This window comes from Cornus florida, unplaced genomic scaffold (genome assembly GCF_030987335.1).
Source record: "Cornus florida cultivar Cherokee Brave unplaced genomic scaffold, ASM3098733v1 CherokeeBrave_3.0.0_Hap2_Chr11, whole genome shotgun sequence".
Taxonomy (NCBI): Eukaryota; Viridiplantae; Streptophyta; class Magnoliopsida; order Cornales; family Cornaceae; genus Cornus; species Cornus florida.
In genome coordinates, this window is record NW_026775581.1 from 50,668,013 (window position 1) to 50,740,101 (window position 72,089).

At 36.1% G+C, this 72,089-nt stretch overlaps 2 protein-coding genes and 1 pseudogene across 2 annotated transcripts; 1 reads left to right on the forward strand and 2 right to left on the reverse strand.

The window, feature by feature from the left end:
- Positions 1–27,231: 27,231 nt before the first annotated feature.
- Positions 27,232–32,281, forward strand: LOC132283015 (protein NRT1/ PTR FAMILY 2.11-like). Its single transcript, XM_059784884.1, has 4 exons — positions 27,232–27,350; positions 27,589–27,806; positions 30,027–30,586; positions 31,093–32,281. The coding sequence occupies exons 1-4, from the start codon at positions 27,275–27,277 to the stop codon at positions 31,973–31,975; spliced, it is 1,737 nt and encodes a 578-aa protein (XP_059640867.1). The 5' UTR covers positions 27,232–27,274; the 3' UTR covers positions 31,976–32,281.
- Positions 32,282–36,690: 4,409 nt separating this feature from the next.
- LOC132286186 (plasma membrane ATPase 1) lies at positions 36,691–45,768 on the reverse strand. Its single transcript, XM_059788467.1, has 21 exons — positions 45,426–45,768; positions 45,206–45,325; positions 44,830–44,928; positions 44,496–44,633; positions 44,147–44,281; positions 43,892–44,071; positions 43,589–43,795; positions 43,389–43,508; positions 43,173–43,292; positions 42,952–43,074; positions 42,765–42,869; positions 42,494–42,638; positions 40,000–40,164; positions 39,609–39,847; positions 39,389–39,421; positions 39,186–39,267; positions 38,711–38,871; positions 38,080–38,265; positions 37,766–37,948; positions 37,443–37,621; positions 36,691–37,044 (listed from the first exon to the last, which is right to left on the reverse strand). Exons 1-21 carry the CDS (start codon positions 45,477–45,479, stop codon positions 36,948–36,950), a joined length of 2,871 nt encoding a protein of 956 aa, XP_059644450.1. The 5' UTR covers positions 45,480–45,768; the 3' UTR covers positions 36,691–36,947.
- Positions 45,769–67,887: 22,119 nt separating this feature from the next.
- LOC132287446 (small nucleolar RNA R71) lies at positions 67,888–67,986 on the reverse strand (annotated as a pseudogene).
- Positions 67,987–72,089: the final 4,103 nt, after the last annotated feature.

The following is a 72,089-nucleotide window of genomic DNA, read 5'->3' on the forward strand; positions in this document are numbered from 1 at the left end:
CAATTCTTGTAAAGGTTGGCTTGAAATGTCATTTGTAGCCATTTTTGTCAAATGTGTATATTTGATTCCAAACTTGAATGTGTGCCTAAGCACACTTTTTGATGCTTATTTCGTGTATATGATATGTGGGTAAGGGCCAAACTTCATCTGAAATCCATATATATTGAAAAATGTAGAATTTTGCCTGTAATAAGAAGATTATGAAAATTAGGGTTTTAACATGTCATTTTTACACTGGAGTGTGCATTGTGTGTATGAAATTCATTATTTGCCATTCATTTACCATGTATGAGGTGTGGCCAAGGGCCAAACACCATTTTATTTCCACTTTTGCATTTTTGGGGCTAAATAGTAAAATCTGAGCCTTTAAGGGTTCAATTTCAAAGCGGGTGGTGTAGAGTGTGTTCCGGCACATCCACTAGGACCTATTTTATATGCATGAAGTGTAGCCAAGGGTCAAACGGTCATTTGAAACCATTTCATAATGTTGGATTTCAAAATTTTCATTTCAAGTTCATTTTCGCCTTTTTGGCCGTTGGGGGGTCAGATTTTGACTCAGCCATTTTCAGGGGCCGTGGACCATTCCCGCACGCTCAAAATCACCATTTACGTCTATGTACATGATCTTTTTCGTGAAAAACCTCTTCCTTGGTGAAATGAGCCTCAGGTGGACTCGTTTCACACTTTTTTTTTGAAAAATCTTGTTCAAGGGCATTTTGGGAATTTCTTTTGAGAAATAAATTCCGTTCTTGACTCTATCACATACAAAATGTGATTTTAGGGGAGTTTCTTCATGACATTTTTTCAAAAAATGTCATATTGATCTCAAAAATCGCGTTGCAAATTCATTTTTCTGCATTTTCTACTGTTCCTGCTGCATTTACTGTTTCTGCTGCAGTTAAACCGGTTCAAGATGTCAATTTTGGTCCGGCATGGGTGTACTGCCCATGTTGAACTAGTTCAAGGAGGTTGAACTAGTTCAAGTCCTCCAGATTCTGTTTGAAGGTCCAGCTTTGGTCTTCTAATTTTAAACTGATGTAACTTCTTCGTTTTAACTCCGAATTGGTCCGTTCTTGAGTCTAAAATGACCGCATCGGAATAAGCTTTCCAATGGTATAAATTTTAGCTTCAGATTCTTCTCATAGCTTAAGATATCCTTATTTTAGTGAGAGGGTATCAGATTTGGTTCGAACCAGGATAGGGTTCATCTAGGATTTCTCTTCCTTTGGCCATGGGACTTCATGTGAAGTTACCAAAGGATGTTTTTTTGGATGTTTTTGATCTCATTTGACTTGTTGGAAGTCAAATTCCTTCCTTTTATGATAAAATGACCATTTTACCCTTGGTCCTTCTTTCGGTGGGGTTTTGATGCCCTTATCTTCGTTTTGTTTCCGTTGAGCCTCGAAACTCTTTCAAAGTCCATTTTTGTGTCCCAGGGATAACGTACATCTCTATGGACTTGTTTTCAAGTTGCTTCAGCACTTTATTCCTTTGGGTTCCGTGACCTCATAGAAGGTCATCTTAGGTTTTTAGAAGTGTGTTGTGCCTTAGGAGACCATTGTCTTGTTTCTTGCTTTCGCATTCTGGATTTGCTTTGGGTCATCACAGGACACACTGGGTTAAAAAATTCAGGGTCGTCACATTTACTATCTGTTGGGTTTTATTAGGGGTCCACTAGGTGGATTCCCGAGTTGTATCAAATAATGGAGGTTTTGGCTATATTGGATTTTATAACTTTTAAGGATTTTTATATTTAGAATTCTTTCAGCTTATTTATTTATTCATTAAATTCTTCTTCCAATCATGCTTGTTTAAATATTAATTGTTTGGTATCCCTCGGATCTATGCTCGGACTTAATCACCCGTGGCTCTAGAATCAAGGGGTATCACAACGTCTAAGTCATTTGATCCTGATTTTTCGACATATATATTAGAGAATGAGCCACAAAGCTATAAGGAAGCTATGTTTTCTCCTGAAGCTCCTTTATGGAAAGAAGCCATGAATAGCGAAATTGAATCCATCATGCAAAATTATACTTGAGAGTTGGTGGATCTTCCTCCTGGTACTAAACCTTTAGGGTATAAGTGAATTTTCAAGAGGAAGATAAAGCCTGGTGATTCAATAGATAAATATAAAGTTAGGCTTGTTGCTAAGGCATACAGGAAAAAAGAAGGCTTGGATTATTTTGATACATATTCACTAGTCACAAGAATAACATCCATTGGATTGTTACTAGCTATTGCGGCATTGCAAAATTTAAAAATACATCAAATGGATGTTAAGACTACATTCTTGAATGGTGAATTAGAGGAGAAAATCTATATAGAACAACCTGAAGGTTTTATTGTTCCAGGAAAAGAAAAGAAAGTGTGCAAACTTGTAAAATCCTTATATGGATTAAAACAAGCACCTAAACAATGGTATGAAAAATTTGACAAAGTGATGTTGTCAAATGGTTTTAGAATTAATGAGTGTGATAAATGTGTTTATATGAAAAACACTCAAAATGGATATGTCATTGTGTGCCTATATGTAGATGATATGCTAATAATGGGTAGTAATGATGTTATAATCAAAACTACTAAAAAGATGTTGACCAAAAATTTTGATATGAACGATTTAGGTATAACTGATGTCATACTATGAATCAAGATTTCTAGAACATCAGATGGTCTTATCTCAATCTCACTATATTGAGAAAAATATTAGAAAATTTTAATAAAGAAGATAATAGTCTTGTAAAGACTCTTGCTGATGTAAATCTTCATTTATCAAAAAATACTGGTCCTAGCATATCACAACTTGAGTATTCTCGCTTTATAAGAAGCTTAATATATTTGATGAATTGCACACGACCAGACATAGCATACTCAGTTAACAAATTTAGTAAATATACAAGTAATCCAGGAAAGAACCATTGGACTGCAACAATCAAGGTTCTAAGATATTTAAGATATACTATAAGTTATGGATTACATTATTCTAGATATCTAGCAATACTTGAAAGATATAGTGAGGCTAATTGGATATCAAATACGAAGGATTCTAAATCCATAAGTGCCTATGTCTTTTCTATTGGAGGAGGTGCCATATCCTGGAAATCTTCAAAATAGACTTGTATTACCATATCCACCATGGATTCTGAATTTATTGCTTTAGATAAAACTGGTGAAGAAGCTGAGTGGCTTCGTAGTTTCTTAGAAGATATTTCAAATTGGCCTAAACATGTGCCCGCTATATGTATACATTGCGATAGTCAATTAGCAATTAGAAGGGCATAAAGTAATATGTATAACGGTAAGTCTCGACATATACGTCGACGACATATTACCGTTAGACAATTACTCTCAAGTGGGATAATCTCAATAAATTATATCACGTCAAAAGATAATTTAGCGGATCCGTTTATAAAAGGTTCGACAAGAGAGCAAATGTATTATTCATTGAGGGGAATAGGATTAAAGCCAAAAGCTGACGAGTCATCTTAATGGAAACCTAACCTAGTTGACTGGAGATCCCAAGATCTAGGTTCAAAACGACAATAGAAATTTTGAATGGCTTACCAGAAGCACTGGGAAGATTTAATCTTCAACCCATTACTATGATGAGACAATGTTACCTACAACGATGAGTAAGATAAGTTATGCTTTTAATGACTCTTGTACCTTGAAAATTCAAGTAGGGTATAGTAGGATACTCTTAATAAGAAGTCACCTATATGAGTGTGAAGTGAGGCCGCTTCTATGAGAACTTCTAAGGCTAAGTATTTTAGAGCACTCATGAAATACCAAGAGTTGTTCAAGGCCATACAAACACAACCATGAGAACCGACTTTGTGCGGGAAAGAACTGTGTGTTTGCTATTGTCTTGGTTTACATCAATGGCTGAACAGTTCAATATATTAAACTATATCTTATAAGTAATTATATATTTGTAGATTATTATTTTATAATAATAATTATATTTATATACATTATATTTTCAGATAATATTTAAATAAATAATATTATAGTATATGGTATAATTAGACCATATTTTGAACTACAAATTTATCATTATCACTCCATTTTTTCGTATTCTCAAACACAACAATAGCAGTAGATCCACTCTACTTGCTTTCTGTAATACCCCTAGTTTTAAAATAATAGTCTTGGCATTTTAATTATGGTTTTATTGCATTTTTGTTTGATTAATTGCTCATTTGCTTAATTGTTTAATGGTTTTATTATTGGTTTGATTTAATTGTTTAAATTGTTTTAAAAGATGTAATTTATGAATTATTTGAATTAACTGTTTTAATTTAATTATTTGTTTGTTTTTATATATGCTTAGGTGGATATTTAATTATTTGTTTCATTTAATTGTTTAAATTGTTTTAGTTAGGGTTTAATTTTCTTTTAGGTAATTCCGTATGTTATAGCCGACCAGTTTTTATTTATATTAGGGTTCTATCTCTTAATGTAGTAGAATTAGGTTTTGGCTAAAGCCTATATATATAGAATAGTATACGTCTGTTAGGGTTGGAAAAACCCTATTCACGTACCAGAGAAATAGAGAGAAACCGAGAGAGGTTGTGAGGAAAATAGAGAATTTATAGTAGGGGTTTCGGCTGTGGATTAAAAGACAGACCTAGGAAGAGGGAAGGCTGAGTAGTAGAAGGTCGAGTTGATAGTAAATGGACATCGTTAGAAAGCTTAGGAAGACGGCAACAAGGTTTTGATTACAAAACCACAAAGGCAAGTTCTATTCTGTTTCTCTCCCCTTGGCCTGTATTCTGTGCATACATAGATGGTCTATAGGGTTTTAATTAAACGTTAACTGAATCTTGCATGCTTAGTTTATGTTAAATTAATCGACTGTATGTGTTTTAATTTAATCTGTAACTATTCTTGCAAGTTGGAGTTTGTGTCTGTTTTAAAGTATAATGAATCGGTAGTTTTTCTAATTGTTGTTATTAGTTCCTACTATTGTAAACAAATGAGTGGGATGTTATTAGGTATAAATTATACTCTTAGGTTCAGTATTAATGAAGAACAGAAAGGTTGGAAGTGGCCAGAGACGAGGCAGACGGTCAGAAACGTATCAGAAACGGATCAGGGCTCTCAGAGAGGAGAAAGCCGGCTCCATGGAAGAGGGAGCACGCTCCCTCAAGTGCAGAGCCGAATCTGGGGGGTTTAGAGTCAGCTCCCACCCCTCCAGAGCCTGCTCCAAGGTGCATGGAGCCGGCTCCATGCATGGACAAAGCCTACTCTGTGGTTTTGAAAGCATTATAGAATGGTTTTGGGCACTGTTTGGACAATTTGGGTTTTTCTGAACATTTTGGAATATTAATGAGGGTTCTATATATTAAATCAAAGTGTAATAAAACCCTAGGAGGCATAATTTATCTCTATATGCTAATGGATTGCACAGTGTGGAGGTTTAAGCAATGTTGCACACTGTTGACAAATATAAAGTATTTAGTTGCTTAAACTTATTGTAGTAACTTAGATGACTGGAGTATGATTTTTAAAGTTGTTTTGGATACATAATAGGGTCTTATACATATTAGATTTTGTTATGTTTCTCCTGGATTTAAATTGAGGAATTTTTAAATTACTTTATGTCGATTACATAGAATTAGGTGTTGGATTTTAATTGCTGAATTATTATATTATATTCTGTCAATCACATGGAAGTTAACCTGGATTTTAATTGAGGAATTATTAAATTATATTCTGTCGATTACTTGAAATTATGTGTTGGGTTTTTAATTGTTGAATTATTATATTAAATTCTATCAATTATATGGATGTCATGGATGGTATGCACCGGTATGGGACGGTGGCATACTAGGGATGGTTTAGCTCAAAACGCTAAGACGTACCCCATTGGAATAAGGGAATGGATTGTAAGAATTGAATCATGTTGACCTTTAGGACTCCATCCAAGGACAATCTAGAGGTTTTGATGATAACAAACCATTAATGATGTTTAAAGACTAATGTTTATATTGAGTGTTATATAGATTATTCACATTCATAGAATGGCCTCAATGAAGCTAAAGATCATTCCAAGTATTCTATTATTCAAGATCACATCAAGGAAAACAATGGATACAAAAAAGACATGAAGTTGCAAAGAATCAAATGCAAAGTCCATCCAAAGATAATTTGGACTACAATGAGCAAGAAAGCAACTCAAAGAAAGGAAGAAAATGAGTCTACCTAAAAGCTTACACGATCATGGACAAAGCGTGAAGAAAAGGATAGTTAGGATGGTGAGTGTTTAGGATTCAATGTCAAAGTATTTTTGAATCCATTTGAAGCTCATCTCTATAGGACCATGCATATCATATCATCATTCATATGTTCCAATATATATTAGCAATAGACTATGCACTTCATTCATATATAATTGCACATAAAGTCATTGCTAAAGAGTGAGTTAGTTCAAGTTTGCATAAGCTTTGAAAGAACTTATCACTTGTGCTAGAAATACAAAGATCATGCACATCAATCATATAATTCGTATTGGTCAACAATTAAGGCATGAGAAGCCTTCATTACCACGAGTTGGTAACGGACATTAGGACTCAGAATGCACGTCATGAAAATCTGTGTTTTTGGCTAAGTGTGAAAAATGGATTTTTGAAATAATGATTATTTCAAAATATTTTTTTCCAGTAATAACTCTTCATATTTCAACTAGCCTAAACTAATTTTATCATAATTTTTTACCAAAACTGTCGGAAATCCAAATTTGTACTAAAACTGAATTTCTACATTTTGATTTAGTTGAATTTCAATTTTTTAGTATTTTTTATTGAATCCAAATGGGGGGTACTTCCTTATTTACATTGTAAACTTAAAGTAAATGGACATATAAATACTGTAAAGACATTTACTTAAATGATTTCATTGGAAATAAGGTATATGCAGATATCCTGTACACAAACTGTCTCATCTGTTAAACATAGAACAATTTTTGAAGCAGCTGTTCCATTTCGGACGACCAAAATGGAGAGGCAAAATGAATCAGAAGACTGATTCTAACAGTGAGTTTTAGATGAAAGGAGGAAGGTGTTTCGGACGACCGGAACAAAAGGTGGATTATTTCGGTCTACCAAAATAAGGAATCATAGCCAACCTTAAACCATTTCGGACGATCGAAACACAATGATGTTTCATTTCGGTCGACCGAACCTGCCCAGATTCAAATTTGAACGGCTATTTTACCTTGAATCGCGTGCACAACAGTTATATTCTTGAATTAGCTCATTAAAACTCTATAAATAGAGCTGTGGACTTCGGGATTAAATGTTGCTACCATAGAGAAACATGATATAGCACCTAAAGAGCTTTTGTTCTAGTATTCATATCATACTCTCTTATCCCATATCATTCATAAAGAATTAAGCTTCAATCTATTCATATATATACTCTAGAGTGAGCTGAAAGTTGTGAGCTAATATTTGCATATCAATCTTTGAGAGATATATTTGTATGCAACAAATCTGATCTTCATTTGTAAGGGCTGGTGTGGCCCAAGGAAGAAGACGCAAGCAAGTTTCAATTTGTAAGGGTTGGTGTGACCCAAAGGAAGACTAAAAGAGGTTGTCTCTTAGCAAAGTGAAGCAAGGAGTTGCTTTATGTAAAGGTTTGTTCTCCACCCATAAGGAGGTGCCATAGTGGATTGGGAAGTCTCAAGAGGGGTCTTGAGCCGAGGAGTAGGAGTTTTCAAACCTCGCTAAAATCGCAGTGTGAATGTTTGCAAATCTCTCTTCCCTTATCTCCTTTACATTTATATGCTATTAATTGTTTATGCCTATATATTGATTATTGCATAAATGTTATAAAGTGTGTGTTAGAATTTGCAAAACAATCAAAACCAAAAATTGGCCATTGTATGCCATAGACTCTATTCACCGCCCAACCCCCCCCCCCCCCCCTCCTAGAGTCAATATTTGGGCAACAAATCCTACTTATATTTGGGTCAGATCAACTGAGTAAGTTGAGTGACTACATGGATTAATTGTTGCTTGTAGTTGAGTCAGTTCAACTAAATAAGTTGAGTGACTAACTAAATTATAAATATTATGTCAGATCAACAAAGAACTGAATGACATACTCTGGTTTTGGACGGACTTTAAATATATGAATATGGTACCACGACATGAGCTTGAGTCTCAAAGTCAATAGTTAGGGCCTGTATATGCAATAGATGTGTAGCTGGCTATGATAGGTTTAAGTGTACCTTGTTAAGCTTAGGTATTCATGCCCACTCAGGTGCGCTTTGCATGTTGCCTTCTATTCAGGTTGAGACCCCCTTTGTAGTCCAGTGAATGTCCCTTAGTGTGGAAATATATATATATATATTTATGGACTAGGTAGATATTGTGAGATATCTAGGATGTATCTGCGTATTGGGTCATTGTATGGATTGCAGTTAGAATAGAACTTGTTCATGGGCCTGACCCACTCTTATATTTTTCAGGTACCGGACGGTTCCAGCCTTAGAGCTTGATCGTGCTTAACGGAGACAGTCACTCATTCATCTGTTTACGTAGGACTTCTCTTTATGTTTTAGTTTGGGATATTATTTTCAGTTATTCAGTTTCAGTTGTACTCTTGGAGGATTTGAAGAGTTTGATTAATTTTATTCATTATCATTTTGAAAATTTTATATTAGTAATTCCTTTAGCTTTGTTATTTATTCTTTAATTCATTTTGTATTCCTGCTTGTTTATATATTAATTGTTTGATAATCCCTCGGGTTTGGGCTTGGGCCTGATCAACCCATGTTTTGGAGTCGAGGGGTATCACAGTTGGTATCAGGGCACTCCAGGTTTAAGTGTCTCTAGGGTATTTCATGTTAAGACTTCTGCGTAGCATTTTCTCTTAATTAGAGCTTAAGTTTAGGATTCACTGTATTCCTATATAGTCCATTTAAATCGTATTGATGTCGGTCTTTCTATATTAACAGCATGGTTAACACTAGAAGAGGATTGAACATGCAAGGAAATAGTCGACAGAGGAGAATGGCACGTAGGCAGCAGGAACGCCTGTGGCATCAGCAAATGGAGGAAGAGCAGCAAATGCCTGGGTTTCAGGATGATAATGGTCAGTTTCAGGAAGAGCATGAGGAGGTTCAGTAGACTCAGGATCAGGTCAGAGATCTAGAGTATCCTCCCCATCTCAATGATCTCATTGCTCGGGCTATAGAAGCAGGGGTAATAGCTGCACTTCAGAATCAACCACAGGTTCAGCAGGCACCGATACCAGCACCGGTTATTCTGACTGATTCTTAGGAAAAGGCTATGAGTTCTTCACAAAGGGGATTCCACCTAAGTTCACAGGCTCCGCCGATGCGAAAGCAGCTCATTAGTGGAAGAAGGATATTGAGCGACATCTTCATCTGGTTCAGTGCATGAAGGTTCAGAAGCAGATGTTTGTTACCTTCAAGCTAGTTGGAGATGCACTACAGTGGTGGGAGTTAGTTACCACCACAGAGGAGAGGATGTCATTGACTTATGATCAGTTCAGTACACGTTTTGATGAGAAATACTTTCTTTATGTAGTCAGGGCAGCTATGAAGACAGAGTTTCTCAATCTGGATCAGGAAAACATGACAGTGGCAGAGTATGAGCAGCAGTTTACGCTCTTATCACTTTTTGCTCTAGAGGAGGTGAACACAAAGGAAAAGAAGCACAATAGTTTCATTAAAGGACTGATGCGGTCTATTAAGCGAGCTATTACAGGTAGTCCAGCCTACACTACTTACGCTCCGGTGGTGGACGCCGCTCTACAGCAGTATCAGTTGACCATGGACTTCAGACAGGCTCGGGGTGAGAAGCGGGGTAACAGAGACTCTGCTTATCAGTCAACTGAGAAAGGGAATGGCAATGGACATCGACAGAATGTCAAGGGCAAATTCCAGGGAAATTAGCCTTGGAAGAAGCACAAGGGTGGTTCAGATGCTTACAGGGATAGGGCACCTATTCAGAGGCAGTAGAATGGGGGACCACAGGCAGGACAGGGTCAGCCATAGGCTAACCGACAGAAGAGGCCATTTGGCACTTTGCAGGGTAGTTGCTACACTTGTGGAGAGTATAGTCATACTTCTAGGCAGTGTCCTAAAGCAGGACAGGGACAGGGACAGCATGTGCAGCAGGGACAGAGGGCACTAGTACCTTTACCTGCTCTACAGGTTCCACGAATTCAGAGACAGACATATTCGGCTTTACCAACACCGCCACAACTCAGGGATAGGCACCGCAGCAGTTGTATTATGGAAGGGTGTACAATCCCATGCCATAGGATATTCAGGCACCTCAGGCTATTGAGGGTATGTTTTTTATTCATGGTTCACATGGTTATGTTTTATTTGATACGGGTGCTACGCACTCATTTGTATCTAGATCTTTTGTTGCTTTATTAGGGATGACGACGTAGGTATGCAGTAGACCTCAGGGTATTTCTATACCTTTAGCCAATACAGCCATTCTACATGAGAATGATGGGCCTGTGACACTAGATATTGGTAGACTCGAATTTCTAGCCAATCTATTGGTCCTGGACATGCACACTTATGATGTGATACTTATGATGGATTGGTTATCTCACTACCATGCTCAAGTTAATTGTTATGATATGTCTATTGTGTTCACTATACCTGGTTAGGATATGTACGTCATTGCTATGCCACATTCTAACAGGGTTACTAGCACATATTTGTTTCGTATGGAGGAGAAAATGGAGAAAGGGACTGTTGTATCTGTGGATAGCATACCAATCGTACAGGATTTTTTGGATGTATTTCAGGAGATTCCAGGGTTGCCACCTTATCGAGAGATAGACTTTGTGATTGACTTAGCTCCAAGGACTACGCCTATTGCTAGGGCACCCTACAGGATGGCACCAGTAGAGATGCGAGAGCTAAGGGATTAGATTCAGCAATTACTCAGCCACGGTTTTATTCGTAGGAATATTTCACCCTGGGGAGCCCCAGTGTTGTTTGTGAAGAAGAACGATGGTTCACTTCACCCTGGGAAGTACCAGGGTTGCCATCGATTACGCCTGTTAATTTACAACATTTTATCATGCTTAATATGGAACAATTGATGTTTATACTTAATATTTTATTATTGATTGTGGAATATATGAATTAGTTGATAGTTACATTTATTATTTATTCTATCAACTGCTGGATGGATTGGATTGTATGCACCGGTCTAGGACGGTGGCATACTAAGGATGGTTTAGCTCAAATTGCTAAGTCCTACCTATTTTGGAATAAGGGTACGGATTATAAAAATATAATCATCTTTATATGTAAGTCTGTACGGCTGAACAAGCTGAACGACTAACTGGATTTCTTATAGATGGATAGAATCGGACTTTAAATACATTTTTATGGTACCGCGATATGAGCTTGAGCCTTAAGGAGCGTATATGCAGTAGGATGTGTAGTTGGCTATGTTGGTTAAGGTATACCCTATTAGGCTTAGGTAGTCATGCCCACTCAGGTGCATTTTACATGTTGCCTTCTACTCAGGTTGAGACCCTCATCATAGTCCAGTAAGAGTCCCATAGTGTGGATATATATATATGTACGGACTACATAGCTATTGTTGAGTTGGTTAGGATGTACATGCGTATCGAGTCTCTGTTGGATTGTAATAGAATGGAACTTGTTCGTGGGACTAACCCACTTCTATTTTTTCAGGTATTCGCCAGTTCCAGTCCTAGACCTGATCGAGCTGAGTAGAGACTATTACTCACTCTTTCGACGACGTAGGACTTCTCTCCGTCGTTTAATTTTGGATGTTTTTTTAGATATTTACATTTCAATTTGGATTTTATTATTAGGGGTCCACTGAAGGGATTCCCAAGTTGTTAAATTATTGGAAGTTATGGATTTTAAGTATTAATTTTTTTTAAAAGGATTATATTTTAGAGTTTTTTCAGCTTTTAAATATTTATTTCTTAATTCATTTTGTAATCTGTGTTCATTTAAATATTAATTGTTTGATATTTCCCTCGGGTTTGGGCTTGGGCCTGATCAACCCATGTCTCGGATCCAAGGGATATCACAGTTGGTATCAGAGCACTCCAGGTTCAGTGTTTTTAGGATTCTATCGTATAAGACTTCTGTATAGCGTTTTCTCTTTACTAGAGCTTAAGTTTAGGATTTATTGTATTCCTTTATGGTTCATTTAGAAATTGTACTGATGTCTGTCTTTTCGTGTTAACAGATGGTTAACGCTAGGAGAGGACGGAACATGTAAGGAAATAAGAGGAAAAGGTAAGCGGCACGTAGGTAGCAAGAAAGCCTACAGCGTCAACAAATGGAGGAAGAGCAGCAAATGCCTGGGTTTTAGGATGATGATGGTCAGTTTTAAGAAGAACAGGAGGAGGTTCAGTAGGTTCAAGATTGAGAAGATCCAAAGTATCCTCTTCATATCAATGACCTTATTGCTCGGGCTATAGAAGCAGGGGTAACAACTGCACTTCAGAATCAACCACAGGTTCAGCAGGCACCTATACCATTACCAGTGGTTCAAATTGATACTTGGGAGAAGGCTATGAGTTCTTTCACAAAGGGGAGCCCACATGAGTTTTCAGGCTCCACCGATGCGAAAGCAGTTCACCAGTGGAAACAAGACATTGAGCGACATCTTCGCTTGGTTCAATGCACTGAGGTTCAGAAGCAGATGTTTGCTACCTTCAAGCTGGTTGGTGATGCACTACAGTGGTAGGAGTCAGTTACCACCGTAGAGGAGAGGATGTCACTAACTTATGATCAGTTCAGTACTCGCTTTGATGAGAAGTACTTTCCTTATGCAGTCAGGGAAGCTTTGAAGATAGAGTTCCTCAATCTGCAACAGGGGAACATGACAGTGGCAGAGTATGATACAAAGAAGAAGCGCTTATCTCTTTTTACTCCAGAGGAGGTGGATACAGAAAAGAAGAAGCGCAATAGTTTCGTGAAAGGAGTGCAATAGTTTTGTGAAGGGACTAATGTGGTCTATTAAGCGAGCTATTATAGGTAGTCCATCCTACACTACTAATGCTCAGGTGGTGAATGTCGTTTTACAGTAGTATCAGTTGACCATGGACTTCAGACAGGCTAAGGGTGAGAAGCGGGGTGACAAAGACTCTGTTAATCAGTCAACTGAGAAAAGAAATGGCAATGGACACCGACAAAATGCCAAGAGCAGATTCCAAGGACAGCAACCTTAGAAGAAGTAGCAGAACGAGGGACCACATGCAGGATAGGGTCAGCCACAGGCTAACCGACAGAGGAGACCATTTGGTACTTTCCAAGGTAGTTGCTACACTTATGGAGAGTGTGGTCATACTTCCAGGTAGTGTCCCAAAGCAGGACAGGGACAGGGACAGGGACAGCATATACAGTAAGGGCAGAAGGCGCCAGTGCCTTTACCAGCTCCACAGGTTCCACGGATTTAGGGACAAACATTTCCGGCATTAGCGGCACCGCCGCAGCCTCAGGGACAGGCACCGCAATAGTTGCATTATGGCAGGGTGTACAAACCTATGCCACGGGATATTCAGGCACCTCAGGCTATTGAGGGTATGTTTCTTATTCATGGTTTAAAAGGTCATGTTTTATTTACTACGGGTGCTACACACTCATTTGTAGCTAGATCTTTTGTTACTTTATCTGGGATGACGACACGGGTATACTCTAGACCTCAGAGTATTTCTACACCTTTAGGTAATACAGCCATTCTACATAAGAGTGATGGGCTTATGACACTAGATATTGGTAAACTCAGATTTTTAGCCAATCTTTTGGTCCTGGACATGCACACTTATGATGTGATATTTGGGATGGATTAGTTAACTCATTACCATGCCCAAGTATCACATCATAAGTGTGATGATAAGTCTGTTGTTTTCACCATACCTGATCAGGATATGTACGTCGTTGCTATGCCACGTTCTAACGGGGTCACTAGCACTTATTTGTTTCATATGGATGAGGAAACGGAGGAAGAAATTACTGTATCTTTGGATAGCATACCAATTGTACAGGACTTTTCGAATGTTTTTCAGGAGATTCCAGGGTTGCCACCTAATTGCGAGATTAATTTTGTAATTAACTTAGCTCCAGGCACGACGCCTATTGCTAGGGCACCATATAGGATGGCACCAGTGGAGATGTGAGAGCTAAGGGATCAGATTCAGCAATTACTCAGCCAGGGTTTTATTCGCAGGAATACTTCACCCTGGGGAGCACCGGTTTTGTTTGTGAAGAAGAAGGATGGTTCACTTTCCCTGTATATAGATTACAGGGAGTTGAACATGGTTACTATTTGTAACAAGTACCCTTTACCCAGAATTAATGATCTTTTTAATCAATTAAAGGGAGCTACATACTTCTCGAAGATTGATCTGCATTCTAGATATCATCAACTTCGGGTTAGGGAGTAGGATGTTCTGAGGACAGCGTTTCTCACTAGATATGGGTCTTATGAGTTTCGTGTCATGCCTTTCGAACTGACCAACGCACTAGCAGTTTTCATGGACTTAATGAACACAGTCTTCAGGGCTTATTTGAATAAGTTTGTCATTGTCTTCATTAATGATATCTTGATCTATTCTAAGTCAGAGGATGATCATGCTAGACATCTTTGCATAGTCTTGCAGACGCTTCGTGAGCACCAGTTATATACCAAGTTCGAGAAGTGTGAGTTTTGGTAGCGGGAAGTGAAATTTCTGGGTCACGTGGTGTCAGAAAGGGGAATAGCGGTAGATCCAACCAAGGTTTCAGCAGTGGTTGAGTGGGGATAGGCTACTTCACCTACCGAGATTCGGAGTTTTCTCGGATTGGCTGGATATTATCGTAGGTTCATCCAGGGGTTCTCGAAGATAGCGGGACCACTCACTCATTTGACTAAGAAGGGTGTACGGTTCGTGTGGGATGAGCGCTTTTAGAAAGCTTTTGATGAGCTGAAGACTAAGTTGACTTCTGCACCAATTTTGTCTACCCCACAGAGTGGGATAGAGTATATTATCTACATAGATGCTTCTTTGCAGAACTTGGATGTGTTTTGATGTAGGAGAAGCGACCGATTTTATATGGATCTCGTAAGCTTAAGCCTCATGAGCTTAATTATCCAGCACATGATTTAGAATTGGCAGCTGTAATCTTTGCCTTACACATTTGGAGGCATTATCTGTTGGGAGAATCCTTGAAATTATTTAATGATCATAAGAGTCTACAGTATTTGTTCACTCAGCGGGAGCTGAATATGAGGCAGCACCGATGGTTAGAGTTTGTAAAAGACTATCAGTTCTCTATACAGCACCATCCAGGGAAAGTGAATGTGGTGGCCGATGCACTCAGTCGCCGACCTATTGGTAGTCTTTCTGCTCTATTCACTACTGAGTAGAATGCTTTGAAGATGGTAGATGAGTTGTCGGATGCTTTCATAACTTGCGTGATAGTTACACCTTCTATTATTCATAAGGTTTTGAAAGCACAGCTCACGGATCAGCAGTACATTGACAGAGTTGTAAAGATAGCTTTTGGGGAAGTTCTATTTTATTATGTTGGGAGTGATAGAGGTTTGAGGTACAAGGGACAGTTGGCAGTACCTTCTGCTGATGATTTGAGGAAGGATGTGATGACTAAGACTCACCACTCTGAGTTTTCTGTTCATCCAGGTGGGGACAAGATGTATCAGGATATGAAACGGCAGTTTTGTTGGGCAGGTATGAAAAAGGACATTGCTATTTTTGTCTCTCGGTATAGTACTTGTCAGATAGTCAAGATTGATCATCAGCGGCCGCCAGGAGCTCTACAGCTACTACCTATACCGGAGTGGAAGTGGGAGAACATTTCTATAGATTTTGCAGAGAGATTGCCTAATTCCTTTAAGGATCACAATTCCATTTGGGCCATCGTGGATCGATTGACAAAGTCAGCTCATTTCTTACCTATTTACACTGACTTCACTTCGGAGTAGTTGGCGAGACTTTACATTATAGAAATTGTGAAGTTACATGGCATTCCATTGTCTATAATATCGGACAGGGATTCGAGCTTTGTGTCAGGATTTTAGAAGAGTTTTCAGCAGGCTTTGGGTACAAAGTTGCATCTTAGCACTACTTATCATCCTTAGACTGATGGACAGACTGAGAGAGTTAATCAGATCATGGAGGATATGCTTCGGTCGTGTGTTCTTGATTTCAAAGGCTACTGGGAGGATTATTTGCCGCTTGTGGAGTTTGCATATAACAATAGTTTCCAGAAGTCTATTGGTATGGCACCATTTGAGGCATTATATAGCCGACCGTGTCGATCTCCTGTTTGTTGGATGGAGGTTGGCAAGAGTAGATTTTTAGGTCTAGAGTTCATCAAGGATACTTCGGAAAAGATTGCTCTTATTAGGGATCGCATGCGTACTGCCCAAAATAGGCAGAAGAGTTATGCCGATCATCGCACTCGTGCTTTTAAGTTTCAGGTTAAGGATCAGGTTCTGCTCAAAGTGTCTCCTATGAAAAGAGTAATGCACTTTGGGAAGAAAGGGAAGTTATCTCCATGATTTATCGGTCCATTCATGATTACTGACCGAGTTGGAGCTATAGTTTATCGGTTGGCACTTCTGGATCATTTAGATCGTGTGCACAACGTGTTCCATGTTTCCATGTTGCGGAAATTTCTACGAGATGAGGATCGGTATCAGCATATCAATGTTGGGGAGATTGAGTTGCAGCTGGATACAACTTATTTGGAGCCACCATGTCGTATTGTCAACCATCGAGATCAAATCCTTCGTAATAATGTTATTCCTTTGGTGCGTGTTCAGTGCAGTCATCACAATGAGGTTGAGTCTACTTGGGAACGAGAGGACGTCATTCGCTCGCAATTTCCTGGAATATTGGAAGAAGGTAAGAGCGAATTCCGAGGATGGAATTCCTTTTGTTAGGGGGGAAGAATGTAATACCCCTAATTTCAAAATAATAGTCCTAGTATTTAATTTATTGTTTAAATTGCATTTTTAATTGTTTATTGGCGTTTTTATTTGCATAAATTGACGACTTATTTTATTTAAGTGAATTGTTTTATTTAATAGTGGTTATGTGAGTTAATTAATTGTTAAATTGTATTTTATTTTTCTGTAATTACGTTAATTGGTTTTTAGTATTTTCTTTCATTGGCGTAATTGCATGTTTAAGTTAAATACGTTAATTGAAATTTAGGGTTTTGTTTTATTTTTTCTTCACGTTCTTGCCAACTTAGTTTTTTGTCTCATATTACACTTAGGCTTAGGTTTAAGGGTGGCCTATAAATATATGTATTAAGTTCTGTCTAGGGTTTTAGAACCCTATTGACGACAGTGGAAGCAGAGAGAGAACAAAGGAAGGTTTACAGTAATTGGAGTTCGCCGGAGAATCTAGGAAGACGACGATGCAAGGTTTCGGATTAAGACCTAAAGACAAGTTCTACTCCTAACTCTTTTCCTTTGGTTCGTGTTCTTTACATGCCTAACTCAATTCTAGGAGTATTTAAACATTAAAATTAATCTGGTTTTGCATGTTGGATTTAAGTAAATCAATACGTGTTCATGAATCGTATATTGCTAATTTTGAATTTTTCTTGCATGGTTCATGTTTTAATTGATGTTAATTAATGAATAAAGGATTTAATCAGTTCTAGAACACCTTGGGAAAACATTAAACTAAATCTGGTTCGCATGAGTGATCACTTGAACAGTACGTTCATGAATGGATAATTGTTCCGGTTTAAATTCTTTTTGGCATAATTCATGTTTAACTAATGTCGGTGATTGAATAAAGAATTTAATTGTTTTTGGAACATGCTGGGATCTAATTTAAACATCTGGGAACCCTAGGTATGGAGAACGGAAGTCTAGGAAGTCGTCGGACTTAAAGACTAAGAGGGAATAGGAGGAAAGCCGGCTCCCGTTGGAAGGGAGCAGGCTCCCTTAATCAAAGAGCAGTCTCCTTCAAGAAGGGAGCCAGCTCTAGGACCTTTGGAGCCAGCTCCCTCAAGGAGGAAGCCGGCTCCATGCACTAGGGAGGCGGCTCCCTCAAATTTTTTTTTTATTTTTCAGCTTTTTGGCGACCATTTGGCTACAGGGCTTGGATTTTGGGATTTTCAGATTCTGGTAGAAGCTGTATTGGGGTGTTTGGAGATGTTCTAAGCTTGATTAAAATCTCTGAGAGAAGATTTATGCAAAATAAAATAACTTTGTTTTTAATGCAACAGTAGACAATGTTTAAATAAATCAATTTATTGTTTCTGGATGAAAGGATTTCAAATTGCTTAAATTTTGGGATAGCAGTTCTTAGTAATAAAATTTTCAGTTAATTTTATCCCAGTGTTATAAAAATAAGTGTGTGGATTTATATATTCTAGTATGCTTATTTGGAACTAAGTTGGTTTACGGTTTTCTGGGTGGAAAGGATTGCAAGTTGTTTAATTTTATATTAAAATTCTCAGTGATGATTTTTAGTTAATCACATTCCAGTATTATAAAAATAAACCTGTGAACGTTTATATTCTGTTATGGTTAATTAGAATTAATTGGTTTACATGTATGACATGTAGTATTAATTTTGGACATTGCGGAGTAGTATCGATTAAGCCTGTTAATTTACAACATTTTATCATGCTTAATATGGAACAATTGATGTTTATACTTAATGTTTTATTATTGACTGTGGAATATATGAATTAGTTGATAATTACATTTATTATTTATTCTATAAACTGCTGGATGGATTGATTGTATGCACCGGTATGGGACGGTGGCATACTAAGGATGGTTTAACTCAAATTGCTAAGTCCTACCTATTTTAGAATAAGGGTACAAATTATAAAAATAGAATCCTCCTTATATGTAAGTCTGTGCGGCTGAACAAGCTGAACGACTAACTGGATTTCTTATGGATGGATACGATCGGACTTTAAATATATTTTTATGGTACCGCGATATGAGCTTAAGCCTCAGAGTCGACGGTTAGGGAGCGTATATGCAGTAAGATGCGTAGCTGGCTATGTTGGTTGAGGTATACCCTGTTAGGCTTAGGTAGTCATGCCCACTCAGGTGCGTTTTGCATGTTAACTTCTACTTAGGTTGAGACCATCATCATAGTCCAGTGAGAGTCCCATAGTGTGGATATATATATGTACGGACTACATAGCTATTGTTGAGTTGGTTAGGATGTGCATGCGTATCGAGTCTCTGTTGGATTGTAGTAGGATGGAACTTGTTCGTGGGCCTGACCCACTTCTATTTTTTCAAGTATTCGCCAGTTCCAGTCCTAGACCTGATCATGCTGAGCAAAAACTATTACTCACTCTTCCAACGACGTAGGACTTCTCTCTGTGGTTTAACTTTGGATGTTATTTTAGATATTTACATTTGAGTTTGGATTTTATTATTAGGGGTCCACTGGAGGGATTCCCGAGTTGTTAAATTATTGGAGGTTTTGGATTTTAAGTATTAATTTTTTTTTTTAAAGGATTATATTTTAGAGTTCTTTCAGCTTTTAAATATTTATTTCTTAATTCATTTTGTAATCTGTGTTTATTTAAATATTAATTGTTGATATTTCCCTCGGGTTTGGGCTTGGGCCTGATCAACCCATGTCTCGGATCCGAGGGGTATCACAAGGAGCGACCGATTTCATATGGGTCTCGGAAGCTTAAGTCTCATGAGCTGAATTATCCAACACATGATTTAGAGTTGGCAGCGGTGGTCTTTGCCTTACGCATTTGGAGGTATTACCTGTTGGGAGAATCTTTTAGGTTATTTAGTGATCACAAGAGTCTGCAGTATTTGTTCACTCAGCGAGAGCTGCATATGAGACAGCGCCGATGGTTAGAGTTTGTGAAAGACTATCATTTCTCTATACAGTACCATCCAGGGAAAACGAATGTGGTGGCGGATGCACTCAGTCGCTGACCTGTTGCTAGTCTTTCTGCTCTATTCACTACTGAGTGGAATGCTTTGAAGACGGTGGATGAGTTGTCGAATGCTTTTATGGCTTGCATGGTAGTTACACCTTCTATTATTAACAAAATTTTGAAAGCGCAACTCACAGATCAGCAGTGCATTGACAAAATTGCAGAGATAACTTCTGGGGAGGTCCCATTTTACTATGTTGGGACTGATGGAGGTTTGAGGTACAAGGGACGATTAGTGGTACCTTTTGCTGATGATTTGAGGAAGGATGTGATGACTGAGACTCATCATTCTGAGTTTTCTGTTCATTCAGGAGGAGATAAGATGTATCAGGATATAAAGCGGCAGTTTTGGTGGGCAGGTACGAAAAAAGACATTGTTATTTTGTCTCTCGGTACAGTACTTGTCAGATGGTCAAAATTGATCATCAGAGGCCGCTAAGAGCTCTACAAACACTACCTATACCGGAGTGAAAATGGGAAAGCATTCCTATGGATTTTGTGGATGGATTGCCTAATTCTTTTAAGGATCATAATTCTATTTGGGTTATCATGGATAGATTGACTAAATCAGCTCATTTCTTGCCTATTCGCACTGACTTCACTTCAGAACAGTTGGCGAGACTTTACATTACAGAGATTGTGAAGCTACTTGGCATTCCGTTATCTATTATATCGGACAGGGATTCAAGCTTTGTGTCAGGATTTTAGAAGGGTTTTCAGCAGGCTTTGGGTACAGAGTTGTATCTTAGCACTGCTTATCATCCTCAGATTGATGGACAGACTGAAAAGGTTAACAGATCATGGAGGATATGCTTAGTTTGTGTGTTTTTGATTTCAAGGGCCACTGGGAGGATTATTTGTCACTAGTCAAATTTGCGTATAACAATAGTTCCAGAAGACGATTAGTATGGCACCGTTTGAGGCATTATATGGCCGACTATGTCGATCTCTTATTTGTTGGATGGAGGTTGGAGAGAGCAGATTCTTAGGTCCTGAGTTCAATAAGGATACTTCGGAGAAGATTGCTCTTATTAGGGATCGCATGCGCACTGCTCAGAGTTGGTAGAAGAGTTATGCCAATCGTCGCACTCGTACTTTGGAGTTTCAGGTTGGAGATCAGGTTCTGCTCAAAGTGTCTCCTATGAAAAGAGTAGTGTTTTTTGGGAAGAAAGGGAAGTTGTCACCGTGGTTTGTCGATCTATTCATGATTAAGGATCGCGTTGGAGCTGTCGCTTATCAGTTTGCACTTCTGAATAATTTGGATCGTGTGCATAATGTGTTCTATGTTTCCATGTTGCAAAAATTTCTGCGAGATGAGGATTGGTATCAGCATATCAATGTTGGGGACATTGAGTTGCAGTCGGATACAACGTATTTGGAGCCACCGTGTCGTATTGTCGACCGTCGGGATCAAATTCTTCGTAATAAAGTTATCCCTTCGGTGCGTGTTCAGTGGAGTCACCACAATGAGGCTGAGTCTACTTGGGAATGGTAGGATGTCATTCGCTCGCAGTTTCCTAAAATATTGGAAGAAGGTAAGAGCGAATTCCGAGGATGGAATTCCTTTTGTTAGGGGAGAAGAATGTAATACCCCAAATTTTAAAAGGATAGTCTCGGCATTTTAATTATGGTTTTATTACATTTTTGTTTGACTAATTGCTCATTTGCTTAATTGTTTAATGGTTTTATTATCGGTTTGATTTAATTATTTAAATTGTTTTAAAAGATGTAATTTATGAATTATTTTAATTAACTATTTTAATTTAATTATTTGTTTGTTTTTATATATGCTTAGGTGGATATTTAATTATTTGTTTCATTTAATTGTTTAAATTGTTTTAGTTAGGGTTTAATTTTCTTTTAGGTAATCTCGTATGTTATAGCCGACTAGTTTTTATTTATATTAGGGTTCTGTCTCTTAATGTAGTAGAATTAGGTTTTAGCTAAAGCCTATATATATAGAACAGTATACGTCTGCTAGGGTTGGAAAAACCCTATTCACGTACCAGAGAAATAGAGAGAGGTTGTAAAAAAAACAGAGAATTTACAGTCGAGGTTTCGGTTGTGGATTAAAGGACAGACCTAGGAGGAGGGAAGGCTGAGCAGTAGGAGGTTGAGTTGACAGTAAACGGACGTCGTCAGAAAGCTTAGGAAGACGGCGACAAGGTTTTGATTCCAAAATCACACAAGCAAGTTCTATTCTATCTCTTTCCCCTTGGCTTGTGTTCTGTGCATACATAGATGGTCTCTAGGGTTTTAATTAAATGTTAACTAAATCTCGCATGCTTAGTTTATGTTAAATTAATCAACTGTATATGTTTTAATTTAATCTGTAACTGTTCTTGCAAGTTGAGTTTGTGTCTGTTTTTAAGTATAATGAATCGGTGGTTTTTCTAATTGTTATTATTAGTTCCTACTGTTGTAAACAAATGAGTGGGATGTTATTGGGTATAAATTATACTCTTAGGTTCAGTATTAATGAGGAACAAAAGGGTTGGAAGTGGCCGGAGAGGAGGCAGACGGTCAGAAACGGATCAAGAACGGATCATAGCTCTAAGAGAGAGAGAGAGCCAGCTCCGTAGAAGAGGGAGCCGGCTCCCTCAAGTGCAGAGCCAGCTCTAAGGGATTTAGAGCCGGCTCCCACCCCTCTAGAGCCTGCTCCAAGGTGCATGGAGCCAGCTCCATGCATGGACAGAGCCTGCTCTGTGGTTTTGAGAGCAGGCTCCCTTGTTTTGACGCGTTCTGGAATGGTTTTGGGCACTGTTTTGACAATTTGGGTTTTTCTGAACTGTTTGGAATATTAATATGGGTTCTATATATTAAATCAAAGTTAATAAAACCCTAAGAGGCATAATTTATCTCTATATGCTAATGGATTTCACAGTGTGGAGGTTTAAGCAATGTTACACACTGTTGACAAATATAAAGTATTTAGTTGCTTAAACTTATTGTAGCAACTTAGATGACTGGAGTATGATTTTTAAAGTTGTTTTGGATGCATAATAGGGTCTTATACATATTAGATTTTGTTATGTTTCTCCTGGATTTTAATTGAGGAATTATTAAATTATATTCTGTCGATTACATGGAATTAGGTGTTGGATTTTAATTGCTGAATTATTATATTATATTCTATCAATCACATAGAAGTTAACCTGGATTTTAATTGAGGAATTATTAAATTATATTCTGTCGATTACATGGAATTATGTGTTGGGTCTTTAATTGCTGAATTATTATATTAAATTCTGTCAATTATATGAATGTCATGGATGGTATGCACCGGTATGGGACGGTGGCATACTAGGGATGGTTTAGCTCAGAACGCTAAGACCTACCCCATTGGAATAAAGGAATGGATTGTAAGAATTGAATCCTACTTATATTTGGATCAGATCAACTGAGTAAATTGAGTGACTACATGGATTAATTGTTATTTGTAGTTAAGTCAGATCAACTAAATAAGTTGAGTGACTAACTGGATTATAAATATTATGTCAGATCAACAAAGAACTGGATGACATACTCTGATTTTGGACGGACTTTAAATATATGAATATGGTACCACGATATGAGCTTGAGTCTCATAGTCGATGGTTAGGGCGCGTATATGCAGTGGATGTGTAGCTGGCTATGATAGGTTGAGGTGTACCCTGTTAAGCTTAGGTACTCATGCCCACTCAGGTGCGCTTTGCATGTTGCCTTCTATTCAGGTTGAGACCCCCTTTGTAATTCAGTGAATGTCCCTTAGTGTGGATTTATATATATTTATGGACTAGATAGATATTATGAGATATCTATGATGTATTTGCATATCGGGTCACTGTATGGATTGCAGTTAGAATAGAACTTATTCGTGGGCCTGACCCACTCTTATATTTTTCAGGACCGGACGGTTCCAGCCTTCGAGCTTGATTGTGCTTATCGGAGACAGTCACTTATTCATCTGTTTACGTAGGACTTCTCTCTATGTTTTAGTTTGGGATATTATTTTCAGTTATTCAGTTTCAGTTGGGATTTTGTTTAAGGGGTCCATTAGATGGATTCCCGAGTTGTACTCTTGGAGGATTTGGAGAGTTAGATTAATTTTATTCATTATCATTTTGAAAATTTTAAATTAGTAATTCCTTCAGCTTTGTTATTTATTCTTTAATTCATTTTGTATTCCTGCTTGTTTATATATTAATTGTTTGATAATCCCTTGGGTTTGGGCTTGGGCCTGATCAACCCATGTTTTGGAGTCGAGGGGTATCACACTTTCCGAACAATACTACTGAATAAGCCCTTTTCTTCCACACTTATAGCATATTTTCTCTGACAATGGCACAATATTTCTTGAAGCTCCGAATCTCTTCTTCTCTTGAGCAATAAGAGCTTGAGCTTGAGCCTGAGCATGACTCTTCATTATTTAACCTTTCATTAGAGAACAAAACACTCTTAACTTGTTCCCTTTGAGATTGTATCTCTCCCATAAAACAAAGTATTGAATAAATACTTATGGGTAGAGCGTACTGATGTTAACAAAATAATTATTTTATCCTCATCACTTAACTTGACATCAACATTATATAAATCACAAATAATTTTGTTGAACTCACGAAGATGTTCTTGTAGGCTTGTCCATTCTTTTCTCCTAAAGGAATATAACTCTTGCTTCAAGACTAACTGGTTGGTGAGATTCTTTCCCATATACAGATTCTCCAACTTCTACCACATGTCCGTTGTTGAATCTTCTTCTATCACATCATACACAATATCATCCCGCAACATCAATCGAATCACACTCATTGCCTTCGAGTTGATCTTTTACCAATCTATATCTTTCATATTTTCCGGTTTCTTACCTAAAGCTTCTCCTAGCCCTTACTGAATCAGTATATCTCGTATCCGAACTTGCCAAGATTGAAGTTCATTCTTCCATTAAATTTCTCGATCACATACTTTATTTCTGTAATAGTTGCCACCATGGCTCTGATACCACTTGTTAGGATTTCACACACAATTGGCAAATAAAACAGATAAAAGCGCACACACTAATAAAACAATATTTATGTGGTTTGGTAAATTGCCTACATCTACGGGCAAAGAACGACTATCTCTACTTCAAATTTTGTTCACATATTGTTTCTCTTTTCACAAACTCAACTTACTTTTTCTCTCTCTACAATTATTTTTTTTCTCTCTCTATCAAAACCCGTCTCTATTTATAGAATTTTCAAAACTTAATTCTTTATTGGATAAGACTTGCCTATAAGGAGTTATCAAATCAATCTCAACTATAAAATAGAAATGAGACACAAATTCTTTTACATATTTCAGTCTTTCAAAATAGAAAAGAAACTACTTTATGCAATTTTGAGCCATGAACCCAACATATAGGAATAAGGCAATGATGATGATAATTGATGAAAAAGCACATAGTTTTAATTGCCACCAAAAATTAATTTTATTTAAAAATATTTAACAAGTTATTTAAATTCAACCAATTATAATAAAAATTAATATTAAAACAAACCAATAAAAAAGGGTGTATTCATGTACAATTAATGAATTATTTTATAAATATGTAATTTTAAGAATTGAAGTTAATTTTATGTAAATATAAGACTGATATATGTATATAAAAGTGCATCAAGATAGTATGAATTCGGGAACACAAATACATTACGGTGTATAAATACTATCAAGCTCTACACTTCAAATCAGTAATATATAATAATTTTTTAAATCTTTGCAAATTAACCGTGTATATTCCTAAAATTAATTAGAGTTAGCTTTGAAATTGCAACAGTGACCTGCATTAATTTTAGCTTTGAAATTGTAATAGTGACGGCGCACGATAGCGCATGAAAACGCTCTAAGATTTGAGTGCCTTCCAAGCATTTATAGATGTCATCCTTTTTCTTTTTCTTTTCCTTTTTTTTTTTTTTTTTTTTTTTGTTTTTGCGGTTTGGATCCCAAATCACATGATACATGTGTTAGAAATCATTTTGATTTGGTAAGTTGAATAAATATAGTGGGTTGGTTTATAATCATGAGAAAATTACATATAAATGGAGTCAAAGTTTCATATTTACTTAGAGGCTGGGTCAAAGTTCCATATTTCTCTAAAATGGATTGCTGAGGTGGCACATGGTTTTTTACTGTTTAGAAAATTGTGATGCCTAAAATGCCCTTCCCTAACAAAAAAGTAGTACCTTCAGTGCAAAAAAGTAGTACCTTCAGTTCAAAAAAGTAGTACCTTCGGAGAAAAAGTAGTACCTTCGTGGGTGTTTAAAAAACATGGTACCTGGACGCCAAAAAGTAGTACCTTCAGTTCAAAAAAGTAGTACCTTCGAAGAAAAAGTAGTACCTTCGCGGAAGGGTATTTTAGGTACCACAATTTCTAAACAGTAAAAAACCATGTGCCACCTCAGCAATTCATTTTAGAGAAATATGGAACTTTGACTCAGCCTCTAAGTAAATATGGAACTTTGACTCCATTTATATGTAATTTTCCCTATAATCATAACTGAGTAATGATGTGTACCCTTTACTGCCTTTGAAATCAAAAAATAAATTCCGGCAAAAAAATAATAATAATAATCAAAAATTAATATAATAATAATAATAATAATAGTTCTGTGGGTAACATTTTTTCATGTTTGATATCGTACTTAAAATTCAAATTTATATTTAAAAATTTTGAAAAAGCATTTTTATCCGTGCGTTGTAATAATAAATAATAATAATAAAGGTTAATATAATTTACTCTTTCTAATTTTTAATAATAATAAAGGTTAATGTAATTTACCTTTTTTAATTTTTACTTTTGCTATATTTGGGTGCGCCTACATCAAATTGAGATTTGGATTTAAGATTAAAAAAAAAATTAGTACAAATTTTAAACTAAAAATATATATATATAATTATTCCAATCCCATATTTAAATTATCAATTCAATACTTTCAAACATAACATTTACTAAATATTTGAAACAAATGTCATTACGCTTTGTTTACATCATTTCTTTTTGTGTGCGTATCTACCCACCCCTAAAAAATAGTAGTAACTTTTTTATAAAATAAAAAAATAAAAAATTTATGCCAGCGCAACTACTAATCATTCATGACGTTTTTTAACCACCTATAGTTTGGGGAAAATATCAAATAAAAAACACATAGTACAGTGTCTAAACACACAGAAGAGAGAGAGTGATAGCCCTGGAATAATTGAGGGGAACGAGGCCTAGCTGGAGGCTGTGTGATGGGACCAGACTTGACATTTAGCCCTATAAAGTGTCTTCTTACCTTCTCTGTCGTTGGAAGAAAGAGAGAGACAGACACCATGGAGAATACTGAGAAACTGGCTCCAAGTAATGAGCCCAAGTACAGAGGAATTAGAGCCATGCCATATGTCATAGGTAAGTGCACAAATGCAAACCCTTGTTCAAGTACATCATCACCGTCTTCTTCTTCTTCTTCTTCTTCATATATATATATATATTTTCTGATCACTTATATATATATATATATATATATATATATATATATATATATATTGTGATCGCCCTTGTTCAAGTACATCATCACCATCATCTTCTTCTTCTTCTTCATGTATATATATATATTGTGATCACCCATAAAAAAATAAACTTGCAGGGAATGAGACCTTTGAGAAGCTGGGAACTATTGGGACCTCCTCTAACCTCTTGATCTATCTCACCACTGTCTTCCACATGAACGCCATTACAGCAACTAATCTTGTCAACATCTTCAATGGAACTTGCAACTTCGGTACTCTGATCGGAGCTTACCTCTCCGACACTTACTTTGGCCGTTACAAAACCTTGGGATTTGCTTCAGTGTCCTCTTTCTTGGTACGAATACTCTACAACCCACAAACTTCTATATATATATATATCTTCATATTTATGTAGCAGTCTAGTTACAAACACTGTTTCTAAATTGTTACTACAAAAATGAACTTTTGCTTCTTGCTTGTATACATGTATGGAGGTTTTTTTTTAATTTTTTCAACAGAAGGGCAAGTCTACGATGAAGGCACTGTCACCGTGAGCTCGTGTTCTCATTGAATGACAGTCGTAGTTCATTCCATTGGCTACGAGCTCACATGAGGGGCTTTCATCATAGATTTTATGCATATAGACGTGAGTCATGTTTTTTTTTTTCTTTTCGAGAAGAGCAAGGCTATGACGAAGATACTCTCACTGTGAGCTCGTGTTCTCATTGAATGACAGTAATAGTGCATTCTATCGGACCACGAGCTCACATCATGATGCGCTCTCATCATAGCTTTTATACATATATGTATAGCTGAATCACATTAAATTTGTATATTGTGGATGTTTTGGCTTTTTTTTTTTTTTTTTTTTTTCAAAATTTAAGCTTCTTGGAAGAGCAAGTATATGATAAACGCACTCTCACCATGAGCTTGTGTATATCTGCCCATGAGCTCACACGAGGGGCTCTTAGGGCAGCTGATATAACAATAGCTATTCCAGCTAGCAATGCTGATGTGAACTGCTACAGTATATTGCTACCAGTTGTTCACTGTACGAGTTAATTATTAATTATTTTTTTATTATTTCTTTTGTATTTTTTTATATATTTAATATTTTGAGTAAAAAATTTTAAAAACATATTTATTTTTTTGTTTGTTTGTATTTTTTTAAACCGTTATTTTTTCAACCACTTTGAATTTTTTTTTTTTTTTTTTTTTTGAACCGAATAATTTTTTTAATAAATTTAAATTAACATATATTTTCATTATTAAATAAATAAAGAAATTACATATTTTTTTCACAATTATATAAATAAAATAAAAATACATTACATATTTTTTCACAATTACATAAATAAAATAAAATAATTTGTAAGTCCAGTTTTACTCGCAATAGGTATGTTATCCGTACCAATTGCCCTTGGTATTCTTCGCATGCGTGAGGGCCAAACAATAGACTAACCCCTAACTTTTCAGCTGGCAAAATAAGCACTACGCCGGGTTGGTCTTATTGCTTTTTGTTTCTTAAAAAATAACGACAAAAAGGTTATGATTCCATGGAGAAACACAGGTGGAAAGAGTTGATCATCAATCAACACTGGAAAAGGAAAAGAGAGAGAGAGAATCTCTCAGTAAACAAATGGGGACCAAACCAGCAATCCATCAATTTCGCATGCTGCTGCATGTGGTAGCGTGGAACCCAGGCACCACTCAACATTGGATCAGTGGGTGGAATTTTTGTAATTCTATTTTATACATTAAATTTTTTAAAATTTATAAAGATGTCACTACTAAAATTATAATTCGCTCCCAATAATTTCTTTTAACTTCAAATGTTTAAGAATTTGTGAAGATGACCTGCTAAAATTACAATTCGCCCCCACTAAATTTTTTTTTTTTTTTTTTTGCATTTTATACTTTAAATTTTTGATAATTTATGAAAAAAAAAAAAAAAATTACAAAATTGGACCCAACATGTAAGTTTGCCCCCATAAATTAAAAGGTCACTCCCTCTCACAAAATTTTCTGAATCCCTCACTGTCACTGGTGGAATCTAAACTTTATAATTAGAATTGGAAGAAAAATAACTTAACATTTGTTTATAAATTAGCTGACACTTTTGTTTCACCTAAAAGAGGTTTTTGCTAACAAGGGATGTTAGAAGGGAAAGATTGAAGTCGTGTTTTTGCACAAATTTTTTTTTTTTTTTTTTTTTTTGGTTAGAATTTACACAAAATGTTTGCTTTTAAACATTTTCTTCGAAAGTTTAAGCAAACACACACACCCCCACAATAATATTCCTAATAGGATTCAAACACTTTTTTTTACAAATGTACCTCTACTTTTTGTTAAAATCTTAAAAGTGCCCCCACTAAGTTTTTTGTAATACCCCATTATATATTCTTGTTCTTCAAGGACACCCTCTCCAATACAACTAGACTCATCATCATCATCAATTTTGCCATTATACCATATGAATGGATCGGCATCATGCGCTAATGCCATTAATATCTGTTATCAAACTTGAATTTGCAAGATCATCAGATTCTAAAATTTTCCAAACTTCTGATTGCAGGGGATGCTTGTACTAACACTAACAGCAGCAATCTCAAAGCTGCATCCTCCTCACTGTGGAACAGATGAGACTAGCTCATGCAAAGGGCCAACAGCAGGGCAAATGACATTTCTGTTGGGTGGGTTTGGACTGCTAATTGTTGGTTCTGGTGGTATTAGACCATGTAACTTGGCCTTTGGTGCAGACCAATTCAATCCCAATACTGCGTCTGGGAAGAGGGCAATCAGCAGCTTCTTCAATTGGTACTACTTCACCTACACTTTCGCGGTGATGGCGTCTTTAACAGCCATCGTCTACGTGCAATCCAACGTGAGCTGGTCTCTGGGGATGGCAATTCCTACCTTGATGATGTTCTTGTCATGTTCACTCTTCTTCATGGGTACAAGAATGTATGTGAGAGTGAAGCCCCAGGGAAGTCCCTTCACAGGCATCATGCAGGTTGTCGTGGCCACGATCAAGAAGAGGCGACTGAAGCTGCCTGAGCAGCCATGGTTCTCCCTTTTTAACCATATTCCAATCAATTTTATCAATGCAAAGCTTCCTTACTCTGATCAATTCAGGTAGCTAACCCTAACTTTTCATAACTTTTACTTATTATAATTATTTTGCCATTTTGCTCTATATTCATCATGTCTTTTGCCATTAGATTGTGTGACATCAAATAGAATTTGAGGGAAATTTCATTCACTTTCCTATTAGGGTTCCTAGTACAAGATTAGTCATTTCACCACTTTGACCTTCCCACTTTCATTTGCTAGGAGCTGGTTTCCACTTTGGAATGATTTTTGGTGATTTTATTCAAACGGTTTTCGAATCCTGTTTTGTCATAGTCCCTATTCTGGGGGGATTTTTGGTGATTTTATTCAAACAGTTTTCCGAATCTTTTTTTGTCAGAGTCCCTATTCTGAGTCGTGACAAATTTAAATGGACTATAGATTTATATTTGGAATGATTTTTGGTGGTTTTATTCCGACGGTTTTTTGAATCTTGTTTTGTTAGAGCCCTTATTTCGTGTCATGACAAATTTGTACTCGATGATTGATCAAAATTATACTTAATTTTTCAGGGTTCTCAACAAAGCAGCAGTCAAAACCCCCAAAGATGAAATCAAGTCAGATGGGTCAGCAGCCAACCCTTGGAGACTCTCTAGCATCCAGCAAGTGGAAGAAGTGAAGTGCTTGATGAGACTGATTCCTATATGGATCTCAGGCATAATCTACAGCATAATTATAGTCCAACAGCAAAACTATACAGTCTTCCAAGCCCTCCAATCCGATAGACGCCTTGGCAACATCAGCTTCAAAATCCCAGCAGCCTCGTATGTCGTCTTCCAAATGTTGAGCCTCACTATCTGGATTCCTGTCTACGACAGACTCATGGTTCCGTTTCTCAGAAGGCGCACAGGAAAGGAAGCTGGCATTACACTCCTTCAGAAGATGGGTATTGGCTTGGTTCTCTCTGTGATCACCATGCTTGTATCTGCGATAGTGGAAGAGCGAAGGAGGACCTTGGCTCTTACTAAGCCAACATTAGGGTATGAGCCAAGAAAAGGTGCCATTTCTTCCATGTCAGGGTTGTGGTTTATACCTCAGCTGGCACTAACAGGACTTTCTGAAGCATTTGCCTTCATTGGCGAAAACGAATTGTTCTACAGGCAGGTCCCTGAGAACATGAGAAGCATCGGAGCATCTTTTGTGTTCTGTGGCGTGGCGTTCTCGAATTATTTGAGTAGCTTATTGGTGTCGATAGTTCACCAGACGACAGATTGGTTGCCGGAAGATCTTAACAAGGGGAGATTGGATTACTTTTACTATCTTGTTGGTGGTTTGGAGGCCTTAAATTTGGTGTACTTTCTAGTGTGTGCAAAGTGGTACAAGTACAAAGAGATTGGTAGTGACACCCTTGATGTGCCTATGGAAGAAATGCAATCTGAAAAACCAGTTGTTTGATATGCAGATTTAGAAGATTTCATATTTGACAGAAGTGTGAGAAGTTTTAAAAGGGATCACTTTCCAACTTTCTCATACCAAATAATACTATAAAAGTGTACGATCACTTGAGATAAATGATCCAAACATCTATCATTATATGTCATTGTGATACCTTTTATTTTTATTTTTTTGGGTAATGTGGAACTCTTGCTCGGTACACGAGATTGTAAGGGTAAATCTTGGATATGTGCAATCACTGCAAACCAGATTTAGATGATTTAAGTTTCCTTATGGTGAACCCAAATGCGACTTAAACTTTCAACCGGTTTTGAGGCTCTGAAGCGTCATACTGTATGATCCCTATACAACTGTTTTGAGTTTTCTACTTGTACAAGCCTTTAAACCATTGGCTCAATGGAAGATCAGAAAGAAAATGTTAGAAATTCTATTGGGTATCATTTGCCTATTCATTACCTAGAGGATTATTTAAAACAAAATGCATAAGAAGATGAAATTCTAAATGAGCTAAGTTTGTGAACTCAACCAGCGTACTTATAGTAGATAAGAAGCTCTAGAAAGATCAAAATGGGCTAAACAAGTGAACAAAACCAATTTAATGTTTCTAAAAGTTTGATCCACACAAACTAAGTCGTAGTATTTCTTCTTCTTTTTTTAAAAAAATAAGGTTAAGCAAACACACACCCATGCCTTCACTGAGGATCGAACTCCCGATTTATTCAGTGAGAAGGAGGACTTATACCAGCTGGGCAATTGCCCATTACGCAAGTCATAGTATGTCCTTAACCAGAGAACATTCTACTCCTATGAACCTTTAGATAAGCATACATATATACTTAATTTACATGCAACTCTTACAGGTCTAATCTTTTTATGTAAAAGAATATATATAAATGAAAAGGCATGCTGAGGCATAAAACAAGGGAAAAAATTCCTCTCCGGTGACTTTCCTCTTGATCTCACTGAGTAAAACTGTTACAATGAATGGTAACTCGCGTTACAATAATGGTAAAGCAAATACCATAACTCGTGGTGTACCAATATTCAGTGGTGTACCATAACTCGTGGTGTACCAATATTCAGTGGTGTACGATATATGCTTTACCATTCTTGTACCAAGGTTTCCATTAACTCATCTGACACACTATGTGGTTTCTTTTAAAATTTTTTACTTTTTCACCTTAGCTATTCCTTGATATATTTTGAACCACATGCAGATTCTTATGTCTGCAAAGAAACTGTAAGCACTCCAGATTTGTGAAGGTGTTAGTGACCTTGTGGTCCTGCAAAGAGTTCAGACTCGTACTTCTGGACACACACATACAAAGAGATGATCAGCTTTATATGAGCTAGTTACTGCACTCATGCCTCACCTGAAGTATTTAATGCTAGTAGTAGTGGAGTTGTGGGCCGAATTTTGTTTCTGACCCGGTTTTGACCCGACAATGAGCTTTGGGTTTGATCAAAAATATCTTTTACCCATTTCCTCTTGCGAACAGTGGACCCACATGGGCCACATCTAAGTATCAACTATAACAGAGTATACAAGGGTGCTAAAGTTTTTGGTGTGGCCTGTAGGTATGAGAACTGCAAGCCGAAATCGAGAGTAAGAGAAAGGGTTGACTACTTGAAACTTGTAATCTTCTTGTTTTATTGGCACAGTGAAATCTCTTCGCTGATCTTTATCATAGACGTAAACTATACGCCAAACCACGTAAATCTGTGTATCGTGTGGTGCATGGTTTATTTTCTGTTGTTTTCTTGATTGTGTGTTTTTGGTTTCAGGGTGTTCGTCATAACACTTTTCATTCGTGCCTCATTAACATATTAAAATAAAACAAAAAGCCCAATTTCAAAACCTCATATTGAGTCCTATTTGGGGGAAACCCTGACAGAGGGAGAAAAACAGCTTTCAAGCTACAGGCAAGGGTCATGGAATCGAAAAGAATCTTGACTATCGCCCAAAGCCCACAATGGGCGACCGACGCTAGCCTTCGCTTTACCAATTAGCCCGGGTCAGCACCTCAAGAACAAAGCTGGAGAAACCACTACGAAAGCATCGAGAGGAACCGCCCCGTGATAGGGCTGGAAAGTGACGTAAAACGAAGAAGAATTGGCATTTATTGGTAGTCCCTAGACAAGTTTAGGGCAGGTTATAGTGATCACAATCCATATTTTTCACTCTGCGCCAGCAAAACATGAGAGACCTTCGAGTAATACTCTACCTAACCGTCCAAAGGCGTTGGTCAGCACTACATGAACAACTTGAGAGCATATATCATTCCTGACCATGAATTACGCACCATACAAGTGATTAGCGAAACCACATATAATACAAGTTAGCTAGCACAAATGTTTTCATGGCCCGTGACATCGCCAAATTGAAAACCACTTGTAAACTGTTCAAAATGATAATGTCAGCAGATTTATCAGCCAAATTGTAATCAAAATATTGGATGACCAAATCAACCCCCAAATGGAACAGCAACCAATTCATTGGCACTTTGCAGTATGAAGAATCCCTATCTCTCATGTCTTAGCAGCATCTTATTGTGTCTTCTCCATTCTATGTTTCTCACTCTCTTTTTTTTTCCTAGTTGGTACTCACACACACATGCTTCCACTGAGGTTCGAACCCCTGAGCTCCCTTTGACAGGTAGGGGCCTGGTACCGCTAGGCCACAGGCCTGTTGGTATATGTTTCTCACTCTCTAGATACATATTTATGACAAAAACCTAGTCCCATCACTCCAAATCATGGTTCGCAATATCAATTACGGTCGTGGTATCGGTTGCGGTGTAATGGACTCGCCGATATGGGTCATGTATCGGACTTGAAAAAGATACGTTACGTATCGGCCGATACGTCGCATATCGGACGATACAGCGAACCATGCTCCAAATACTCTGAGGAAATGAAGGCAGCAAAGAGTATGCATCAACAGTCCTCTCTGCTGTCACAGTACTCATATATGGCTTGGTCGAGAAGAACATAATAACTTGGCTCTTACTAAGACAACACTAGGAATGGAACAGAGGGGATATGGCATTTCAACTAATGTCACCTCTACAATTGACTCCTCAGCTCAAACTTGCCAGACTTGCCGAGTCATTTACTGCCAAGTTGAATTCTACTACAAGTAATTCCTAGAGAACATGAGAAGCACAGCCGGATCCTACTATTCTGTGACATAGCAGAGTCAAGTAATGCTGTCTGAGTAGTTTCTTGGTGCCTATACTTCACCTAATAACATAAGGACCTATTATCCGAAATTGATCGTCAGAAGATCATAACAAAGGGATATTAAATTGTTTCCGTTACTTGGTAGCTGCTCTTGGATTCATAGATTTCAGGCTAATTTCTAGTTTGCGCCAAGTGGTACAAAAAAAGGGATCCAAGTCAATACCGTTACAGCAAAAATGGAAGAGGAATAACTAGACAAGCCTCTTGCTTGATTCTTGACATGTCATAATTGTATTATAAGCCTATACTTGCAACCTGCATTTCATGTTTGAACAGCATTATAAATGGTTGATGCGCAATTGAGTCCTGGAGTGTCTACAACCATGTTCTGCTGTTGATTATTACAGAAACATCCAAGTCATGTCAAATATGCACAGAACTATTGACATACAAATTTTCATATTTTGTCACTCCAGATTTTTGGTAAGTTAATTCCTACTGGCCATGGATAAAGCAGAGGATATCAAAGGAGACGATAGACAGGGTCCCTCTTCCTTAACTTCAAACTAATGCTTAAATTTGAAACTATAAAGTATAATACTGTGATCTTCATCCATTGCTTACTACAACACTAAAAGGGTTGGGTTTCCAAGAGTTGAGCGTTCAGATCTTAGGGTAGTCATTTTGTTTAAACAATATTAAAGATCAAAGTTACATCTAGTCTACTCCATCCAACACCCTGGATAATGCCCTTGTTCTAATTCTAATTTCAAATAATGTCCAAGATCAACCAGCCTTTGTTCAATAACACTGATCATACACAAATCTAAAGGCAACCAATTTTTTTTTTTTGAAGCAACTCTATTAAAAATTTGATAGAAAATTAATCCCAATAATCTCAGGTAAGGAAGCATAAACAGTTCTTCAAACACAACCTGATCTTTCTGGAATTTCAAGGAATTTTTTTCTTCTTTTACCTTTCATTGCAGAATGGGTTTCTCAACACTTTTGTACACTTTGTTTAGATCTCTAAAAGCTAGGTTCTTTAAATCAACTCTTCCTATAAATGCATCATCTTTTGCAGATCCCTGATCATCTCCCAACTGTCTCTCTATATCATAATTTACACAGTTTCCTGGATTGCACTTTTTATTCAATTCCCCAAGCCATCCCCAATTTACTTTGAACCCGATGGATGTAGCACCGAATTCTACAACTGCACCCTTGATATCACATGACAATGAGATTGCCATTGCTGCAGATATCGACAAAATGTTGTCTCTGCAATGTCAAGCCTGTGACATGCTAGGCAAATTGGTAGTGAGTACTGTCAAAACACCAAGCACTTAAGAATCCAAGCCTTGGAAGAGATGTTTAGAAGCAATAAATTTCTCTGCTTTATTAGAACTAATAAAATCAGAAGGACAAACAAGGCCTAAAATAATAAAAATACCACCAAGTTTTGCTTCTCGTACACTTTCAATGACATAATTTATTAGCTGAACTAGGAAGAGTCAAAATAATAGGAAAGATTAAAGGACCAAAAGACCAGAACATCTCATAAATTGAAAAGTGCTTACCAATTTGGGTATTGCAAGGATATGTGAGGCAATACATGTGACAAAAAAAACCACACATTTACGAGCCTAGAAAAGCATCCCAATATATGAAAGTGAAAAGCACAGAAAAACTAATTTCAATGGTCATTTCAAGGGTAACTCACAATTACATGCTGATTATACGCCTCTCATCTCAGCACTAGTGAATTACATCTCACATATTTGTCTCCTCAGACTGTGTAGGCTTGCTGAATTGTGTCTATGTCGAGACCCTTCAATCTTACCACCGATTCTACATGACCTTTAAGTGTGTGTAATTCTCTCAACCTGCAAAAAGACACGCAAAAAGAACGCATCAGGAAAATATGTTTCTGATTCATATATGCCAACAAAAGTTAAACAACGGGTATAACCAAACCCCACTAATGCAAAAGGTATATGGTAATATAGTCTTAGTGGTGTAAACAAAGTTGGGACAAACCAAATCCTCTAGTGAACGAGAACTACAATAACAGATCTAACTTAATTTGGATGACCAAACAGACCAAAGCAATGACCTTATTAGTCAAGCAAAAGGATCGAAATCCATTGAACATTTTTAATCCATATCCGAATGACTATAGGTGATATCTGAGTTAGGTCTACTAATATCACTATAAAGGCATAAAAAAACCACTAGTCCGCTAATCAGAATGAAACAACAGCTTGCTAAGATCAGTCCATACCTTGCAATTTCAGCTCTCCTTTTGGCTTCCTCTGCCATCTGATTAAGCTCAGTGAAATTGGTTCTGTCACTGAACATTTTGGTGTCGGGTACTTGCAGACCATGAAGAGTTCTTTGAGCATGCGCCCACTTAAGTTCACGTTGTTCCTTCCCGAAATCCTTTTGCCTGGTGAAAGCAATCTGTAAAACAAAGAAATCTATTAGAAGGAAAGAATAATAAATAAATAAGTATTTTCTGGGGGGGTTGTTGTTGAGTGGGGTTGCAAAATAAAACAAAATATTTCAGCAGCAACAAAACCATCAAATTGTCATGCAAATCAGTACCCTTTTCTCAATAACAAGATCCCAGGCCCTCCCGCTAAGAGCATAGCGGATAAGGAACTTTATGATATCAAGCGGGATGTAGAAGATGATATTATACAGCCAAATCACACCAGCCCAACCCCATCCAATTCCTTCAATTGCAGCAAAGCTCCAACTTGCATAAACCGCAATCAAAGTAGCAATCTGCTCATAACAGAAGATAGAGATTAAGTGGCTATTCAGGGATGGGAGAGTAGAAAAATAAAAATAAAAAATGATGAAGAATAAGGTTCTCTTTATCACTTAAAAGGAATTCACTCTTGCAGTTGACTCACCAATTGGGCAACCAAAAAAGCAACCACAAGCAACATGCCGGGACGCTCAACATAGGACCAACTCCGAGATCGTGTAACAAATATGAGAGCCTGACTAATGGTGCTCACTTGAAGGTACACAGCTGAAGCAAGCTTTCTGAAATCATCATGAGCTGTTTTCTCAAGAGATGACACCCCAAATACCCGCTGACAAATTAACCAAGAAAGTATGACAACTAAAAACTAATTCATCACAAATACTGAACGCATAAAGCAAGTAATGCATGCGATAAGCAGAGTAAATTCAAGAATAGACAACAAAAACAGAAGAGAGAACAAGTCCAACCAGCACATAGATTTATACCATCTGTGTGACAAGTCTTAACAAGTACACATGCAAATGCATACACCAACATGAAATTATTAATTCTCCATGGACGACTACCAGATGAAGGTTTTAGTAATCCCATTCTGTAAACCACGTGTTGCGTGAAATTTCTCAATATAGAAACAGACACGAATAATTTAGTGGAACCAAATTGACAACTAAACAAAATTCTAATAATAAAAAATTATTTCAGAAGGCATGTACAAAATTAGGTTCATCTTCCATGAATAGATACATGACTTAAACGAAGGCAAGCCTGCTTACCGGGAAGAAGTTTGTTTTGTATGCTGCCCAAAAGAATATGACCGTCATCATTGCCAGGTAACTACCAAGAACTATGCCAGTTGTGAAAATCTCAGCCAGCTTCCAGCTGTCTGGCAGAGGAGATGGTTTCACCCTATCCTTCGATATTGTCATAATGGTACCTGAGATGTCACAAGTGGTAGAGAGATGCAAAGGAAAGAACCTAGTAAGTTGTTTAGGAAACCCAACAGCAGACTAATAAATGATCTCAGTACGATGGGAAAAAATATTGTGGATGGGATTTTAGTAATGTCACTAAGATAAATAGGAAAATGGGCAGACTATCTATTTAACTCTTTCCAATATAAACTCCTTAGATCAGTTCATGCCTCAGTAATCACAGAATTGTTTCTTAAAAGTACAAGATCAGATACATGTATATACACGTAAGTGAGACAGAGAGAGAAAGAGGGAGACAGGAGAAGAAAGAACAAACCATCGTTGAGGATTGCAATGATGAGCACCATAAAGGGTGGAAAGTCGAACTTCCATATCAGGGCCAGCAGCATGAAACCAAGCTGTCTCAATCAGAAACATACAGAATATGGTGAAAGAATTTAAGAAGACATATAAATATTGTGATCAGCAGACACCATCTACTAAACAAAAACCTCCCAAAAAACCCACAATAGAACATACCACAATACGGATTGTAATAGAAACAGCATAAATCTGCAAAAAAAATAAATAAATGAATGAATAAGTTGGTGAGCTTGCAAAGATGCTAGCAATGAGGGTGCATGATCTCATACACAGTAGAAATAAAATTTTCCCAAAAAGAAGGGCTTAGTAAAAAGTGAACCTTTGGCAATAAAGCAAGTCTTTAAGACCACTGCATTTCATAAGAACCAAGGCTTACCGTGTAATTTTTCATCCTCTGGAAGATTGCCCGACTAGTCAAAACAGCACTAATGATAACACTAAGACCGGGTTCAGTAAGGACAATGTCAGAAGCACTACGAGCTGCATCAGTTGCATCATCAACAGCAATTCCAATGTCAGCCTTCTTCAGAGCAGGAGCATCATTAACTCCATCACCAGTCATTCCACAGATATGTTTCCTAGCTTGCAAGCGCTTTACTATCTCATATTTGTGCTCTGAACAAATAAAAACCACAATAAGCCAAAAAAATACAACCAACAACCTGCGAGAGAACATGTTGGGGGTACCACAGTAACATTTTAAATTCCTGTCAGGCCTATTTCAGATCTTACTAAAGAGCACCTGAACAAACATAAAAAAGGCATACCAGGGAAAACACCAGCAAAACCGTCAGCTTTCTCTATGAGCTCATCAATAGGTAAAGCAACAATAGACTCATCCTTGTTCTGTCCCAGCAAAGCAGAGGAAGGATACATGTTGGTTCCCATCCCCAAGCGACGTCCAGTTTCCTTTGCTATTGCCAGTTGATCCCCTATAGAGGTTTCAGAGTTCAGAAATTGGTACATAAACCTGACTACTCAAAACTTGTCGCACACAATTCTGAAATGAGATGGGCAAACAGCCAGGAAAATAATAAATAATACATATATAAGGGCAAGTTTCAAAAATCCATATTGTAACATAATGAATGTTATCCACCAAATCAGATACTTCATGTTTTCAGAGGGAGGCAAACATTGTATTACTCCACACATACATTTTCTCTCTCTTTTATTATAAAAGAAAAGAAATTTTTATTAGAGGAATGAGAATGCTAAGATGGATGATACAAGCGACTAGAAGTGAGAATTTTTTCTTTTAGAAATTCCTAGGAGAGATAGGATAAAAAATCAACATGTGAGGAAAAAATTAGGAGCGACACCTATTAGTGATAAAATAAGAGAAAGCTTGCTTAGGCGAGATGGACATTACAAGGCAGACCAGAAGATGCACCAGAATTTTTTCTAATCACTGTAAAACTTCAAATATAATGGGACACATGGCTTGTAATATAAAAGAATGGAGAAAATGGAATTCATGTGACTGACCCCATTTATATGGGATGAAAGTAAGGACGGTGATGAAAGTAAGGATGGTGATGGTGATGGTGATGGTGATGGTGATAAAAGAAAACTACAAGACAAGTATATCTAACTCAAATTCATTAGTCATACATTCAAATTAAAGATGGCCCTCCTTGATAAACATGGAGAAGGAGCAAAAGATAAAGTCAGCATTCCCTACTCTAAGATCTTCACAACCAAGTACCCCAAATAGAAGAAAACCAATTTTCCAAGTTCTACCTCCAGCCAATAAATACCAAGATGAAGCATACAATGAATAAATATTTTAAACGCAAAACATATCTGATTACAAGAAAATTACTTTTAAATGGAACTCTAAAATTTAAGCAATGCACTTTTAGTTATCCAGGAGGGCAATCCTAGGTCACTTTAAGGCCATGGCATAATATGGAGTCCACCAAAATACTGACACCACTTGATATGTGTATCAAGTGCGGGTGTGTGTTTTAAGTGCAGGATCTTCCTAATTCCCTAATCCAAGGATACAGGAAAATGTGTCCAAAAGTAAGATACAAGTACGTCGACTCATCCTACACATCTAAATAGAAACTAAATTATACGAAATATAATAGTGTACTATATGATATTATTGTTCTTCAAGGATAAACTCTATCATAATTTCAATTGAATGGGAGGCAATGAGAAAAGGGATTCCCTTCTATCTCCCTTCTTTACTATCAAATTCGAAATCTTCTATTTTCTTCAATCATCAAATTTGGAGGGTTGGGGTATCTGATTTGGTTTCATGTGCTAGACACATATCATATACCATACTCATGTCACGTCAACATGGATGCCAAATTTTGTTTCCATGTATAAATATAAAGTATAACTGGAAGATTTTCAAGCAATATACAGATTCCATTGTACTTTTTCCCACTAACTTACATGGGATGCTGTTTTTGATGCAATATAATCCCTCGGAGATGTTATATCATCCATTTTACATAGTGATTGAAAGATCATTCTTTCAATATCCCAGAAGTATAATTGAAACGCGTCTGGCCATTTAGAATACGTCATCCTTCCAAATTTCACATGTTCAACACTAACACTAATTTCATAATTTAAACCCATAAAGCCAAGGAATATATGGGGATTTAATAGCTCTCAAGCACCAAGATCATCAATTCATTTCAAATCATTAGACAATGTTTATCAAATAAAGAAAAAAAGAACAAAAAAAGGAAACTTGAAAAAAAAAATCAAAATTAGTTGAATGTGCACCATGCATCGATTATATATCCAGGCCAAGTCAAATGATGACAACAGTAAGCCAAAAAAAAAGAGTCAACGATACAATAATTAATTTATATCATCATGGTTTACCAGTTTAGCGAGCTTTGATTATCCACTACAAACTGTACGGAAAAAGTTATATTAATAATGACCACCAAAGGCAAGACGTGAAGTGGCAAGATATAAACAAGATTCCTGTTAAAAACAAATTGCAAAACTTATCCTGTATTTGGTGGTTCACTAAATTAAAGTAAAAGCAAGTCTTCTGGTCCAGTGCATGGCATAAAGCAACTAAATGGACCATTTATCTTTAAAGCAATCTAGGCATGATGAATGGGAGAAATATGTAACTTCTCATGATAACAATGTCTAAAAGAATTATCATTCAGTCGCATGCAAAAGCATATTATATTAGCTTTAAGCATCCCCCTTTGATATTGTAGCAAATTGAATTACAGCATACAAGCCAAAAATTTAAGACCGCAAAACATAATGCACCTGTAATCATTTTAACATTCACTCCTAGATTTAAAGCCCTTCTTATTGTCTCTGCACTATCATGCCTGGGTGGGTCAAAGAGAGGCATGAGACCAATAAACTTCCATGGGCGTCCAGAACTCTCTTTCCTTCCCTCCGGGACTTCCTGCATTAAAAGGAAGGGTTTGCCATATCAAAAATTGCAGAATCAATAAAATAAAATCAATTCCAGTTATTAACATTTCATATGATAAATAAAGGGATTGTGAATGAGAATTAGAAACCCAGTTACCTGGTATGCTACGGCAAGTGACCGCAAACCTCGCTCTGCAAACTTATCGATCACAGCATGAACCCTACGCTCTATGTCTGACTTATTGTGCACAAGATTTAGAATCTAAAAGCCATATTTAAGGCAGGAATTAGGATGAGAAATTGACAAACAAAGGTACAAGCCAATAAAGCTGGAAAGTATGAACCTGCTCTGGTGCACCTTTGCTGACCCTATGCATTTTGCCTTCGCTGTCAAAATAAGTCAATGCTGTTCTCTTATCTGTAGGATTGAAGGGAAGGAAGTGTACCTCTTGAATGCCAGCACGTGCCTGTCAGCAGTGATAATTACCAAAGAAAAGAAGTGACTTAAGTGAAAGCATCAAGAGCAAATACATTACCCAGAAAGATTCTTTTATCAATCAAGTACCTCCTTTGGATCAGCAAGTGTCCCAACTATAGCAGCGTCGATTGCATCCTGGTTTTCTGTTCGGGAGGCTTGAGCTGCCATCAGAACAACAGTATCGGCATCAATTCCTTTGGAAAAAACCTGAGAAGATAAATTCAGGCTCACATTTAGAACAAGAGTCAATAAATGTCTCGCAGAAAGAGATGCACATATTCTCAGCAAATGGTGGCAAATGACCTCAATAAGATTCTTGTCAACAGTAAGCTTGTTCAACGTCAGAGTTCCAGTCTTGTCGCTGCAAAGCACGTCCATACCTGCCATCTCTTCTATAGCTGTCATTCTCTTTGTTATAGCTCCCTGAAGTCATTATTCAAATATTTTGTCAAATACATCAACAAACCAGAGCCAAACCAAAACAACCAAGGAACCTAGCCAACCTGCTGAGCTAAGCGATGAGAACCAATGGCCATTGTTACCGATAGAACTGTGGGCATTGCAATTGGAATTCCCCCAATGAGAAGCACAAGAAGATTGTCGATCCCTGGACGATACTTCCGGCGTTGAATGGGGTACATCACGACAATTTCTATAATCATCCCCACAGCAATGGAACAAATGCAAAAATTTCCTATTGCAGTCAAGACCTAATAAAATCAAGAAGTAATATAATGGAATTAAAATTGAGGCCTAAAAGAATATAGCTAATCCAGAACAAATGCATTGCATTTCAACTTCCTTGCCTTTTGAAAGTGTCCCACTTGGTTAGTGCTATCAACAAGGTGTGCCGCCTTCCCGAAGAAGGTGTGAACCCCAGTGGCAATGACAATGGCTTCAATCTCTCCTTGTTTGCAAGTAGAACCAGAGTAAACACCATCTCCAGGGCTTTTTGTTACCGGAAGGGACTCTCCCGTCAGAGCAGACTGCAAAGACAATGTCAGTTACCTCCCTAAAACTTGAGCAATCTAAGATAAATATATGATGCGGACCAATGGTACCTGATCAATTTTCAATGGATCACCATCAAGAAGACGAGCATCTGCAGGAATTATATCACCGAGTTTTATACTAACTATGTCTCCTGGCACTAAGATAGAAGCATCTTCTTCGTTCCATCTTCCATCTCGAAGAACCTTTATAACAATACAATTGAAAATGAAACCAACTTAAAACCACAGGTATGCACACTAGCAAATTAAAGTGGAACCATTAATTCACCTCCCATACCTTCATTGAATGACAAGCAAATATCACAAATTTAGAACCCAGACATATAATGACAAGCAAATATCATGAGTAAAATCTAAGATTATAAAAACAAGCAAATGTCACAATTATATCTAACACCTTGGCTTTAGGAGCGAGACGAGCCATGAGAGCAGCTGCCGCATTGCCAGCATTGTTTTCCTCAATAAAACTAATGGTCGAGTTAATAATAAGCAAAGTAATGATACCCACAAAGTCTTGCCAATCAGGAGGCTTTCCCTGCAAAAAAATTGAAACCCATAATTCAAAAAGTTCTTGAAAAATGAAATACTCTCATGCTTCACTGGAAATTGTATTGAAAAAACTTTGTTAAAATTTTGTACTAATTTTCCTCCAATTGCCAAGACACCAATTCCACACTACCAAACATAGTTTCAAGAAAAATGCTAGATGAATCTAAAAAACAAGTTCTTACTCCTCCATTGGCAAGGGCAATTGCCATAATAGCAGCAGCTTCCATAACCCATGAAAGAGGGTTCCACATAAACCCCAAAAACTTCAAGAATTTTCTCTCCTGAAACACAATATACAGATGAAATTTTGTGGATACAAAAGGGTTAACACCAGAATTACAGTTCAAAGGGCTGAAATGCCACCCTCAACCCCAATCCCCACCAAAAATAGACTAATAGAAACACACAAACAGATGTGTGTGTGTGTGTGTGTGAGAGAGAGAGAGAGAGAACAGTACATTAAAGAGAAAATGTCAGAAGTGTTGGCATCAGAATTACAGTTCAAAAGAAGTAGAATACTGGAAATGAAATAAAGGAAATTAGAGAAAAAGTCATTACTTTCTTCTCCTCAAGCTTGTTGTGCCCAAAAAGATCTAATCTTTGTTGAGCAGCTTCACTGGTGAGACCCTCTTTGCTACATCTCAGATTCTCAAAAACCTCCTCAATGGGTATGTTTTCCTGCACTCACAGAGTTCAAATCCATCAACCCAAATCAACATTTAAACAAATTCACGTATAACAACCAACACAAGCACAAATCAGCTCTCAGATCCATTACCAAATCCACAGTTTCTTTCAACACAGCCTCAAGAACTTCAGACTTCTCTGCCATCTTCCTCTCTCTCTTTTTCCACACTCTCTTTCTATTTCTCTCTCTAACTCACACTCCCCAACTCACTCTCACCATTAAAACAATTGTAAATCAGGAAACATTTGAGAACCACCATGAACAGACAGACCCTGAGAGCAACAGAAACTTGCAATACACACAGTGACACCAACGACTAGGAGTAATGAAAACTTGATTTGGAAGAACGATTTGGTTCAGAGACCAAAATGAGGTACCCACCCACCAACAGCAAATCTACAAGAAGTGGAACCGCTGAAAGAGTAGTAACAGTTACGGTCCATTACCTTTTGTATTTTTCATTCTTTGCTAAAAACAAAAATAAATAAATAAATAAATGATAGTAATAAATTTAATAATAAATATATAAATAACAACCACCCAGTGCCCCTCGTAATGCTATCAGTTTAATTTGGCCTAATAAATCAAAAAAGAAAATAGAATATAAAAGACATTTTATATGCAACAAATTGTTAACGTAGTTAAAATTCATGTTTTTTAGTAGTTATCCCAATGATAGATTAAAATTATGATGCCTTCCAAAATCACGAGTACTTCACCCTAAAAATTCATGCTTTTTAATAAAAAAAATAAAAAAAAATTAGACCAATATAGCGGATAAAACATGAGTCAGCCAAATGCCAATAGGTACGCAAAAATAATAAAAAATAAAATGAATTTTCTCCCTTTTATTTTACTTTTTATGACCAAAAAAATCCTTTAAGGCATCATTTATGTCAGTCAAACAGCCCTTATCAAAGTGTCTTACACTGTTATATGCAAAAAAAAAAAAAAAAAAAAAAAAAAAAAAAAAAAAAAAAAAGAATTTATATGCAAAAAATAATAATAATAAAAAAATTAAAATTAAAAATGAATTTTCTCCCTTTTATTTTACTTTTTATGCCCAAAAAACGAAACTCTTTGGGTCGGTTGTGTTGAGATGGAAAAAAAAAAAAAAAAAAAAGATCCCAAAAAAAAGTGATTTTTGGGACTTTTTTCAGCCAAATACGTCCTTAGACCAGGGCTACAGTAAATTGGGTCAACAAAAAATTAAAAAAAAACAGGTAGGCCTACGCATGCGAGCCCGTGAAATGGGTCGCCAAAATCGCCCAATTTTGCTCCAATTGAGTTGCTCTAACTCTAATGCTTTGTTCGGTTGGAAGTACGAAAAAATAAATGGAAGAGATAGGATGAGAGATTCCTAAGGAAGAGAGGGTGTCTTTCCCATTTTATATTTGGTTGAATGAAATAGATAGTAGAAATAATGAATGGAGTAATACTTTTTTCTTATTTGGTTGGAAGGAAGGGAAGGAGAGTTCTTATATTATTTTTACCAATATACCCTTTTTATAATTTTATATAAAAGGTAGATATTTATTTCAAAAATTTTGAAAAGATTAAAATTATAAATTATCAATTCATAGGTAGTTATGCCTCCTTTCTCTCTTCTCCTCCCCCAAACGTAAGCAGATAGAAAAACATAAAGAAAGGAGGGATGAGGCATCCCTCCTTGTTTCCTCCCTCTCTTCTCTTCCCTCTAACCAAACACGAAAATATTCATCCATCTCTTCTCTCATCCATTTCCCCTCAATCCTTCCCTCCAACCAAACATAGCATAAGATGCATTTTATTATCATGTTTGTAATTTTTTTTAGGAAAATATATAAACACACAAAAAATAATAATAATAATAAATCAATTAAGGCACTCTATTTCTATTAATAATAACTACATTCAAGAATACGTACTGGTGTACATATAATTACTTCCCATCAAAAATCAATAAATTTTATTTCACTACCATACAAATCCATACATTCGCCTAAGGATTAAAATGATTTTTTTTTTTTTTTTGGTCACTTGTATGTGCATGTTTACACTATATATATATTTTTTACGAAATTAAAGAGGATAGATAGCAAAGAATGAAGATAATGTATATTGTGTTTGTTTAAGAAACGAGGAAAGAAAAATATAGGTATGTGTGTGTATATATATATATATATATGAAGGAGTAAGGGACCTAATAAAGTATTTTGGCTAATTTTCGATCAAAGGTAATTATATGTTTTGCCTCTACTATTAAATATATATATATATATATATTTATTGGGAAATTGTTGGGGAGGAAGTGTCTTTCGCTATAATAAAATAAAATTGCTAATGGTAGAACTCTTAGGGAGATTAATGCAACCTATCTTGCTTTAAATATCTCTAATATAAGATTCCTAATCCTACTTCCCCAAGTGATTTTATGCCTTTTTCTTATTGTAATATTTTGTACAAACACATTTCCATACAAACTAAAACCCATCTTGCCCAACATCATTGGCAAAGCTCAGAGTGCCTTGGTCAAGGGAGGAGATTGGGAACAACTTAATATTTAGAGGGTATCATAGAAATTTGTATCCTACTAGATGTACACTGAAGGCTGATCTTTATAAAGCTCATCATTTATCAATTGGAAATCTATTAAGAAAATTCCAATCCTTAAATTTACTGGGTTTCTAGTTGCATATATACTGCCTCTTTTTCTGTCTAAGATATTGGTGAACTGTGTGGATTTTTGGACAGTGTCAACGGTATTAGGCAAGGTGAACCTTATTTTACTTTGCCTTTTTGGGATTACTTTTCATCTATCATTCATAAATGTATTAGAGACAACCCCAACTTCATTTTTTATTGAAGTGTAAAGGCATCAAATTGTTTCATTTTTAGGGATGGCAATTTCTGCTGACCCACTGAGTTTTCGAACGCTCCACCCCTAATGGGGGATTTGGTAGACCCTTAAATGGAGTTAGGGCGGTCATGGTATTTAAAATTAAATTTGTATCGGGTTGGGGCAAGGGCGGATTTAGTGTTGAACCCTCTCTAAACCCGATTAATATATATATATATATATTAAAATACATACATGCCATTTAAAATGTTTAAATATTTCTATACTACCCTTTCTTATATATAATCCCAATTAATAATTATGTGTGATCAATTTTCACTAAGGTGTTATTTGATAAAACTAAAAATTAAGTTTTAACCCAAAAAAAAAAAAAAAAAAAAAAAAACCGAAAATTAAGCACTAAAAATTTCAAGTACTGAATAAGCGTTGAATGTATTAATTTGAAAACCTGTTTGCTAACGTTTTAATTATAAGCGTTAAATTCATTAAGATTGTTTATTATATATACAAAAGTTGAAGTCTAAAAGTTGTACATATTGCATTTTTTCCCTCAAAATCTGATACTCATAACAGTTTTATATTTATAATACAAAAATATTAATAAAACAACTACATTCACTCAATGAAATATATCAATTTAACAATGAATATTAATGTCAAATCTAATAATAAAAAAATATAAATTCAAACTTAAATAACTAACATTATTCAAGCAGTACTCATTAAAAATGTGAACATTTCAAAGATTAAAGAAAATACATGAAAAAGAATTCTAATTTAGGAATAAAATTTTATTATATAAATAATTTATGGAAATTTTAAATCTATTGGTTTTGAATTACATAATATTTATGTAGGTATGGTGTTACATAAATTAAAGAAAGTTAAATTAAAAATATATGTGTTTTGATTACATAATATTTATGTAGGGTTTTGAAAAATATGTTACAAAAATTAAGGAAAGTGAAAAAACATTCTTATCTAAGAACATAATTCAATTCTATAAATAATTAATGAAAATTTAAAATATATAGGTTTTGGATATCAAAAGAATGTTACAAAAGATTAAAGAAAGTAAAAATTAAAATATATGAGTTTTGGATTACATAGTAGATATTGAAAAGAGTGTTAAGAAAGTACGTGAAAGACAATTCTTCTCTGATAATAGAATTATATTATATAAATAATTACATAATATATATGTAGGGTATAAAAATGGTGTTAAAAATATTTTAAAAAATACGTGAAATTGAATAAAATTCTATTATATAAATAATTGTTTTCTATAGAAATTGTAAAGAGGCTCTAAAGAAATCGCAGAGAGAAACCCTAAAAGAAAGAACGTGATTATATGAGGGTAAAGTAGTCATTTAAAAGTTATTTTTTAAACCCAACCATTTACCTTCTTCTGCAATAAGCAATAAGCGATAAGCAACCTTCTCCACGCTTAAAATTTTGGCCTCTTTTAAACGGTACTTATCATGTTAAGCGGCATCCTAAAATTTTATCAAACAAACTTATTTTTAAAATCACTTACCGTATTTTGCATTCAGCGCTGAATTAAGAAATCAAATAGATCATAAGTTATGAAAATAAAATAAAAAATTTCACTTAGTCATGTCACGTGGCAGATGGTGCCATTAAACAAAAGGATTGGTACTCCGTTTGCCCCGCCAGAGTGGAGATCATATATCGATTAAAAACTCGTCTCGAAGTAGGAGCGGAGTTGAAATGGATGATCTTCTTATGCAGTAGAGTAAAATTTAGCCAAATCCATCCCAAACCCGCCTCATTGGCATCCCTATTCATTTTTCTTTTGTTGATTCATAGAAACCTTGTCTTTACCAATTCTTTCAAAAAAGCTCTTGATATATTCTCCTCTATTGCTGGACTCTCCCCAAATCCAGCCAATAGTCTCACTCTTTTTGAAGGGGTGGATCATTCTTTTAGAGCATCCATTTCAAATTCCCTAGGCCGCCCCACTGGTAGTCTCCCTCTAAAATACCTAGTTATCCCACTCATTTCTACTAGATTAGCTTCAAAAGATTGTCAATCCATTAGTGAGAGAATTCTAGATCAATTTACTAACTAGTACAACAAAGCCTTATCCTTTGCAGGTTGGCTTCACTAATCTAATCTACCCTCAGCTACATTCACAACTATTATAATAATATCTTGATTTTACCATCCAAAGTCATAGCTTAAATCAATTAAATTAATCATTTTCATGTTTCTTTGGTTTGGACTATAATTGATTAAAGGTAAAGCTAAAGTTTTTTTTTTTTTTTTTTTTTTCCCCTAGTTGGTACTCACACACACTTGTTTTTTCTGAAACTTGAACCTTTGACCTCCTTTTGGGTACGAGATTGATACCACTAGGCCACTGGCCCGTTCATGGTAAAGCTAAAGTTCCATGGAAAGAAGTGTGCAAGCCTAAGATGGAAAAAGGTTTGGGAATTGCCGATATAGAAACTTGGAATATAGTTTTTGCACACATATGGTTTCTATTCACTAATCCTGATAATATTTGGTTGATTGAGCCTACAAATACCTAGCTAATCAATGAAAAAAAAAATTTAATTAAAATTAAAAATTAAAAATTAGGATATCAAAGTACTAAGCAACTCCTCATAGTTTTGGAGGAAGTTACTCTACTCTAAAGACACAACAAGGAAATTCATTAGATTTGAATTCCTCAATGCTAACAAAACATTAATTTTGTTTGATCATTGGCTATCATGTGGCCCTCTGATGAAGGCAATTAATCTCAACAATAGATAAGGTTAGGGCATCAACAAGTATGCTAAGGTTTCATCTTTAATCCTAAATGACATGTGAGCATAGCCAATAAGATTATCTTCTTTAATTTCCCCTATGATGAACCTTAATACCATCCCCCCTTCCAAACCTTACACAAGAAGACATTATTGCGTGGAAACACTTTCATTCTAGACAGTATTCTCTCTCACGCATGATGTGCGTTACATCAATGATAAAACCACTCGTAATAAAACAAATTCTTGTAAGATAGGGCTTTATTGAATGTGTCAACCCTCAAAGACTGTGGTGGATTATTAAGTATAAAATTATTCCAAATTTAATTCAAGAAGAAAGATTATTTTGTGTTTAGCTATGTCTAAAGTGCTATAAAATTGAAAATAAACTAAATTAACAAGTAATGAGATCAAGGGAAGAAGAACTTAGGGATTGACTTCACCGCTAACCTCATAACATGGTCAATTGCTTCAACTATGGGGAAATTCAAATTTATCTATATTCAGGAATCAAGTGGCTCCAAGCACGCTTTAATTTAATTAAGAAGATATATATGAATACATACTAAGTCATAACTCATCTTTAGTTGACACGAATGATCTATTTAACTACTTTAATCTACGGTGCAGTACAACTCGTCTTCCCTAGGCAATAATTATCAAAACATTTATTCATACATATTCAATTAGGCACCATTGCGTAATCACTATTTAAACCGTTAAGAGGAGCCTTTAGCCGCCAATCTCTCACGATAAAAATAATTTGAATTTGATTAAAGCAAAATTAATTCTAAGATAAGAGATCAATTTCATCAAAAATCAATTATTTTCATTAAAACCCAATTGTTTAGTACAATTAAGTCAATTGCTCAAAACCATGCAATCAATATACATATAAAAATCCCCAAAGTTAAGAATAATCAAGCCATGCTACTCGGACTAGGGTTACATCAATTCCTTAAGGAATGCTTTAGCTACAAATGAAGAGGAAAGATATCATCATTGTTGGTGTAGAAGCCATCTCCATGGACCGCCAATTGGAATATTCAATCTTCAAAACCTTGAAAGCCGCTACAAGGTAGGAGAACCAAAAGAGAGAAAAGAGAGACATAAGAGAGCCCCAATATGTCTCCTCATCTTCTTTTATAGTAGAGAACAAGACCTAGTCCCCTTTGGATTGGCTTTACAGCTTCTAGAGTTATCTGGGCCCGTCTGGAACCAAAAAGGAATGTTTCCTGCATATATTTCTAAGTTCCAAGATAACAGTGCTCAAGCATTGTTTAGTGTTCTCGAGTGCAGTCTCAACACTTAGTTTTTTTTAACAAATTTGCTAAGCTTGCCCAATTTGAAGTTTTATATAAAAAGTTATGCCCAAAATACTGAAGCAGGTCCATAATTTTCCATCAGTGCTCGAGCCCTAATGTGCTCGAGCCCTAAATGCTTAATTTCATCAAATTTTCCCTATTTGTGTCCCGAATTGATCCGCAAGACCCCGAACATGTTTCTAAGCATTAGGATCATTGCAATAAGCTCTAAATAGATGGAATTGACTGTCTCTTTGGGTAAAAACCTACGAAAAGTAAATAAACAAAAATAAATATAAAAACCGGATAAAAGTACCACTAAAGCATTAGCATACACACGTTTAAGGGCTCGAATATGCAATATTCATCGTTTATCACACCCTCAAACTTACATATTGTTAGTCACTTAGTAATACAAAACTAAACAAAAATCAAAATAAAATAAAATAAAAACATAAAGTCTGCAATCACAATTGCATTTAGCGTATGCAACACCCCTTAAACCCCTAGGTTACCCATAGTGGACGAGTTATAGTCTCGTGAGAGTTTCCAGAGATGATATCCACAAACATCTAAAATTTGTGCTTTTAATGCATTTAGCTCCTCATAACCTGTTTAGCTTAGCAAAATATCCCTGTAATCTTTAAACAGAGAATTACAACAGGTATGTAAACTATGCACATTCAGAAATAATTTCGAACCCTCAACTTCATGTGTAACAATTATTGTCCCCACATAAAGTTCAAATTAACATATAAAATAATTTTGAACTCTAGCATCCTTATAAAGGTGAACTTACATCCATTTATGTTGCTTATTATTCATACTCATGTATATTCCATAACTTTCCTCAACTTGTTAGCAAATTTTTCAAATTTTGATTTCCAAGGCATAAATAATAATTCTAACATGTGTATGCATTTATTTCTTTTCTTTTTCTTCTTTTTTTTCAACTTTTTTTCCTTTTATTTTTTCATCAAAAAGAGTTTTATGGAATGTTCGGATCCCTTAAGCTTTCTAGAAAACCATGTAGCAAGTTTTGGGTCAGTGACTCCCAAATCAGATGATTTTAGGCATTAGGTATTCAAACACCCCAAATGACTTAATCACTCGAGTTAACTAGGTAATGAATCCAAACTAACTCTTCAACTTCCTTTTTTCCTAAGTTTTCCACATTTTTACATGAACCATCAATGCTTAATAAGGCAAAAGTCCCAGTTACTTAGTGAAAAACAACCTACTTTTTCATACATTCCTATCATTATATCACAGTCATCAAATTTTCCAAACCTACCAACTCATCTCAGTCAATCATAAAATACAACGAGATGTCAAGTTTACCCCCACATAATAAATGCAAGTGTGCTCATGTGTCAAGTGAAATGCTCTAGAAGTCAAAAATCATGAGAATATAGAAAGACCAATAATGTGGACCACTTATGTAGAGAAGATGTCAAAAAAATTCAATATATTTCCAAAATAACATTAATTCCATATACATGATGTATTAATCCATTAAAAATTGCTTTGGGACATCAAACTAGCTTCACGGACATAAAATCATTGCTAACACCACATGTTCTCAACTGTACCATTCAGAAATTGCAAAATTTTTCAAAAAATCTGGAATTAATCAACAAACTTGCAATTATATTGCCTTACCCCCAAACTTGAATAGCACATTGTCCTCAATATACAATGAGAACAAAAGTAGAAGAAGGGTTAGAGCAATATTACAATAGAAGTTATGAATGTCAAAATCAAAACGTCCAAAATATAGGCAATTACCAAGTAAGGTGGTACCCCCAAACTTGAATGCAAAAACCTATCAATGAAAGCAACTAGACACCACCATGTGAGGGTGAACAAGTCCCCAAAGGGTATGAATTAATAAACACACTCTCACTATCGCACACATCTAAAGTAAAGAGTCATGATAAACAAAATAGAAAACAAATAAAAAAAACTACAAAAAAATAATAATAAATAATATATATATATATATATATATATATATATATATATATATATATATATAACCTATGAAATCTACAATTACAAACAAGACATAATGTGTCTCATGGGTGCTATGTTTAATATCTCTAGCAAAACGGAGTGTTACTTTCTAACTCATATCTAACAACTCGACTACCTCATTCATCTCGTGCACCTAAATTCCTGCACTTCAAAAAAAAAAAAAAAATCAATAGAAAATTATATTCAACTAACAATCAAACCAGAACTTAACAATAACCATTACATAGTCCGTCGCAACGGCACCAAAAATTGATGTGCTTTATATCAATGATAAAATCATTCGCAATAGAATGAATCGTTTTATGATAGGACTATGTTGATGGTGTCAAACATCAAGGACTATGGTGGATGGTTAAGTATAAAATTATTCCTAATTTAATTCAAGAAAAAAGATGATTTTGTGTTTAACTATGTCTAAAGTGTAATAAAATTGAAAATAAACTAAGTTAACAAGTATTGAGATCAAGGAAAGAAGAACTTAGGGATTAACTTCACAGCTAGCCTCATAGCATGGTCAATTGCTTCAACTATGGGGAAATTCAAACTTATGTATATTAGGGAATCAAGTGGCTATAAGCACACTTCAATTCAATTAACAAGGCATGTATGAATAAATACTAAACCATAACTCATCTTCGGTCGGCACGAATTGTCAACTTAACTTCTCTAATCTAGGGTACAATACAACTTGTCTTCTCTAGGCATGAATTATCAAAATATTCATTCATACATATTTATTTAAGCACCATTCTATAATCACTACTTAAACCGTTAAGAGAAGCCCTTAACCGCCAATCTCTCACAATAAAAATAGTTTAAATTTGATTAAAACAAAATTAATTCTAAGATAAAAATCAATTTCATCAAAAGCCAATTATTTTCATTAAAACCCAATTATTTATTATAACTAAGTCAATTACTCAAAACTATGCAATCAATATACATATAAAAATCCCTAAAGTTAAGAACAATCAAACCATGTTACTCAGATTAGGGTTACATCAATTCCCTAAGGAATGCTTTAGCTACTCATAGAGAGGAAATATATCATCATTCTTGGTATAAAAGCCATCCCCATGGACCGCCAATTGGAATCTTCAATTTTCAAAACCCTAAAAGCTGCCAAAAGGTAGAAGAACCAAGAGAGAAAAGAAAGAGATAAGAGAGCCCCAATGTGTCTCCTCATCTTCCTTTATAGTGGAGAACAAGTCCTAATCCCCTTTGGATGGGCTTTACAGCTTCTGAAGTCATTTGGGCCTGTTTGAAACCAAAAAGGAGTGTTTCCCGTATGTATTTTAAGTTCTAGGATGATAGTACTTGAGCACTGTTTCGTGTGCTCGAGCATAGTCTTAATACTTAGTTTTTTCCAACAATTTTTTCCGATGTAGTAACACTATTTTGACATATTTGGAATACGAATATCAAAATTTCTATTAGATATAAAAACGTCGAATTTCGAGTCTTATTTCTATAGCCGCTAAGTTTTCCAATTTGGATTTTTGAATAAAAAGTCATGCCGAAAATATTGAAATAGGTCGAGAATTTTCCATCAGTGCTCGAGCACTAATTAGTGTGCTCGAGCCCTAAAAGCTTAATTTCATCAAATCTTCCTCGTTTGAGTCCCGAATTGATCCGGAAGGCCCCAACCAGGTCTCTACGCATCGGGATCATTGTAATAAGTTCTAAAGACATGGAATTGACAGTCTTTTTGGGTAAAAACTTACAAAAAGTAAATAAACAAAAATAAACATAAGAATTGGATAAAAGTACCACTAAGGCATTAACATACACACTGATAAGTGCTCAAATGTTGCATATTTTAACACCTAAGCTAGAGTAGTTTAGTCCCTTCATCTATCTTACTTTTCCATTTTAGTTCTAATTTGTGTTTTTGTCCATTTCAGGTTAATAAAGTTCAAACGGGCTAAAAATAGTCTATTAAAGCCTTTTTGGAGTCAAGCAGAAAATCCAAAATGGTTTAGAAAATTGCCCTGGAGCATCTACGATTGATTGCAGTCCACGTCATCATTCACAGCCACGTTAGCATTGGATAAGATTGCCACGTCACCATTCGTTCAATTCACGATCGATCGCAGAAAAGTGCGATTGTTCGCAGTGCCATATCAGCGCCAACTCAGCAGATAGGATTGCCAATTGTTCAGATGAGATTGCTACGTCAGCTACGATCGATCGCGGAATTATGCGATTGATCGCAACTCTGCTGGCAGCCTGTTTCGCCCAAACTTTACCTACCAAGTGGCTGCAAGATTGAATCATTTAGGGGCCAATTTCTGACTTGTTTTGCATTCCAAGGAGCTTGTATTAAAGGGAAAATGAACCATTTTGTAAAGGGTCTTTCATTTTTTATATTGTTGTAGATAGCTTTACTTTTCTCTCTAGAAAAGTTAGTGATTAGGGTTTTGGGAAAAGAGGGAAGTGGAGGCACCAAGAACATATCTCAAGATGTACATACACTCTCTCTATAATTCAATAAAGAAGAAGAGGAAGAAGATATAGCCATGTTTGGAGATTGCCCCTGAGGGTTCCTTGACCACATCCACCACCTCCATGATTGGTTAGACTTCTCCTTGGAGCTTGGATGAATCCCAAGCTTGTAATCTAAACCCTCCTCTTTAACTTTTTGGGGATTTATTTCTTGTGATTAGTGTTATAGCCTTGTGTATAAAATGAATCTTGGGTTTTCTTTTGATTTATTTGGTTTAATTCTCCCTATTGATTCTTTATATGATTCCATGTTGTCTTATATGTGATTATTTAATAATTGATCTTTAAATTCTCTATGTTGGTTGCATGTCTATGTGTCATTAATTGAGAATTTGGTGATGACTATGCATAGTTTTCATTGAATGAATTTGTTAATTAATTTGATGGATTTTGCTTAGACTTGATAGGTTGTGTTACACATTAGTTACGTGTCGTTAGGTAGACAATCTATGCTTGATTTTGATATTCCATGACTTATTATTGTAAATTCCATGATTCTCTAGATTAATGTATACTACAGTTGTTACTAATTTGATGGGTTGTGCTACACTTAGTTTATTTGTTGGTTAGATAGACAATTCATGCTTGAATTTGATGGTTTATTCTTAATATTGCAATTGGTAGTCTCATTTTGTTCACAAGAATACGTTTCCCAATTAGTTGAAAGTATGTAGATTAGTGAATGAGCTTGGTAGTGATTCCAATACCCTAAGCCTCTCTTCTCTTCTCCTAAACCCCTACCTCACATAGTTTAATTTAATTGAACTTTAGAGTAATCAACCAACTAAACTCTCTCTCTTTTGCAATCTTGTGATCCACTAAAGTCGAAATTAGATTCCAACTACATGTTTAATCCCTGCGGACGATCCCTACTCGCTATGCTTCATTAGTAGTAGTAGTGGTTTTATAAATGTAAAGTTAACTAAAAATGCTTCCTAAACCATATTCATATTTTGACCTTGTGAAACGACCTTTCACTCGATTGCGTCGTCAAAATTTGGCGTCGTTGCCGGGGATTAACGGTTTTGTTGAAATTAAACTAGACAATAGTGTGCATTTGATTGATTCTTATTTTTATTTTTATTTTATTCTTATTCTTTGTTACTTATTCAATTAGGTACTTGACTATAAGAAAAGCAAGCTTTGGATTCCGACGTGGTTGCTTGGGACCTTTGTGAGTAATTTTTTAAACTCTTGTAACTTAATTGTTCACTTCTTTATATGCTTGAGAGATAGCCTTTGTCGAGGCTAATTACATTGTTAAATTTTGTCCAAGCATTGGCCCACATTAAGGCCAATATTTTCTTGCATTTGGATTTTGAATATGAATGAAGGAATTGTTTGATCCAAGTTTAGGAAAAAATTACATCCCTTCACCTTATGCCCCTCCATCATATTTTAATCCTTATGAGATTGAGTCCAATGCACTACAAGCATCATCATCTTGCTATGGACTTGATTACTCTTGTGATTCTCATTATGATTACTACCCTCCTCTACCATTTTATGGTGAACCAACTCCATCACCTTCTAGGTACTCACCCGAATTTCAAGAAAAAGTGTTTGCACTACTTTATATGCTTAATGCGCAAGCCTAACTTATTAATTCTCATTCTCAAACCATAGCCAAGCTAGAGGCTCAAATTGGGCAAATGGCAAACACTTTAATTTATTTAGATGAGGATAAGGGAAGTGAGGAGGAAGAAGTGGCAAGTAAGCAAATACTAAGTACTATATCTTGTATAGAGGAGGATGAGGCAAGTGAGCAAATTAAAAATACTCTTCTTCGTCAAGAGTAGAAGGAATTGGCAAGTCCGCCAATGGCCGATCCAATAGAGCACAACATGATTTATGAGGACATTCCTTGTAATTTGGATCATGAAGTCATTGAGGTCACCTAAGATAGTGAGGAGAAGGTGATTCATTTAAAGGGAGAGAAAAATGATGAAGAAAGTGCCCTTCTTAATAATCCAATTGAGTCTTTGAAAGACATTTCCTTTCCAATTAATAAAGAAAGTGATTCTTTGAATACACTTCAAGAGCACAAAAATGATGCAAGGACGACCAATATTTGTTTTATTTTCAAGATGTGGACGAAAGGAAAATCATTAAATCTTTCATTTGTTTTCAAGTCATTCTTTTGGAGGATAATTTTGTTGTTGTGAGAGAGGATCCAATGGGGAAAATTAACAAGCGATTAAATGTGGATGTTTCATATCCAGTTTTTTATACTTTGGACTAGTAAGTCACCCCCAACGTCTTGCTAGAGACGTTAAACACTAGTTTTGTAGAGTTTTCAAACTCTATTTCTCCCCCATTTTTTTTTTTTTTTTTTTGCATCGTCTAAATAGTTTCGTTGTGCTTCATTGAAAAATTTCAGGCATTTAGTACCCTTGAAAATTTCTGCCTTTGAAAAAATTATAAAATTTTAACATTTTATGCCCAGGCAGCAACAGTAGGATCGATCACAGAAGTTCACGATCGATCGTAAATCCCTGCGATCGATCGTGATCTGCAGAGACCTATTTTGCCTAAAAAATAGCTCTTGGTATCTAAAGTTCGTGGGATTTTATGATCGATCGGTGCCCTCTGCGATCGATTGCACTAGAACCATTCATCTTCTTCATTGTTCGTAAAGTCTTATGATCGATCATAGAATCTTGCGATCAATCGCACTTGAGCGTCGGAAATTCCAAGTTCCAGGGGATCATTCATAAACCTGAACAAACGATCGTACATTTTTATGATCGATCGTGGGTTTTAAAAAATAAAATAAAATAAAGTAAAATAAAAATACTTTTGTTTCTTTGCATTCCTTATCTTCTTGTAATTTTAATTACTTGCATTTCTATTTCCTTATCTTTTATTTTGCTTGTCTACATACTTTATATGTTAATAAATATATATATATATATATATATATGTGTGTGTGTGTGTGTGTTCTTGCATTTTGTTTATTTTCATGCTTTTATAAAAAGAAAAATATAAAAACTTTTCACTATTGTGCCCTTGTGTGTAGTCATGCTTCTTTTATGTTTTATCTAGGGCTTGATCTCATATCTCTCTTTCATTATGTTCCATATTGTCTTAGAATGTTTGATTGGCTTATTCTTATCCCATTTGATATTTGATGTGGTTTGCTAGTATGGTTATTCCAATAGGTTGTTGATTCCAAGTTTGGGGGAGACGTTTTTTAAATTAGATCATTGCTGGGCTTCATAGGTTTTGCCGCCACGGTATACTCTTTCCATCTTTTCCATTGTTCTTATTGCACATTAAGGACAATGTGCGGTTTAAGTTTAGGGGTAAGATGGCTTTGTGGTGTGTCGTTCACCACAAGCTTAAGTGTGTGCATTAAGGCGAGGGCCAAGTTTTACATCTACAGAAGCCACTACTACCTTCGCTAAAAATATAATTAGGGTGAGTAGGGATCGTCCTAAGGGATTGGAGTCGAATTTGGTTGTGGAATCACTATTAGGGTTAGTAGGTCGAGTGATCAAACAAATAGTTGGTTGGTTGATTAAACTAGAGAGTAAATTAAACTAAATAATGGAATGCAAAAAAGAGTAAGTAAGAGAGAGAGAGATCTTGGGGTTTAGAGGTTACCACCAAACAATGCTTTTCTACACCCTTAACAAGTGACTAATAAGGGAAATGTGTGTTGCAATATTGATGTGTGTGTGTGTTGGTTGATTCAATTAGCAAGGGTGACCAATTAAGTATATATAGTCTAATCAACATGTGAAAAGCACAATATATCTAACAATTCAGTATATATTATCTAAATAGCATGTGTAAAGCACAATATATCTATCAAGTCATTAATCCTTTCATTAAGCTCACAAGCCAAATACACCACAAGGTTAGAGACATATGCTACTTGCATTCAAAAATATGGAATATCAAACAACAAGCATGGATTGTCCTCCCATCTAACAACTATGCTACCACTACACTACAATTAAGCTTATGATATGAAATTAAACTAATTAAGCTAAGGGAGAGGCACAATCCATCAAGAAAAGAGTATGAACCATCTAGAAAATTACAAGAGCATTCCATTAAGCACTATGTTTTGACAATCTTTAGATCTATGACATTAATACATATAGACATGTATCAATAACACAAGAAATAGAGACAAACACATAAACATTTATTCTAACATACATAGACATATAAATAGAATGAATCAATTGGAAACATTAAACCATATAAATCATTGAATAAACAAGATCTATATATATATAAGTGTCAAAACATGTATTACAATACTAATCCCTCAATAATACACAAAATCAAGATTTAAAAAAGCATGCTTGGGGCTAACTCTAGCCCTAAGAGGATGTCTAGCCACTCATAATAGTGCTTTTCCAACCCTCAAGGGCTAACTCCATGGTAGAGATTTGTTCCTAGGTTGATGAAAAGTCTCCAATGATGTCTCTAGCCTCCTCCTCCTCTAAACTTGCTCTCAAAGAGTTCTTACAAGGTATGAGATGATATGATGTGATATGGTATAAAAAGTAATCATTATCCTTATATAGGTAGGTCAAATAACACACAAAATGAGCTGGGGTCGTGCAGCAAATATTCTCCAATGATTGGATAAAGGACAACTTTCAATGAGCTGGAAATTTAACTTTTTCGCACTGGAGGAAGTTCGATCGATCAAACCTTGGACTTGGATCGATCGAACATGGCTGAGATCTATCGAACTGAAGTTGGATCGATCCTCAATGGCGGCGCTTTTTGGATAAAAACAAATCTGAGATATTTTAAAGGTATTTTTGGAAAAAGGACAAAAGTGGTTGGTGGGGTGGTACAACTAGATAAGATCAATCATTTGGAAAAGGACAAGGTAGTTCGATCGATCGAAGAATGATGTTAGATCGATCGAACTTTTGAGATCTCTGAAAATGTCATCATGGCTCTGATCTATCTTGAAGTGCTGAGATCGATCATGTTGGATCGATCGAACTTTGATCTGATATCGATCGAAGATGTTGATTTCCACATTTTTCTTCCTTTTGCTTCCACTTGGCTTCTTTCTTTGATTCATCCCTGAATTGCTTTATTTTTGCTCTTATTTGGCTGAGTTAGCTTATTTTCGGGATAAGTGCCTGAAAATGGAAATAATACAAAATCAATCTAAAACGGTAAAGTAAGATAGATAAATGTACTAAAATGCCTAAGCTTAAGGGGTTTAAATACGCACTTTTCAGCGTTCATCACACCTTTAAACTTAAATATTGCTAGTCCCTAACAATAAACTAGAAAGTAAAAGAATAAAATGAATAACTAAACAACTATGAACTAGAAAACAATAAATGGATAATGCCACTTTCATAGGGAACACGATTGCACTTAGCATATGCAACAAGCCTTTTAAACCTCTAGGTTACCCCTAGTAGACGAGTGAAGTCTCGTGAGGGTTTCCAGAAATGATAACCACAAACATTAAGCTCATTCTTTCAAAAGAGGCACCAATATTGCAAACAAGCATTGGGAGAAAACTACCTCAAGTATGCAATTTTTCAACCATTTCCAAGCAATCTCCCAAAATCTCAACATCAAGCAAACAAGTATGGTCCTCCACACATCAAGAAAATGATCATGTAAATCAAAACAACTCTAGAATCTCTAGAATCCTTTTGAGTAGACTGGCATCAAATATGTTGCTATCTAAGCCAACTAAAGAATTAATCACATCCTTACCCTCAAACTAGCGCACAAATCTAGTACCGATCATCAAGACAAAAAGTGAACCTTTTATTAAAGCTTTATTGTTCTAGGTGCGTTTATTCTTTTCACTCGATTTTTTTTTTTTTTTTTTTTTTTTTTTTTTTTTTTTTTAGGATCAAAGATGGAAGCATGGTGCAATGTGTTGATCTATTAAGCTTTCTAACGATTCATGAGGTCGAGCGTTAGGTCAATGACTCCCAAACCAAACGGCTTTAGGGCATTAGGCGTTCAAACACCCCTACGGACTTACAAGCTCAAATCAATTAGGTTACAAATCAAGACAAACTCCATCTAATCATTTCCCACTTCTCTCCATTTGAGAGAAGTCCTCACTTTTTATTGTTTTTGCCAATTTTTTTTTTTTTTTTTTTTTTTTTTTTTTCTTCAGTTCAATTCAATTATTAACCTAGAGTTTGGGCCCTCCACCTTTCGGCGCGAGAAGTTCAGTGCTTGATGAGGCTAGAATCCCGGCTACTTAGTGAAAAGGGGTTGTTATCCACCTTTATCAAGAATAAAAGTTTTCAATGCACTACTAGTCCAATTGGAATATAACCAGTTCAATAATCAACAAAGCATGTACCCCATAAATGAATGCTAGTGTGCGCCTGTGCTAGTGTAGAATCCTAGAGTGAATCTCAAAACAATCACAAAATCAAGATAATGTGGACCACAAGTGCAAGCATGATATCAATCTTTCAAAAAATTTACTCCTAAATGACATCCATAAGGCATACAAGGAGTATTGGACTCTCAAGTCAAGCAATTTTTAAATTTTAAGCAATATAGTCCTCAAAAGATCAAAATCATAACTAGATATGGACCAATTATAGAAAATCTCTAAAATACACAAGTCATGCTCAAAATTTTGAAGTTTAAAGCTAACACTGTAAAGTACACCATTACCTCCAAACTTAAACGGCACAATGTCCTCAATGTGCAAAGAGAATAAAAGGAAAGAGAATACTGGTGCAATTAAGGCAAAGAATGGCTGGGACTAAAGTATCCAAATTGGGTGGCATGGCCCCCCCAAACTTTGGATTAACTGTGGTCCTGAAATTTGGCACTCGGATAAATTTATCAGATAACAAAAAGGGATAATCAGTGCACAGTGGACATGCAAGTGTAAACGAAATAAAACAGTGAGAGAGGTATAAGGGTGGTCCTGAAAATTGTGTAGCATTCTCTCTCACTATAGTCACTGTGATGCACCTGATGGAGTCAAACATACAGAGATAAGAATATAATAGATGACAATCATAGCAAAAACATATATAAAGAAAATAAAGTATAGAGTACATCCAAAGATCAAAGCCGACAAACCGGCTGCAAATATAATAATGTAGCAGACTAACAACATAGATATAGAGCATAAAAAGATAGAGAGATAGGGAGTCTCAGGCAGAGGATGCAGAACTAGCAGGGCGATCTCCGCGGATGTCCCTGGATAAGTCAGCAAGTGCAGCCATGATCTCTGCAAGGAAGGAAGCAATGTCAGCTCTAATGGCAAGCAGGGTATCCTCCAAAACCTGCATTTGTGCTTCAAACCTAGCTATTTGATCAAGAGCCTCAGATGCAGGTGGAGCAGAAGAATGGGCAGTCTGAGCTTGGGAGGACTCTGCAGGCTCCTGTGTCCGAACATACTTTTGTTTAGTCATATCCTACAAAAAGGAAAGTGAAACTTGTAATGGGAGTTAGTGTTAGAATAAAGAATTGAAGGCACAAAACAGAGTCATGCATGTCAAATGAGATAAGCAAAACAGATAGATGACATGAATCTATGCAAGTGACATGATATGAAGCATGCTAAACAATGTAAGTATGAAATATATCCAATGTGGAATATCACAGGCATTGGGCATATATGAGATAGTATGAACATAATATATGATGAATGAAGTGTGTGTTTGAGATCTGTGAAGTTCGATCGATCACAAAAAATGTGAGATCGATCTTAAAACTTCGATCGATCTGAAAAACTGAAAAACTGAGTTCGATCGATCTCTCAAGATCGATCTAAGATAGAAGTTCGATCGATTGAACTGTGCGAAGATGAAAACTGAAATGTCACAAATCGGTGACTTTGGAAGCACGGGGACCACACGAACAAGGTCGTGGGCCCATCAACACAACAATTCCTCAATCCTAGTCACTTTACAAAGCCTATACTCCCACAAAACAAATCAAAACTCGAAAATATATAACCATATATGATGAGCAATGAAAAGTGCGTATTTAAACCCCTTAAGCTTATGCATTCTAGTACCTTTATCTATCTTACTTTACCGTTTTAGATTGATTTCGTATTATTTCCATTTTTAAGCACTTATCCCGAAAATAAGCTAACTCGGCCAAATAAGAGCTTAATTGAAGCAATTCTAGGATTAATCAAAGAAAGGAGCAAAGTGGAGAAAGAAGGAAGCAAATGAAGCCAAAGGTGGCAAGCAGCAAAAGTTCGATCGATCTAAGTTCAAGGTTCGATCCATCGAACAATGATCGATCTCAGCACTTCAAGATAGATCCAAGCCTTGACCCAAAAGCATAAAGTTCCAAAAGTTCGATCGATCCAACACCATCCTTTAATCGATCGAACACTTTTGTCCTTATTCAAATAATTGATCCTATCCACAGCTGTACCACCCACTAACCACTTTTGTCCTTTTCCCATAAATATCTCGGATTTGCCTTTTTCCAAAAAGCTCAGCCAGTTGAATCGATCCAGGCTAAGTTCGATCGATTTCACTTACTTTCGATCAATCCAAGTTCAAGGTTCGATCGATCGAACTTCCTCTAGTGCGAAAAAGTTAAAATTCCATCTCATTGAAAGTTATCCTTTATCCAATCATTAAGGAATATTGTGTGCACGACCCCAGCTCATTTTGGGTGTCATTTTGACCTACATATATAAGGATAAGGATTGCTTTTACAAGAAGGGAGCCAACATTATATTCATATCATCTCTTGGAGAAGAAGCTTAGAGGAGGAGGAGGCTAGAGACACCTTTGGAAACTCTTCATCAACAAGGAACAGATTTCAACCATGGAATTAGCCCTTGAGGGTTGGAGCATCATCACCATGAGTGGCTAGACATCCTCTTGGGGCTAGAGTTAGCCCCAAGCATGCTTTCTATATCTTAATCTTGTGTATTATTGAGGGATTAGTGTTGTAATTGATGTTTTGACACTTTGATATATATATATCTTGTTTATTCAATGATTTATGTGGTTTAATGCTTCCAATTGGTCATTTCATTCTATCCATATGTCTATGTATGCTAGAATAGATGTTCATGTGCTTATCTCTAGATTTTATATTATTGATGCATGTCTATGTGTATTGATGCTATAGATTTAGAGATTGTCAAAACATTGTGCTTAAAAGAATGCTTTTGTGATTCTCTTAATGGTTCATGCTTATCTCTTGATGGATTGTGCCTCTCCCTTAGTTTATTTTCATGCTAGTAGTGTAGATGTAGTGTTGTTGTAGTGTAGTGTTAAATGGGAGGACAATCTATGCTCATTGCTTGATGATCCAAGCTTTTGAATGCAATTAGTATATGTCTCTATCCTTGTGTTGTATTTGGATTGTGAGCTTAATGAAAGGATTAATGACTTGTTTTGATTTATTGTGCCTTTCATATGTTGTTTAGACAATATATGCTTCATTGCTTAGATATGTTGTGCCTTTCACATGATGTTTAGACAATACATGCTTAACTAGTCATCCTTGCTTGTTGAATCAACCAAATACACACACACCAATATTGCAACCCACTATTTACCCTCATTAATCACTTGTCAATGATATAGAAATGCATTGCTTGGTGGTGATCTCTAAACCCCAAGATCTCTCTCTCTCTTACTTACTCTTAATTGCACTCTTTTGCTATTACTTAGTTTAATTTAGTTACTCTTTAATCAACCAACCAACCAATTTTTTGATCACTCGACCTACTAGCCCTAATTGTGATTCCACGACATTGCTCAATCCCCATACTCCCTTGGGATGATCCCTACTCACTCTTGCTACTTTAGTAGTAGTGTTGGTAGTGGTTTTTATAAATTTAAATTTGACCCAAAAGGCTTTTCTTGAACCGCACATTAACTACATCAATTTTGGCGTATATCACGAGCGACTCCCGTCAAATTTTGGCGCCGTTGCCGGGGATTTGTTGATTAGATTTGGCAACGTCGGATTTGTGGAATTGATTAGGATTAGTACTCTTATGATCGTGTCTTTACTTTATTTTTATTTTTCTTTTTGATTGCTTATTGTGTTGTTCTTACTTAACTAGGTGCATTGTTGGAGAGGAAGCAAGCAAAGGAGCCATTGAGCATTCAATTCAAGCAAGCAAAGAAAGCAAAAAGTTAAAAATTCTAAAATTGCTAAGCCAAGCTTTAAAATTTGGAGTTGAAGTGCTAAAGGACCTTTGTGAGATTTTCTTTACTCAATCCCTTAGTTAAATCGTCGGCCCACGTGGAGGCTTATTTTTTATTGTCTTGCATCATTGTTGTTAAAGTATGGGAGTACGAATTAAATGTTTGTGGAAGAAGTCTAATTGCATTGTTGTGAAGGCATAGTGTTTGTCATTCTTTGTGTTTGTTGTGTTTTGTATTGTGCATGCATGGGCGTCGTTCATTAAGACCAACTCTTGCCCCTCTTGATTTGCATCTTGAATCTATCGTTAGAAATCCCAGGGGAAGAGGAAGTTCAAATAGAGCCAATCTTTCAATGGATGACCATAATGATAATCATGTTGAGGACATTGGTCACATAGACCAACAAGGTATCCTTCATCCCAATGTGCACAATGAGAACATACAAGTACTATTAGGCATGCCTAGGCCATTCATTCACCAACCACCACAACAACAAGGCCAAGTTCCATATGGAATGCCAAGGCCAATGTATGCTCCACAACCTCCCATCAACAATCAAGGAATTCAAAACCAAGGTGTTCATGTTGCACCTCAAGTAGCTAATCCACCTCTTGCTTTAAAAGACCATTATGTGCCTAATGAGTATAATGCACCTACATGCATCCAATTACCTCCATTTAGAGCACATCATTATGAAATTAAGCCACAAACCATTCAAATGCTTCCTAACTATCATGGACTTCCAAGTGAAGAACCTTACAAGCATTTGGATGAGTTTCTTGAAGTATGTTCCACCGTAAAATATACGGACATACCGGAAGAGGTTTTAAGACTTAAACTTTTTCCATTCACCTTAAAAGACAAGGCAAAGTATTGGTTTAACAATCTTAGGCCTTTTTCAATCACTTCTTGTGCAGAATTGCAACAAGAGTTCTTGAAGAAGTACTATCCGGTTTCTAAGATCAATGCCATGAGGACCTCAATTCAAGAATTTTCACATGGGGATGGAGAAATGTTTCATGAGGCATGGGAACGCTTCAATGAATTGCTTAGGAAGTGTCCACATCATGACATGTCCAAATGGCAATTAGTTCAATACTTCTTTGAGAGTTTATTGGACAACTATAAGGGTATGGTTGATGTTTCCATGGGTGGCTCATACATTGATAGGCATAAGGATAACGTGTGGCGTCTCTATGAAAGCATGAGTGAAAATTCTTTGTATAGAATACTATCATCTAAGAATGGTAGAAATTCACAAGGTAGGAAGAGTGTTAGCTTACATCAAGTCGAATATTCAAATGAAATAGCTGCCGAAATGAAGTCTTTGTCTCAAAGGTTTGATCAATTTTTGATTAACCAAAACTCGGTGAACCAAGTATCTTCCTTCCCTAACCTTTCTCATCATGCATCAAATGAAACTTGTATGACTTATTCTAGTGTTCTTCATTCTACTTCTCATTTTCTTCATGGACAAGCGCAAAGTGAACCTAATGAACAAGTTAATGTGGCTTTTATAAACCAAGGGAACAATCCTTATGGTACTCATTATAATCCAAGTTGGAGGAATCATCTGAATTTCTCTTGGAAAAACCAAGGAGAAGGCTCAAACCCTTCCCAAGGAGGTTTTTAAGGGAAGTACATTCCACTTCCACTTCAAAACCAAGGATCCCAAGGTTATAGACCCTATCAATCACAAGGGAATCAATTTGCTAATCCTCATTTTCCCAACCAATCCTATTCCCAAGGTAATACTAGAAGTCCCGCCTTTGAAGAGAAAGTTTTGAATGCTTTGGACACTTTAGAGGCTAACACTCAATTGCTTCATTCTCACTCTCAATCTATTGCAAAACTAAAAACCCAAGTAGGGCAAATAACAAGCACTCTTAATGCAAGAGAGAAGGGAAAGATGCCTATAAATGCCCCACCTAAGCAACAATGTGTTGTGGAAACCCATTCCTCATCGGAAGGCCACGCCATTGAACATGTTAATGCGGTGACTACCTTGCGGAGTGGAAGGATTGTGGGCAATCAAGTTGGAATGTCTAATAAAGAGAGTGAACCGGTGTAACCTTAAGTTGTCACCCGTCTCGTTTCACATCCTATTCCTCCTTCATTGCATACACATGACCTTGTAAATGAGAAAGTCTTAAAAGATGTGTTCGAAAAAGAAGTATTGAAAAAGGATGTTGAAAAGGTTTTATTGAAAAATGATTTGAAAACTTCTTATGTTGAAGAGAGTTCAAAAGAAAATTTTGAAAAAGTGTTTGAACCAAAGGTTCCATTTCCAGATGCCTTAAAACGATCCATTTCAAAAGACAAGCAAAAGGCAAAAACCAATGAAATCATGGAAATGTTTAGGCAAGTGAAAGTTAATCTTCCACTATTGGATGCAATCAAGCAAATTCTGGCTTATGCCAAATTCTTGAAAGACTTGTGCACCCAAAAGCGGAAGAACAAGAGCCAAGCACCAAGAAAAGTGGTTTTGACCGAGCAAGTAAGCTCAATTTTGTAACATTACACTCTTCCAAAGTTTCAGGACCCTGGTTCACCCACTACATCATGCATTATTGGTGATCATATCATTAATCGAGCCCTTCTTGACTTAGGAGCAAGTGTTAATCTTCTTCTATACTCGGTTTATGTCGAATTGGGCTTAGGTAAATTGAAACCGACGTCGGTAGTTGTAGGACGGGGATAATGAAGATTTCATTTGGCCATATGAAGGTGAAGTTGAATATCTTTAATCCCACACCCAATTCATTTGACAAATATGAAGGAGAAGTCAATGTTGTAGATGAATGTCATGATCTTCAATGCTAAGGAAATGAGCTTTTGTGTAAAACTAAAACTTCCAAAGGATCATCTTCAACCTTGCATTCTAAAAGTCTTGTTTCAAACTCTTGCTTTGAAAGGGCATGGAAGCCCAAAGGTTGTAATTGCATAGACAAGGGACCAAAGACTTCCTTTGAGCTTAATCCAACAAGTTCTTTAAAGAACCATTTGTTGGGTGGAGTTCAAAGCATCTATCACCCCAACAAGGAGGGGATGCATTATAAGATCTTTGATTCTGACTAAAAGAGCCCAATGTCTTGCTAGAGACGTTAAAGACTAGTAAAAGCATTTGTAGGATGTCAAAACCCTATTCCTCCCCCATTTCTATCTTTCATTTCATTTCTTGCGAAGTCTGGATACTTGTTTTAGGTTCATATGCATTTCAAGAAACTTTGGTGAGGATTACATAAGCTTTCATGTCATTATTGAGTATTCTGCAAAGTTCGATCGATCTCAAACTTGAGTTCGATCGATCGAACTCTTCTCTGCATCCAACACTTAGAAAAATTTTCGACCTGCAGAAACCTGCATCCAAATCACCTCTGTCCCATCGTTCGAACTAACTCCAAGGTCGATCAAAAGACCTTCGATCGATCCAACTTCCAAGTTCGATCAATCTTATGACTCAACACTTAGGAAAATTTTGAGCCTGCGTCAACCTGCATATTTCAGCTCTCTGTCTGATCGTTCGAAACATTCCAAGATCGATCTAAAAGTTCTTCGATCAATCCAACTTCCCAGTTCGATTGATCTCATGTTCCAACACTTAGCCAAATTTTTAAACCAAAAACCTACATATTTTTGCTCTCTGTCTGATTGATCGAACTCTTGTTTCAATCAATCACATTTCTTCATTTCATTATTTTAACTTTAATTTGACTTTTCAACTTTTCAAAAATCTAAAAATATTTTCATTTTTATTTTATTCTATTTTCACTCTCATTTTATTTTGTTTTAATTTTCAACAAGTTTTCAAAAATTCAAAAATATTTTAATTTATTTAGTTTTTAATTAATTAAATTTAAAATAATAATAATAATAATAATAATAATTTCAAATCAAATCAAAAATATTTTGTTTTACTTTATTTTCCAATTTTTAATTTTTAATTTTATATTTGCAAATTTCAAAAAAAAAAAAAAAAAAAAAAAAAAAAAAAAAAAAAACCCCCAAAAATCCAAAAATACTTTGAAAGGAGTTCATTAAAGTTCGATTGATCACAACTCATCTTCGATCGATCAAACTAGTCGGGAAATGTTTTTAAAAACAGATCCAAGGGTCTTGAGATCGATAATTTGGATCGATCTCACTCACCAAACCTTAGCCTCTCGTCCCTTTTCACTGTGAATCATCTCTCCAAGCTCCGGCAACTCCTCCGGTGAGATCCAAGCATCTCGAATCTCAGTTCATCTCCATCCTCTTCATCTCAGATCATCTCAGTTTATTCTCCATTCTCTCGCTCTCTTGAGGTAAGATCTGAGACATCCTTCCCTAGATTTGAACTCTCATGCATCAATACTTGTTTCAAATGTCGTAATCATGTTGCTCTCATGTTGAATCTTCCATTCTCAAAGCTTTAGCATCCATGTCTATATATATATGTGTGTGTGTGTATATGTGTGCATAGATTTTATAGATTTTGTTAGATTTGGGTGTTTGGGCCACGTTTGGAGTGCATTTAGGCTTGATTTGTGTTGTTGGAGGGCCCACGAACTCATTCGTGTGGGCCCCATGCTTCAAAAGTCACATATCTATGACTGTTAGGTTTCATCGTCGCACTGTTTGATCGATCGAACAAATTTATGATCGATCGAAGATTTGCGATCGATCCAACTAATTTTCGATCGATCCAATTTTTGTGATTGATCTAACTCAATCTTCGATCGATCCAACCCAACTTTCGATTGATTTAACTTTTGTGATCGATCTCATTTCTTGTTTTGATCGATCGAACTTTACAGATCCCACACATACACTTCATTCATTATATCCTATGTTCATGCTATCATATCTATGCCCAATGCCTGTGATATTCCACATTGGATGCATTTCATACTTACATTGCTTAGCATGTTTCATATTCTACCACTTGCATAGATTCATGTCATATTGTTTTGTCTATTTTACTTGACATAGATGATTCTATTTCGTGCTTTTAAATTCCTTATTCTGGCACTAACTCCTATTGCAAGTTTTTCTTTTTCTTTTTGCAGGCCATGGTAAAGAGGAAAACCGTTACCAACAGGCAACATGGGCCTTCCCGCCATACTAGGCCACGGACAGAGGAGCCCGCAGAGCCCTCTTATGCACAGTGGGAGCCAGCACAGGCTACTCCACCTCAG

Excerpts from the sequence above, each read along its gene's own strand:
- LOC132283015 (XM_059784884.1), top strand. The coding sequence starts at position 27,275 with ATGGAGAATACTGAGAAACTGGCTCCAAGTAATGAGCCCAAGTACAGA. Across the intron at positions 27,351-27,588 it reads AGCCATGCCATATGTCATAG|GGAATGAGACCTTTGAGAAG; the intron begins GTAAGTGCACAA and ends ATAAACTTGCAG. Across the intron at positions 27,807-30,026 it reads CTTCAGTGTCCTCTTTCTTG|GGGATGCTTGTACTAACACT; the intron begins GTACGAATACTC and ends TTCTGATTGCAG.
- LOC132286186 (XM_059788467.1), bottom strand. The coding sequence starts at position 45,479 with ATGGCAGAGAAGTCTGAAGTTCTTGAGGCTGTGTTGAAAGAAACTGTG. Across the intron at positions 45,326-45,425 it reads TGAAAGAAACTGTGGATTTG|GAAAACATACCCATTGAGGA; the intron begins GTAATGGATCTG and ends CTGTGAGTGCAG. Across the intron at positions 42,870-42,951 it reads GCAAAGGTGCACCAGAGCAG|ATTCTAAATCTTGTGCACAA; the intron begins GTTCATACTTTC and ends TATGGCTTTTAG.